General features: G+C 59.7%; 2 protein-coding genes across 2 annotated transcripts; one reads left to right on the plus strand and one right to left on the minus strand.

Moving 5' to 3' along the window:
- Positions 1-21,594: 21,594 nt before the first annotated feature.
- On the minus strand, positions 21,595-46,610 carry Ighmbp2 (immunoglobulin mu DNA binding protein 2). The gene is made up of 15 exons (XM_027944156.2): positions 46,484-46,610; positions 43,416-43,585; positions 42,329-42,521; positions 42,117-42,214; positions 40,457-40,620; positions 38,241-38,441; positions 37,025-37,172; positions 30,193-30,367; positions 28,187-28,369; positions 27,829-27,947; positions 27,334-27,428; positions 26,610-26,733; positions 25,209-26,039; positions 23,069-23,241; positions 21,595-22,316 (listed from the first exon to the last, which is right to left on the minus strand). The coding sequence occupies exons 1-15, from the start codon at positions 46,567-46,569 to the stop codon at positions 22,119-22,121; spliced, it is 2,958 nt and encodes a 985-aa protein (XP_027799957.2). The 5' UTR covers positions 46,570-46,610; the 3' UTR covers positions 21,595-22,118.
- A 59-nt stretch (positions 46,611-46,669) lies between these two features.
- Positions 46,670-55,233, plus strand: Mrpl21 (mitochondrial ribosomal protein L21). Its single transcript, XM_027944601.3, has 7 exons — positions 46,670-46,776; positions 47,032-47,089; positions 48,131-48,216; positions 50,286-50,449; positions 52,083-52,135; positions 52,950-53,053; positions 54,925-55,233. The coding sequence occupies exons 1-7, from the start codon at positions 46,686-46,688 to the stop codon at positions 54,987-54,989; spliced, it is 621 nt and encodes a 206-aa protein (XP_027800402.2). The 5' UTR covers positions 46,670-46,685; the 3' UTR covers positions 54,990-55,233.
- Positions 55,234-69,327: the final 14,094 nt, after the last annotated feature.

Below are 69,327 nucleotides of genomic sequence, written 5' to 3' on the forward strand. Positions count from 1 at the left end.
TTCTCACCTTGGAGACCGGCTTGTTCCTAGGGACCTTAACTGAGGTGCCCCAGACGCTCTGACATCCTGATCTTTCCCCTATTGCTCCGAGGCTCTGCAGGTGAGCCGTGTCCCTGTGATGGAAGTCACTTGATGGACTGAGAGGCCCGGGCCCCTGCCCTCTTCCAGCGTGGACTCTCGTGGCGGCTCCGCGGGCTCCTCCAGGTCTTCAGTCTTGGACAGGCTGCAGTGTTGGTCCAGCTCGTTCTGAGCCTCCAGCTTCTTGGACAGAGCGGCTACTAGTTCCTCCAGCTCAGCAGGCTGCAGAGGGCCATGGTGGACCGTCCAGCCTCTGACCCCGCAAGCCAGGCTAATGCTTCCCCTTTTGAATCATACCTGCACGTATGCTGTGGATTCTGTTCCTCTAGAGAACCCCGATCCCCCCACACTCCTGTTAAAAAAGTCCTGACCCCCAGAACCTCAAAGTTAGCATGTGGAGTTAGGATAAAGAGGGGATCCCAATAAAGGGTTCCTAGGGTGGGCCCTAATCCAGTCTGACCAGGGTCCCATCGGAAGAAGAGATCAGGACACAAATGCACACAAGATGACCCTGTGAGGACATAGGGAGAAGAAAGAGACGCCGTCTCGGCTGCTATGTATGGCACCGTGGCCTGTCTTTGAGGACACAGCCAACTTCTATTTGTTCAAAGAAAAGAAAGCTAAATTGAAAGAGCAGAATATTTTTTTTCATCTGCTTTAATGGAACAGAGATGGAAAACATTGATTAATGGAAAATGGCCCCAAAAAGCTGATTCTGGGTGATTTCTGTTCCCTTCCTAGTGTTGCTCTTCATCAGCACAAGAGTGGACAGCGCCGTCCCCCACCCGCGGGGTCCCCTGGGAGATGGTGTATCTTGGAAGCCAACAGAGGGCATGAGGCCTGGCTCCGGGCGGGGGGCCGAGAACATTCCCTGGGAGCTGGGCCTTGGGCAGGGGCCCTCCTGCAGGTGCCCACTGCTCCCCTTACTGAATAAACCACCCCGTGAAGCTGCACATGGGGCTGTGCTCCTGCAGGGTCCTCGGGGTGGGGGGAGGGTGTCACAGAGACTGTCCACTTACACAGGAAATTCCTCACCGTCAGGCCCTGGGGTGGCTCCCTGGGTGGGGCAGGGGTAAGTGCCCACCACAGGTGGACGAGACGCTCCTTCCCCGCCGGCGTCGCACTGGCCGCTCACACGTTTCCTACTTCTTGGGGGCAACACTGCCCTGGACTGGACCATCGTCCCCAAAACCTTCATCCACGTCCCAATCCCCAGGACCTGCGAATGTGGCCAAGTAGCTGGTACCACGTGATTAGTGGGTGTGTCTGGGAGGGTGTTTCTGGAAGAGCACTGGAGTTGGTGGAGGAGGAAAGAAGACCTGACCTGTCCTAGTTGAGGTGGGTGGGCCTCGTCTAACCACTGAGGGCTAGGACACAGTGATTGGGCGGAGAAACGGTGGACTCTCTTCTTGAGCCGTGACATCGCCCTGGGACATTGCGGCTCCTGGATCTCAGGCCTCTGGACTCAGATTGTCTTGCAGCCCCCCTGTGCCCCTGCCCCGCCCCCTCTGCCCCGCCACCCTTCTGCCCCACCCTCTCTGCCCCGCCACCCTCTGCCCTGCCACCCTCTGCCCCGCCCCCTCTGCCCTGCCACCCTCTGCCCCGCCCCCTCTGCCCTGCCACCCTCTGCCCCGCCCCCTCTGCCCTGCCACCCTCTGCCCCGCCCCCTCTGCCCCGCCCCCTCTGCCCTGCCCCGTCCCCACCCCTTCACCCCGCCCCCTGTCCTGCCGCCTCTGTTCCACCCTCTGCTCCACCCCCACTGCCCTGCCCCACCCCTTGTCCCACCCCCCTGCCCCGCCCCACCCCCTGCTCTGTCCCCACCCCTTCACCCCGCCCCCTCTGTCCTGACCTCCTCCAACCCGACCCCTCCGCCCCTCCGCTTTCCTGTTCTCCAGCCTGAAGCCGGTGGGTAACAGGCTGCCGCCGTCACCGCAGGGGCCAGTTCCCACGATGGGCAGATGCAGAGACGCACTCGACAGCCGGAGGGCAAGCCCTGTCCCTCGCTGTCTGGAGCACCCCGACTCACACCCAGATGTTGTTGAGTGAAGGGTCTCGAGATGCGATTCTCATCGTGGATCACCCTGGATTATCCCATCCGCTCATCCCTGTTGTCCCCGTGTCCCTTCCTGCCTTCGGCCTGGTCTCCTCCCCACCCGAGCCCAGCTCCTGGGGATGGCCACCCCTTTCCAGGTGAACATCCTAGGGCTGACCTGCCCAGCACTCCGACAGGGCACCCCCTTAGGGGGACCTCTTTGCCTCCCGTGACCATCGGCCTGCTCTCCTGCCACCTCCTGGTGCCCCACCCACTGCGTTCACCTGGCTCCTGTCCCTCTGGGTCTGGGCGGCTGGCAGGGAAGCACGGGTTCTAACATCCCATCTTGCTTTTGTTCATGGTCAAGATGGTAACTCCGGGACCCTGCACAGGGAAACGGCAGGGCGCTTGTTCAGTGGCCAGGAACCCCCAGGTGGGACAGCAGGGCACCCACCCAGCGGCTCTGTGTGGTGCCAGCTGCCCGGCAGCCCTGCCCCCAGCCTGTCGGGCCCAGGGGCGCCTGCTTCACCCCCAGCTCCTCTGGCCACCCACAGGTCCCTCTGAGAATGGCCACTGGCACCCACTCGGTCCAGCTGGAATCTCTCCTGCCCACACCTGCAGCTGGGGGGCTGCCCTCCACCATCTCCTCCCTGGTCACCCCACTCTCTGCCTCCATCCCCATCCTGGTGGCCTCCTTTCCCTGCCCCCGCCCCGGGCCTCAGGACTGCCACGTGGAGCAAAGCTGGAGACTCTGGCCTTGGGACGCGGAGACTTCCCCACACGCTCGCCATCAGCTCCGTCACTGCCTCCTGGCAGCAGCCCGCCCCGTCACTTGGGTCCTGAGTCCTCTCTGCTCCTGCATGTCCTGGGTGGGCAGCGGGCCCTGAGCGAATATGGGACAGAGAGCGCTGTCCCCACCCTGCAAGGCTGGCCTGGGGCTCCCTTGAGGACTCTCACACCCAGCGCGGCTCCTGAAAACTCCCATGGAGGCTGGGGTGTGGGCACGTGCCAGCTAAGCCCTGGCAGGGACACTGGGCAGGCCCAGGAAGCCCTTTCTGCCTCAGGGGCAGGGGTGGGACGAGCACCACATAGGAGGCCCACAGTCCCCTGTGCGTGGACACCGGCAGGCTCCCCAGCTTCCCAAGCACCAGCTCCTCGTCTATGAGGTGGACACAACTCCACCCTGTCCCCCACTCAACTGCAGTGATGCCATCAGATCCCCAAGCAAGCAGTCGCTACCTGCTACAAGTTGGCCCTGGGGACAGGGCTCACAGTGGCAGCCACACTGACCTGGGAGAGACAAGGGGAGCAGGGACAAATGCAAACTCAGCCTGCCTCGGGGACGAGGCCGGAGTGGACAGGATTCGAGCAGAAGGGGAAGGTCCTGCTCCCGTGAACGTGACCTGGTGGTCAAGGTTGCAGCACAGCCTTGACTCCAAAACTGATGTGCAGCCTCGGGTGGCAGTCAACATGGCAAACTGTGACCTCCTGGCACAGTCCTGCGGGGGGGTCAGGGAGGTGGGGCCCGGGGACCCAAGCTTGGGTGGCGGGTGCTTCATCTCCCCGGGCGTTGGAGAGGCAGGCGGCCACACTTGGGTGGGCTTGGGTCCACCTGCTAGGAGCTGGTCTCTGGTGCAGCCTCAGGGGGGCCTCATAGGGGGTCTTGAGGTCACGGTGCTGTCTCAGGAAGGGGTTAGGGTGGGCATGAAGGGAGTTTCTTGGGGCCCTGGTTAGCTCTGGAGAGAGGGCTGTTTTAAAAGAGCAAGCCCACCCCTTCCCACTCGCTGGCTTCCCTCTCACAGGCTCCCACTGTGATGCCATCCACCAGGTGACACAGCCATGCGACCCTCAACATGGCTGGCACCAAGCTGTGTGGACTTTCAGCTTCAGAACCATGAACTATATAAACCTCTTTTGGGTATAAAGCACCCAGCCTCAGGTACTTTCTTACAAGAAACAGAAGATTGACAAGTATAGCGGCCATGCATGGATGGCAGGCCCAGGGCTGCCCTGCCCAGCCTGCAGACCCCAACGCAGCAGTCCCAGCCTGGCAGACAGTGAACACAGACTCTCCCTCCCAGAGCCCTTCCCAGTGATGCGTCTCCATCTGGGACTCCTTCCTCCCCTCCAGCCTCTCCTGCTGAAGTGGTCCTGTGGACAGATCCACTTGGCCACCTCCCTCCCACAGCCACATCTGGGCCCACACAGCAGCCTCCCTGGCCCCAGTGCCAAAGCCTGGCTCAGCGCCTCCTGCCCTCTGGGCTCCCCTGTGAGTGAGACCCGGCCCTCTGTGTGGATCCCATTCCAGAGCTCTCCCACAGCTCGCTGGCTCAGAACTGCAGCTGCCCCCAGATTGGTGGGGGGACCGTGGGTGGCAGCAGCTTCTCCAAGGAGATTCCTTCCCCAGGTTCCCCCCGATCCCCAGCTGCCTCCATCCTCCATCTCCGGGGGACCCAGGGGTGAAGCCTCGAGGAACTGTTTCCTCCGCCCAGCTGCACGCTGGACACTGGCCTTCTGCAGCCCGTCTCGTTGAGCCCAGAGCCAAGGAGGTCACCAGCAGCACTGCTGCCACCGAAGCTTGGCGGAGCTCCCGCGGGCTGTGCCACGCCCAGGGCTCCCTGGTGGCCGTCTTGCAGCTCTCCGTCCTCTGGGTTGGAGTCTGGACCAGTGAAGTCCAGCAGGCAGTGGGACAGGCCCTGCACTTGGGGCCCGGCTCCCCTGAGCCTCCTGAGGCCTCCATCTCTACTCGGGAGGCTCTGAAGAGCTCCCCTCAACTATTGGTCTCCCTGGGCTTCGCTCCGGCTATGGTCTGAACATCGACGGCAAAGCCCACGCTGACCGCTGACCCCCTTGAGAGGGGTTAGGGTGGAGGGAACGCAGCCCACCAGCGGGTGGAGGCAGGGCCTTGGGAGGTGGTGAGGTGCATGGGGCCATAAGAGCAGGTCCCTGATCCCATGGACCGTGGCTTTGGCAGAGGAGGAGAGAGCTGAGCTGGGACGTCCTGTGTGATGCCCTGCACCACCAGGGCCTCTGCAGAGTCCCCACCAGCAAGAAGGCTCTCAGCAGCTCTGGCTGCCTGATCTCGACCTTCCCAGTCTGCAGAACTGTGAGCTAAATAAACCTTCATTCCTTACAAATCACCCAGACTCTGGTATTCAGTTTTAGCAACGGAAAACAAAGAGTTGTTTACATTGCTAATCTTCTCTTTAGCTGTGTCTGATCTGCTCCTGAGCCACCTACTAAAGTTCTATTTTTAAATTTCAGTTAGAGTTCTAGTTTCTAGGTGTTCTATTTGGTCTTTTAATAAAACTCCTTGTTCTTTGCTTGTATTTTTTTTATTAACCCTCTATTTTATTTCTTTTTTAAAAACATTGTTATTGTTTTAGTCGTAATGGACACGATACCTCTATTTTACTTACTTAATGTGGTGTGGTGGTGAGAACGGAACCCAGAGCCTCACCCAGGCTGGGCAAGTGCTACACCACCAAGCCACAACGGCAGCCCTCTCTTTTATTGCTTGAAAAGTAGAAAACATTTCTCTTTGGTGGCCATTTCAGGAACTCTGTGAGCCACTGTGGGGGACTCTGTGAACTCTGTGGGGGACAGAGCGGAAGCCCGGGGACCCGGGGAGCGTGTTTCTGTGGGTCTGACCTCTGGCTCACCTCCCAGTTCTTTGGGTCCTGGGGGATTTCTTGTCACCAGCCATTTCTCTTGCCTGAACCTGTGTCTGTGGAGAATTCTTTGAGGACTGCGGTGTCAGGAGTGGGCTTCAGTCCAGACCCACTTCACGCTGACCTCACATTTAGAGGGGGACAGTGGGATTGGGCTGTGTCTGGGGACAGGTCCTAGGAGTAAATCCTGAGGGAGACATTGTCCCACCATTTCCCCAAAGTCAGAGGCGGACGGCCACTTGCCTGTGTGTCGAGACCCCCCCCACCCCCCCACCCCCCGCCAGCACCGCTGTCTGTTCTAGGGCTGGGCAGTGCTTGGCCTCCAGTTAGCCTGGTGACTCACCTGTAAGACCATCGAGAGGCCAGCAGCCTCCAGTCAGCGCTCCTGGAGCTGTCAGTGCCACCCCAGTGCACAGAGGGGAAACTGGGGGGACCAGAGGGGGCCCCTCTGCTCAACGGACTCTCATCTGTGACCACCGGCAACCAGGACCAGCATGCAGGGCCCTGCTCCAGGAGCGTCCCCTGCCGGGGCAGGTCCCCCAGGAGGCCACCTGTGCCCAGCACCCACGCCCACCCCAGGCTCCCACACACCACCTGTCAGCAGCCAGGAAGCCTCGTCCTCCCCCGCGCGAGCCTCTACAGAGGCCTCCTCCCTTTCCTCCTGCCCATCTCAGTGGACGCTCACCAGGAGGCCAGGGGGCAGGGGAGGCATCAGGCGGCTCATGGCACCAGGGCCAAAGCCCCCCAGTGGTGGAGTCTACAGCGTCACTGAGGGGCAGGGCTGGGACTTGCCATGTCCCCACCCCAGGCCAGAGCTTCCAGGTCAGCCCCAGGGGACGTTCCAACCCCAGCTGCCCCAATATTGCTCCGCCCTCCGTCCCCTCCACCAGGCCAGGGACTCAGCTTCAGGCCAAGCCAGGCAATGGCAGGTGCCCGCCCAGTCCTCTCTGGCCTCTGAGCCCCCGACCCGCCATGGCGCTGTAGCCGAGGCCCCCCTGGTGGCCTTCCTGGCGCTCCCTTGCTGGGGAGGCCCTGGCTGGCCACCCCCCCCCCCCCGATCAGGGAGGCCAGCAGGGCTCTCACGAGGTCCCAAGGGCGGGCACACAATCGGGAGGGAAGTCAGGAGGGGCTCCACCTTCTCCAGCCTAGCTCGGGGTCCACCTCCCACCCAGGAGGACGGAGGCCACCCAAGGCCTTGTGCACGGCGCTCACGGTGTGCTGCTTACAACAGCCGGGACAACCCGCACCACCGTCCAGGGAGGCACGGAAAACACGCGGTGGTCTATCAAGCCTTGGAATACCACGTGGCCATGAAAAGGGAAGAGGTTCTGAACTTGCGCCCAAGCACTGGTGGTCACAGATGAGGGTCCGTTGAGCAGAGGGGCTCCCTCTGGTCCCCCCAGTTTCCCCTCTGTGCACTGGGGTGGCACTGACAGCTCCCAGGGAAGGACGCTGCGGGGCAGGAAGCACAGGGTGAGGCCCACCCACGCCCACCAAGGAGCCTGGGGTTCTCTCCTCACCTCTGCCTGCCGCCGCGTCCCCCCCCTGAGCCCCAGGAGCTGGTGTGCCACAGCTGGTCTCCGGTCTCTGTAGATGCCTCAAGGTCACCCTCAGTCACACGACAGCGGCGGCCCACGTGGGCTTCGTCCAGTCGGGGGATTCCCAGGCTGGAGCCCCTCTCTTCTGACACCCCTCCCTTCCTGGAAGAAGCTTCAGGAAACCCAGCTCCTGCTGCCTGCTGCGGGGCGAGCCTCATGGCCCTTGCTAGTGGTCAGAGCTGGTGGCCAGGGACCCTGCCCATAGTGGGCAGTCCCTGTCCCCTGGGCAGCTTTCTTGGGGAGGTCAGGCCAGGTGAGGCATCAGCCTCCGGGGCATGTCGCCCCCACCCTGTGGGGCCAGGAGTGAGAGCACGGGCCTCCTCTGAGGTCCAACGGTGCGAAGGACAGCAGAGCAGGCCAGGCCTGGCCAGGGGCAGCCCTCCAACACGGATCCTCCAAGAGAGGACCAGGCCTGCAGGCCAGGCCACAGGACCTCCGAGTCCCGGAGCAGAGGGCCGAGGCCCATGGCCACCCCCCTCCTGCTCTGGCCTGTTTTGCATCTGTGAGACGGGAACAGAGACCCCGGGCGGAGGGCTGTTGGGGGGGCCTCAAGCTGTGAGTGTGGCCCCTCCTCCCTGGACCCCTCCTCCCCGGGACAGAGGCAGCCCAGACCCCAGGCCCAGGCTGTGGGAAGGAGGCCGAGAGGCCAGCCTGCAGGCCCAGCCGCGTTTTCCCTCTGGTGGGTCCGGGCCGGAGGGACCTGCGGCTGTTCTTGAGGGGTAGGAGCAGCTGGGGCAGAGTGGGGTCCCCCAGTCAGGAGGGAGCCAGGGCCACTCTCTCAGTGCCTGGTCCCTAAAGCTGCCTTAGAGAGTGGGCAGGACACGAGGGACCCAACGGAGCTGCGACCCCAGCTCCCTCCCCCGGGGCTGTCACAGGAAACCTCCTGCCACACGCATTGCCATCCCGGGACATCCAGGCCGAGAAGCCCTCCTGGGGTGCTGGGGCTGACGGGCCTCCGGTGTCCCATGTCCCCACCCTGATGACCACGTGCAGCTCCAAACGCGGAGGGGCCTGGAGGATTCCAGGGCAGGGCCAGAGGCAGTCAGGACTCGGCCCCCTCCTCCCAGGAAGCGGGCACTGGGACGGGAGGTGCTGGCATCCAGTGAGAGAGGCCCCTGGGGTGGCCGGGGGCAGGAGGAGCTGGGTGGCACCAGCCGGAAGGGCGCCCTGCACGGGGCTCTGCAGGCCAGCCCGGGCCTTTGCTGTTGGCCAAGCTGTCCTGACGCCGCCACGTCCCTCCCCAGGCTGAGAGGTCAGATTCCCCGAGGGTCCTGGCTGCACCCTTGAAGGCAGCCAGGTGGGCGGGCGGCAGCGGCCTCCTCCTGCAGGGGGCCAAGGCTGTCTGGCTTCTGGTTTCCGTCTGCACCCTCTCTCAGGAAGGGCTCCGCGTCCCACGCCCCCTGGGAGTCCCCAGGCCGAGAGGTGACTGGGTCAGGCTGCATCCCCACCCCACGCAGGCCTGTGCAGAGGGGCCGGGGACCAGCCAGCTCAGTGGAACCGACTCATCGGTGACACACAGCAGGTGGGGGCCTGCAGCAAGTGACCCAGTGGGTTCCATCGCTGGTACAGAGAAGCAGCCTTGGCCTGGGCTCGGCCATCCTCGCGGCCAGGAAGGGAAAGGCCGGGCCCCCCTGGGGTCCCGGCTCACAACCTGAATTAGGGGTGCAGAGGGACCTGGGGTGCACTGACAGCTCCCGGGAGAGGAGAGGGGTCTGACCAAGGAGAGGCCAGAGGGCCTGGGCCAGGCCAAGGAGGGGCTGTGCAGAGGCTCCTCGGGGAGGGGCCCGTTGAGCAGGAGGAGGAAGGAGCGGCTCAGAACAGGGCAGTGGCCCAGGCCAGAGGCCTTGACCCTCATGCCCAGAGAGGGCCGCTGGGTCGGGGCAGATGAGAAACTGCACCCTCGGTCACTAGAGACGTCAGCCTCTGAGGGGGGCAGTTGTGCCCGAAGCCCCCATCCCGACCTTCACCAAGGGACGCGGCAGTGTGCAGGGCTGGGGACGCCGGCAGAGCAGGCACCCTGCACTGCCCGCCCGGCCAGGACCTCACTTCTCTCTCCTTCCCCGGGATGGCGGACGTCCTGCTCCCACCTGGCCCAGGGGCGGCCCCGCCCTGGCCATTTTTACCTGTGTGGGGCGTAGTGGGCAGTGGTCAGCTGGTGTGGCTGCTGGGCTTCTGCATGCAGAGGAGCACTGAGCATCCAGGTCCTCAACCTGGCGGTGGCCGACCCCCTCCTCCTCTGCAGTCACCCTGATAACGCCAGACGCCAGCCCGGTGGGGGCCTGCCCCCCACCCCCGGGGCAGTGAGAAGCACTTTGCCCACACGGAGAGTCCGCTGGTGGCCCTCGGGGCCCGGCGCTGTCTCTGCATCCTCTTCCCTGCCCACCTGGTACCACCAGCTGACATGGGCCCTGGTGTGCACCAGACCCTGGCCGCTGTCCCTCCTGCTGACCACGCTGGCCTTGTACTTCCACAAGGAGCCCTGGAATCTCCCTGCAGCAGGGCTCTACCATGGACACCACCTTCCGGACCTCATGCTGGTGGCCTTCACACCCACCAGGACCCTGTCTAGCGTGGTCCTCTAGGTCCAGTGGCCCACGCGACTGTCCACAGTCATCCCGCCATCCCCCGTGTTCCTGTCTGTCCCTCCCCCTGGGCATCTCCAGGCTTGTCCTCCACAGGGTGGACCCACCCCAGTGGACACAGCCTCTACTCAGCACCTCCAGACACCCGGCCTGGGCCCTGGACAGCAGCAGGCCCGCGTCCACTTCCTCAGGGCACTCGGGGCAGGCAGAGGCTGGGGGAGCCCTGATGCTGAGCTTGGCCGAGCCCTTCAGGAGGTGCCTGCACTGGAGGAAGGGAGTCAGCCTCCTTGGGCCTCAACGAGGGGGGTGGTGAGCAGCACCCGACACCCTGGCCCTGAGACGCCGCCCTCTCCTGCTCTGGGGCCTGAGCCCGCGGCTCCCTGCCTTTCCTCTCGGAGCATCCAGTGGTCACTTCACTGGCCAATAGTGTGGCTGGGCGTGGGGGTGAAGGAGGGCGAGACCTGGTGAGGGTGCACGAGGTACTGGGGTGGTTTCAAGTCTTAGCAGCCAGGTGGGCATGGGGACGCACACCTGTCATCCCAGCACCTCAGAGGCTGAGGCAGGAGGACTGCAAGGTCAAGGGCAGCCTCGGCCACTTAGAGAGACCCTGACTCCAACTAAAGTAAGAAGGGCCGGGGCTGAAGCCCAGAGTGGGCTCCTGGGATCAGTCTCAACGGCCAGGAGGTGGGTGCCAAGCACCGGAGGCAGCTGTCCGAGCCCGGCGCTGGCCCCGTACCAGGCACCACCCTGAGCCTGCTGGAGCACGAGAGGGGTCCTGGGCTCTGGGGGAGGGGGCCCCTGGGGAAAGGGCTGGTCACGACCAGTGCAGGGACAGTTCCATATGCTGGGTATGTCACACTGAGTCCAGCACAGTGACCAGCTGAGAGCTGGCAATGTGGCTCCACCATCTGGGCCACACAGATGACCTGCACAGGGCACAGCGGGGCCGGGAGGGGCGGGGGCCAGGCAGTGAGCAGGCCGCACTGCGAGGTCTGGTGGCCTGGAGGGGAGGGCACCAGGCCACGGGGTCCGTCAGGACCAGGCAGGGCTGCACTGGCCCTCTCCACCCAGATGCAGGCCAGGAATGTGTGGCTGGGTGTGCCCTCAGTGACCACCGCCACACTGGGTCAGTGTCCCCAGGAAACACTCCCTAACCTTAGGGGGTAGCCAGCTCCCGGCACAGACCACGCATACAGCAGGCATTTAATATGTGCTTGATGATGTAAGAGCAGCACTCCCTGGTGCGGGGCCCGATGGCTCACCGTGCCCTGTGCATGCAGGGTGACTTTGTTCCTCCTGCTGTGGGGACCCCTTTCTGCGTGGACTCCTGTGCATCTCTGAGCCTGGTCTCCTCACCCTCCTCCCGCCACTCCCTCCCTCCACCACACCTCGGGGCCTTTGCACTTGCTGTTCCGCCCAGAATGCTCCTTCCCCAGCATGCACAGCCCTGCCCTCACCCCCTCAGGTCACGGCTCAGATGCTACCTCCTCAGAGGCCTTTCCTGCCCATTCCAAGAGACAGGTGGTGTGCGCACACACACGCACGCGCGTGCACACACACACACACACGCACAGATGTGCCCTCCTGGGCCCTCCCACTTGCTTCAATCCCAGGGTATCACTGAGAGGTACATGCTCCTGTGTTCACCACCGGGGCAGGGACCACACCTGTACTGGTCACTGCGGGGCCTGGTCTGGGCAAATGACCAGCAAAGAGGGCTCAGGACAGTTTGCAGAACACGCACGCGGCAGGCAGTCCCTGAGGCCAAGGTCTGGGAGGGCGGAGCAGCCCTGCAGGGACTCGGTGGAGCTGCGTGTGCACACGCGCGTGAAGACGAAGGACGGTCTGCCTGTGTGCGTGCTGCCCACCGCCCTCCTCGGCCAGCACTGGCCTTCGGTCTCCAGCTGTTGAGGGATTCTGAGGCCCCCCCCCCCGACTCCCTGGCGCTATTCAACCTGGCCTAAGACTGACGACAAAGAACACGATCCATTAGAAACAACCCGGCTTCTGGCATGAGAAAGAAGGTCCCCTCACGCTGCCACTCTGCTTTACTCGTCTGGAGACGATGTCATTAGGCAGCTGTGTCTTCTGGAGGAGCGGGAGCTTTGGCGGCAGGTCCAGGACCTCCCCTCATTAGCCCTGTGTCCACCTCGCCCGACTGGCTCCACCTGCCCGCTCCCTCGGTTGGCGCTTGCCGGTGCCTCTTCTGGCCGCCTTGACTCCCGGCTGTTCCGCACCCTCGCCTGGGAGTGGGTCCCTGGTAAACGTTCCACCTCGGGCTGAGCTGTGACCTGCAGTAAGCAGGTGCCCACTGCCCGGGCCACCCAGAGTCAGCCATGGGTTGCACAGGCGCAGTGGGAGGGGCCACGGCCCCTGGGGGAAGGTCTGACGCGGGATTGTGCCCCCTACGCCATCCAGTCCCCCTTGCCATGTGGGTAACGTATCCACAGGTCTCAGGGATGGACGTGGACGTCGCTGGGGGACACTGTCCTGTCTATCACATGGGAAATGGCCTGCCCAGGAGATGAGACCTACAGACAGCGGTGCGCAGGGCTTTCCCAAGGAGACTCCTGTCCCTGGCGGTAAGGGGACAGGGAAGCCCCTGGCGACTCACCCACCCACACCAGGGCTTCGCCAGCTCTCAGGGCCGCGCCCGTGAGAGTAGGAAGCCAAGCATTTCCAGATATGCAGAGGGAAGGGAGTGCAGAGGAGCCGGCTGCAGTTCCGGGCAGAGACTGGTCCCAACCAGAGCCACTCCGCCAGTCCCAGCACCACCCACGGGGTGGGTAAAGAGAAGGTCACCCTTCGCCTTCCACTTGCTCCTGAGTGTGGGGGCCGCCCGCCCAGGAGCTGAGCACCCTCCCAGCTGTGAGCAAGGGGTGCTGGTCGGGCAGCGCAGGCCACACGCTGTGTAAAGCAGGGGGCCTCCAACTTCACTCAGCAAGGAAGCTTGCTCTGGCCCTGGACTTGGGCGTCCCCCAGTGGGGTTGGACGACCCTCTTGAGCCCTATCCCCTGCCTACTTGGTGAAGAACATTCCATCGAGACTCCTTCGCGTGTCTCCGTATAAAAATAAAGAGATTCCGGGGGCTTCTGCCCCAGCACATGGAGGCTGGCCTTAAGGCCTCGGAGCGTCCACCCTCGACACGAAGACTACTTCTGCGTCTTCGCCTCTTCCCTGTTTTTCGTGGCTTAACGCTGCAGCCGGCTCTTCTGAACCCAGTTCATCTCGCCAGCGTGGTCGACAGCGAGACTGATGGCAAAAAGGCAGAGAGGTTTTTCAGTTTAGGAGATTGTCTGGGTGGGAAATCAGGACAGGACAAAGAAAACCCAGCAAATAAGAAAGATCAAGGCACTTGTCCACTCTAGGAAAAACAAAGAGCTGTCCTCCATCCCAACTTGTCCACCCATGGGCTCACGGGGTAGGGTCACCTCAGAGAGTGGCTGGGAAAAGGTCGCAACAACAAAACACGTCTGAAGGCGCTGGCCTGAGGCAGGTCCATCAACAGCCCTGTGCTCTGGCCCCTTCCGTGCTCTGTTCTGTCCTCTGGGCACTGGCTTTGGTCCACTGGCACGTTTACAGTCACAAAAGGGCTGCAGGTTTCTAGACATCACGTGTCCCAATTGCATTCGACGTCAGGAAGCGTTAGAGAGGCCAGGGCCCCTAGCGCACCCCAAGTAACTCTCCCGTCAGAAAGAAGGAAGGACTTGGCCAGCTGGCCTCCTCTTATCTGTTCGTTGGACAGAACCAGGTTCCCAGCTCCCCCAGAACCAGCAGGGCTCCAGGGGACTGCACTCGCCAAGACCGGCTCAGACCCCAGACCCTGTGCTGGAGACACTTCTGAGCCGGGCCGGGTCTCTGACCTGGTGGTGTCAGAAGCACAGACGGCACCACATGTTAGGGCCAATGCAGCCAGAAAAACACACCCATCAGACAAACACGGGCACTGCCCGAGACGGCTGGCCAGCAGGAGGCTGCAGTGAGGACAAGGGGCTCCCACAGGTGGGACAGGCGTCCTGGCTTCTGCCCAGGCTCGGGGCCACGGCAGGTCCCCGGGGAGTCGGGCAGACGGCCAGCCTGACATCACGGGAAAACCCAGAGCTCTCCGTCCGCCTGCACTCTGGGGCCGCAGGCCTCCCGGGCAGCTTGTGCAGAGCGCGGTGACAGAACAGTCGTCATAAAGGACGCCCTAGGCCGCCCGTCCCTGAGCCAAGAGCCAGGAACATGCAGATCTTCCAGGTCCTCGATCCCCACAGTGGGGCAGGGGGAGATTCTGACTCGTGAACACGCCGTAGAGGACCCCTGCCCCTTGTCCGCCCTGACTCTTCCTGGTGACAACTGTCCCCTCAGAGGCCTCCTTCACCTATCTTCCCCTCCTCTCTACCCACCCCCTCTCCTCCCACCATGAGCCCCAGGCCCGCCCCAGCCCATGGTCCCAGGACCCAGACCAGGCCCGCTGGCGTGGGGCCCTCGGGGACCGGGTGATGGGGCCGCAATTAGGAGGATGCGTGAAAGAAGCCAAGAGTCGGGGACAGCAGAAGGGAGGTCGCCAGGCTGGGGAGGGGTCCTTGTGGTCCAGGGGGACTGTGTCCTCCGGGAAGACGAGAAAGTGCCACCCGTGGATGGCGGTGACGGCTGCACAGCAGTGGGGACACGCACAGGCCCCGGAACTGTGCACTGAGAAGGGCGATTTACGTCACGTGCATTTTACTGCAATTTAAAAAAGTGATCTGAGGATGAAACCCCCGTGCTACCCGGGAAGCTCCAGGACGGTGGGTTAAGCCCAGGCCGGGGCTCACGAGGAGGGGAGGGGAGGGGCAGGGACAGCTGCAGGGTCCCCACCCAGCGCCACGCCCTCCTGGGACATCGGGAGCCTGACGTCCCCGAGGACAGACGGAAGACAGACTTGGCAACTGCCCAGCTCCGGGAGGGGGCTCCCTCCACAGAGAAGCCCGTGGACCCCGAGCCCCGGCACGTGCTCCTGCTGCCTCGGTGGGAGCGCGCCCAAGGCCAGCCCGGGGTTGGGGACGGAGGGACACGGGATGAAGAAGGTGGCAGCTGGTGACACACCAAGGACTCCCAAGAGGGGCGCGGAGGGCGCCTAGACTGGAGCTCAACAGAAGTTTCTCCAACCACAGGCAGAGGTCATGGATTTTAACCCAAAGAGAAGCCAGGTGTGGTGGCCGACGCCAAAATAGGGCTGGGGAGCCCCTAGGAAGGAAGCAGAAGGCCCAGAGGCGGAGAGAGGAGGAAACGTGGGAAAAGTCAGCGTCTCCATCCAGAGGGGGACCGCGCCAGGGGACAGAGGTCGCCAGGAAGGCGGCCCAGGCTTCCCACGGGAGGAGGAGACCTGCGACAGGGGACACCTCCGCGCTGCCGCTGCCCATCAGCAGGAGCCGCACTGCGCGGGGCTCCTCTGGCCCCTGTGGGGGCGACTCTCATCCTAAAGACAGAAGTGACACTGCTGGCCAGGATGCGGGAGGGTAGCCTGCGCGTCCAGGACCTCAACAGTCCAAGCACAGCGGCCACCGCCCGGCCCCCACTCCTGGTGCCGATGCCACCAGGAGGACATGGGGCTGTGGGAGAGGCCCGGCCACAGGCACCTTCACAACAGCCCAGAAACGGAAAGAAACCGGTCCTTGGAGGGACAGATCAAAAAACGAGGTCACACACACGAGGAAGATGGGTCAGCAGGAGGAACCCGGCGGCGGCAGAGAAAGGGACACTGCGTGCCCCCCGCAGCTCTCACCGGAGGCGGAGGCAGGAGCAGAGGCTGGGTGAGGACCTCACGAGTGGGAGGACAAGGCTCCGGGCTCTGTGCCCTGGGAGAGCGACAGCTGGCGAATGTCTACTGTGCCTTTCAAGACAGCTCCAAGGGAGGGCTGTGGCCATTCTCATTTCAAAGAAATAAGCCTTGAGGACTCGGGAATGTTCACCGCCCGGCTTCACCGGCGCGCATCGGACTCGAGCAGCATCGTGAACACTGCCCCCAGCTCCCATCTTGCCCCCAGTGGATGTGGCCCCAGTGAAGAGGAAAACAGGCTGGGGTCACAGCTCAGGGGACAGCACATGCCCAGCCCTAGGCCCCGAGTTCTGTCCCCAGCACTGGAAGCCAGGCGTGGTGACCCACGCCTGCTATACCAGCCCCTCGGGAGGCTGAGGCAGGAGGATCACAGGTCTGAGACCACCTCAGCAACTCAGAGAGACCCTTCTCAAAATAAATCAGAAAGGGCTGGGGATGTGCTCGGTGGTAAAGGGCCCCTGGGTTCAACCAAGGCACCGGGGGAAAACAGAAAAACCCTGGGTGCCACAAACCGGGGACCAAGCCCTGAGCCGAGGGCCAGAGCTGTAAGAGGGCCACTTGCAAACCTCGCCCTGGCTCCACGGTCCTCCCTTTTCCAGTCAGTGCAGGCGGGTGGCAGTGCCCGGAGCTTGGCAGCATTTCCAAGGAGCCCTCTGACGGGGTCTCTGTGAATGGCGGGAGGCTGGCACCGGGCCTGCCCTGGGGGTAGGTCAGGACAAAGGGCAAGCTCAGGGGGAGCCTGGGGTGGGGGTCCTACAGGGAGGTCACATGGGGCACTGCATGGGAGCCCCGGGAGGAAGGAGGGGACCCGGTTCAGGATGCAGAGCCCGAAGCACAGGCCTCAGATGAGGGCGCTGTGGAGGCCCCAAGGCCTGGCAGCACAGAAGAAGCCTTTGAGAGGGGCCAACCCCACTGTGGAAGTGACAGGGGACAGGAAAACACAGGCCCAAGTCCCCTCTGCCACCCCGGGCGCCCTCTGGAGGCACAGGAGTCCAAGGACATGGCGGCAGGGTCTTGGAACAACTTCAGAGCGGGGCAGGGAACGCTGGGTCTGCGGCAGCCGGGCAGAGGCTTCGGGCAGGTGAGGGGTGGGGGCGTGAGGAGCCGAGCAAGGCCAGGGCTGAGGGGCTGAGGGGCAGCAGAGCCCGGCACAGGTGGAAGGCACAGCAACGGGACCTGCAGACGGGAGGGGCTGACAGAAAGCCAGGCGCACGGGACACTCAGGACGGGGCCAGGCAGCGGAGATGGCTGCAGACTTGGAAGGTGTGGTCCTGCGGCTGCCGTGACACAGGGGGCCCTGGAGGTGGAGGGCCACGGAGGACCCTTCCCGCCACCCCCAGCTCCGAGTGGTTCTGCGCTCCTGGCTGTGGCCACGTCATCCTGATCTCTGCCTGCGACTTCCTCTCTGTGCCTCTGGTAAGGACACCTGTCACGGGCGCAGGGCCCACCCAGGCAGTGATCTCAAGATCCATAAGTGCATCTGCCCAGGCGCTTTCCAAATAAGGTGGCCTCCACGGCATCAGAACACGGGCGGGTCTTTGGGGCACCATTCAGTCCACTCCCCAGGGCGCTCAGGCCCTCGGTTTGGACGTGGCGAGTGTGACAAATTAAGTATCTCCGTGGGAACAGGTGCACGAAGTCACAGCTGACCACCGTCACCTTCACATCATCAGCAAGGAGCTGGCACCTGGCTAGGCCCAGAGCCGGGAGGGAGGAGAGGCGCAGTCCAGAGCAGAGCCCCAGCAGGACGCACTGGACTCACTGGGGACCCCTCACTGGGCCGCGGGCAGCTCCGAGCAGCCATGGTCTCCGCAGGAGGCTGGGCCACTCTGGCCCCTCGGGCAGCTCTGGGCCCAAGGTGCCCTCTGTGTTGGTGCCCCCTGGAAGCAGGCCGCCAGCCTTTGAGTCCTGTGGGCCCCTGAGCTCTGTCCAACTCCCGAGCACTGGCCGCTTTGTGCCTGGAGTTGGGGAGGGTCATGCAGCCATGGCAGGGGCACAGCCTCCTCCCTGGGTGAGTCAGAGCCCCGCCCGTCCACCCGGTGCCCACCTCCAGACGGTTCCTGCCGCCTCTGCGGCTGACCAGGCCAGGACCCAGCAGCCTCCTCGTCCCAGCTGCCCTGCCTCGTCTGGGTCTGGCACGGGGGTCCCTTTGGAGTGTGGCTACCGGCTCTGTACGGCTCCCAACGGCTCCCTCTGTGTCCCCGCAGGGGCCACCTCCACTGGGGGACCAGGGCCCATGGTGGAGCCCGTGGCATCAGGGGGACACACGGGCAGTGGGGCAATGCTGAGGATCTGGACAGGGTGCTCGAATGCGACCCAATGGGGAAAGGACAGGTTGTTCAGCCAATGGTGCTGGACCCCCAACACTCGCATGCAAAGGAAAAGCAGCCACACACGGATGTGAGCTGGGATGGATGGCAGGCCCGGACGGCCGCGCTGACCCCACGCAAGTCCACCAGAATGCGCGACGAGCTCCAGAGCTCAGGCCCGGCCCAGAGGCACATTCCCGAGAACAGGGCTGGGAGGTGGGACAAATTGGACCCCACAGGATTAAAACCCTTTATGCTTCTAAAGATGGCGTCAAAGTACCAACACCCGCGAGGCAGAGGACAATGCCTGTGCCCGGGCACCAGATGGAGACTGTCACCCAGAATACAGGGGCGCCCCTCAGTGACGAGGCCGACTGCCCACCCGGAACAGGCACGGCGTGGAGCGGGCTCCAGGTGACGCGGGGTCCTGGTTCGGACCTCTTCCGTGAAGTATCCACTCACGTGGCTGCCAAAGGGGGGGGATGAAAGACGGAATGGACGCTCCGTGACAAGTGTCCTTACCAGAGGCACAGAGAGGAAGTCACCTGAGGAGATGCAGGATGTGGGGGCGCTTGGGAGACGCGCGACACCGTCCGTCTTTAAGGAAAGGCAAGTTCAAACTCCGGCTCCCCCGTCCGCCCAGCGGCCTCCCTGCTTGGCCGGCAGGAGAGGAAGATGGCCCTGCCACTCCAGAGAGCCCCACAGCTTCCTGGACAGAGTCATCCTGGACATGGAGACACCCCATCTAGGGCCCAGCCAAGAAAAACAGAAAGGGACCCGTTCACACCAGCACGGGGAGGCGGATGCTCACGGTGGCCTGGGTCCCCCACGGGCAGCAGACCGCGGCCTGCCCACGCGGCAGAACGCCCCTGACCATGACACAAGCACCATGCGCCAGCCACGGCCGAACTGCAGGCACAGCCCCGAGTAGAGCACCAGGCCGAGGACGAAGGCCAGCGAGGCCCCAGGAGCCCCCAGGGGACGGGCTGATGGGCGCAGGTGACAGACTCCGCCTCACTGTCCTCAGGAGGGTGGGGACTGGGCTCAAAGAGCTGCGTGACCAGGGACTCCCAGGAGCCCCGAGAGCCGGGCTGCGGTTCCGCCGAGAGGCCCGCACTGCTGGACGAGGCAGGCGGCCGAGGCAGGGAAGCAGGCCTGGACAGCGCGTCCACGCTGGGAGCCGGCCACACGGCTGCCCGCCAGGAGAGGGCCGCTGCCCTGCTGCCCCTTTCCTCCACTCTCAGAAGTTTCCAGACCAAATAAGGCCGCAGCTCCTGCCGCGCTCCTGGCTGCCAACGAAGGTCCCCCTCGGTGCCAAGGCTGTGACGGAAACTCCCAGCAGCCCAGCAGCCCTCGGGCCGGGCCTCCGGGCAGCGCCCCGAACAACCAGGGTAAACACAGCGGGGCCGCTGCCAGCCCGGGCGCCCTCAACCCCGCCACAGCAGGGCGCCAGGCTCCTCGCCACAGCCCCGCATGTCACCGCAGCCTTGCAGGGTGACGCAGGCGACGGCCCTGGGCACGGTGGCCAGGGCTCTGCACAAAACCCGATCTTCAGAACCACCGTGGGACGGTCCCACTGCTGCCCGGTTTTAAGACAAGGGACCTGGGAAGGACCCGGTTCTGAAGCCGGATCTGCGACTGTGCTCACGACCCCTCACCACCAGGGGACACGGGCAGGTGCCTCACAGACAGGAGTCTTCAAGGGACTCCTCACCTCCATGGAGCCCAAGCAGCCCACCCCTCACAAGGGGCTGATCTTGGTCCCCAAGATCTGGGAGGCGCTCCTTCTTCTGGGGCTTACCTCCCTGCCACCAGGGCACTGTCTGAGCCACCCACACGAACGCCTTCCTACCTAGCGAGGTCCCAGGAGAATGCTCCTGGTCACGGCACCTCCAGCTCGGACACCAGAACTGGCATCAGCCACAGCTGGGCAGAGGTCAGCGGCGAGGGACGAGTGGGGGCAGGTGGGCGTGACAGATGCGGGCACCACCGTGACCAGGGCCCCACCCAGGCTGGGACAGGACGCACGCCCACCTGCTTCCTCGTGGTCATCTCCTTGCTCCTGGCACGGCCAAGGAGGCGGCGCTGTGCCCCCCCTGGCTCACAGACGAGCAAACGGCTCAGGGAGCACCAGCCTTGCGGAAATCCCACTTGGGCACTCAGACTCGGGTCCTGCCATCCTGGAGGCTCTGCACCACCCAGCCCCGTCCCCTCTGGAACTCTTCCTGGTGGAATGGCCCCCGGAGGAGCCCCCGGACAAAGGTACGGGCTTGGAATCCAATCCTGCACTTTCTCTAGTGCCCGGGGGAAAGATTCCACACTGCCTTCATACCAGGAATGCATACACCCCCAAAATACACAGATGTGGGCAGGACTGGACCAGCAAAGACCCTAGCCAGAAAATGGCAGAAACCCAGGGCTAAAAGGGGATTCACTAGTTCAGGACACTGGGAAGGATGGATGGGAGATCAGGCGTGGCTGCATCCAGGTGCTCAAATGCTGTCACCAGGTTATTCTCTCACCCTCACTTTTGGATGTTTCTCTCTGGATTCCTTCCCTCCTGCACACAGGCTTCCACAGGGAGGGTGGCTGGCTGCCAGCCATCTCCACAGAAGAAGAGCCGTGTTCAGCATCCGCGCGTTGACCCAGTGTATAAGTCCTCATTGACTCTCTTTGGATTTGGGCCCATCTTGCTGTGGCCAGAAGGGTGAGGCGAAGATCAAGCTGAGGATGCACAGTCTCCCGGGTTCAGTCAGAAGAGCGGAAGTCTGCACCCCAGCAAGCAGGGAGGGCACCTCCTACCCCTGTGCCCAACAGCCCTGCACTGAGCCTCACCCTGGACACCTCCGGCCTCCGAAGGACCCTTTGCAAACACTTTTCCTTGTTTCAGGGACACGAGCAGCACCGTGAGCCATGGGTGTGTGACGCTCAGCACCACCTGCCCGTCCCAGCCCTGGGTCTTTGCTCACTGAGGCTCTTACAAAGCACAAGGAGGTGCCGCACACAGGGGTGCACCCTTGTGGCCCCGGGAGGCCACCCTGTCCCAGAGCAGAGTCTGAAGAGGGCCGCAGCGTGACGAGTGGCAGAGCACCGGGCTCACTCCCCAGTGGGGCAACTCCATGCCCAGGCCACTCAGTCCCAGGGCTACTCTGGGAGCAAGCCAGGACAGCGTCCGGCCCGGGGGGAGGCCAGGCTGGGACACTGGGAGGGGCAGGATGGAGAGGGCGGCCTGCACTGGCAGAAGCAGAGTGGCTGCAGCCAGGGGCCTGGCGGGAGGGCCCTGGGGACAGCACAGCAGCCCCCTGCAGGCCCTCGGAGGCCTCCTGAGGTCCTGAGGAAGGGTGGGCCCGAGGCAGAGGGGGGAGGCAGCAGCTTGACAAAGCTCAACTCTCCAGTCAAGCAGGGGCGCCCTGACCTGCGGGCTGCACACCCCGCCCCGCTGCAGCCCCCCGCCTGAGGTGCGGCTGGCTCCTCCCACCCCAGGACAGGGACATGGGAGCCAGAAAGAGAAGAGGCTCCTCTCCGACAGAGCGGGCATGCCGGGCCGGTGCACACGGTTTTATTTCATCTTTAAATAACTTAACGCCTCAGAAACAAACCCCGGGGTCTTAATGACATCAGTGAGATCTGGCAGACAGAGGACGACGTGGCAGAGAACAGCCGAGTGTGCTCAGAGCGGGTCTGGAGCGGGCGTCGGCCACGCAGGTGGTCTGGGACGCTCCTCCGGGACGGTCACCCGGGAGCAGCCATCTCACCCAGTCCCCAAGCCCAGCGAGAGGAAGGGCAGGAGCAGGCCAGGAGCCTTCCTGACAGACGGGGGCCCGAGGGACGGGGGTCGCTGCAGGCCCAAGGGAACAGAGCCAGGAGGAGGGCCCGGGCCAGCGGCTGACAGGACCCTCCTCAGCAGCTCCCCAGCTCTGCAGCTGGCAGCTCGAGGTCCAAGCCTCTCATCAGGGACACGCTGCTGTCCCAGCCCTGCCCCAGGTCACAGCCCGCCTGGGGACGCCGCGTGGCCCGCGCAGGCTCTCCCCGGGGCAGGCGGCGGTCACGTGCCCCTCTCCTTCCTCCGGCTCGTCCTCTGGCGGCTGAGCTCGCCCAGCCTCCTGTCCAGCTTGCTCTGCAGCTGGGCCCTCTTGGCTGGATCCAGGGACCTGTCCTTGGTCCCGCTGCCTGCATAGAGGACGCCTTCGCGGCTGATTCTCTGCCGCGCGTGGGCACGAGCCTTCTCGCCACAGCCGTGAACCTGAGAGGGACACGAAAGTCAGGGTGGGACAGGAGCCTGCAGCCTGCTGCCCAAGGGCTCAGGGACCCTGGGAGCCCCATGTGAGGCCCTGGACAGGTTCCCTCCTCCCGGCAGGTCCGGCCTTCACCCTGGAGGCTACAAGCCACCTGGGGCTGGCAGCAGGCCCGTCAAAGTGTGTGGACAGCAAATGGCACCGCTGCTTGACCACAGGGTCCCCACGGCCACTTCCAGGCCGCAGTCTTGCTGCCCAACTTCTCCAGGCCGGCCTGGCCTCTACCTCCCACCTCCACCCAGCCTCAGCCCACCCCGGCACCCCGACTGGTGGGGGCCGCCCACTGCCTCCATGGCTCCTAGAGTGCTGGGCACTGGCACCGACCCCTGTGCTGTTCTCGTTCCCAAGCCAGCACCAGGCCCAGCACCTGGCCTGCTGCCCTCGGCCCCCACACCCGGCGGGGCTTCCTCACCCAGTCGTGCTCAAGGAACAAATGCAAGTCACCAGGGCCACCGCGGGCCCCACCACACATCCCATGTCCCCCTCCTCTGAAGCAGACTGTCCCATGGAGGAACCAAGTCCCCACCAGCATGGCCATGACTCAGCAGGACGGCCTCTGACCTGGCCCAGGTGTCCACATGAGTCTGAGTCCAGGTCTGACTGTTTTAAAGAATGCACCCCCAGGACAGCGGGGGCTGGGGGAGCAGGCGTTTCCACTGGGTGGGTCCCCAGAGCTGCCCCCCACAAGAGGGCCACAGACCTCGGGCAGGTGGTGGCTGAGGCAGTAGCGGTGGCCACAAAGCTGGCAGAGCTGGCCGAGGGTCACGACGCTGGCCGAGCACTTGGCGAAGGCACAGGTGCTATCGGCCTTCATGGCAGCCGACAGCAGGGTGTCAAAGTCCTCCTCGGCAGGAGCCGCTGGGGCCGCACGTCCTGGGGACAGAGGGGTCACTGAGGCAAGTGGGAAAGACAGGCAGAACAGCCTGCTGGGCACCCCGGCAGAGTGGCCGCGCCCATCCCATCCTGAGCACGGGCTCCTGCCTCCAGGTTTGGCACGGCGCCGACTGTGCTCAGCAGAACCCGCTGGGTCCAGGCCACGGGCCCCGCGACTCCACTGGCCCTCGCTCCTCGCTGACCAGTGGCCTGAGCCCTCCTCCTGCTGAACACCCACAGCAGGGCTGGGAGTGGCGGCCAGCGCAGATGGAGTCCTCAAAGGGCCTCACCAGAAGACCCTGCCCCAGGTAGTGCAGCCCGGGCCAGCATGCAGGCCAACTCCAGGGGCAGCGGGGTGACCACACAGGGGCACAGGGGGCAAGACCACGAGACCCTCGACGCTCTAACAGGAAGAAACACTCTGAGGTTAAGGAAGATGTTCACGAGTAGAAAGAGACGCCAAGTTACACGTGGGCACAGCCCCGAAAAACACGCGTGTGCCTGACACACCTCCACCCTCGGGGACACTGAGTGCTGGCCCCGCAGGCTCTGGGCAACCAGGCGGGCCTGGCCTCCCTGCCCTGTGCCCCACATCGTTCCCTACTGGCAGGTGGGTGCCCTGCGGTGACCAGGCTCCCAGGGTCAGGATGGTCAGCTTCAGAGGTGGGCAGCACAGGAGACCGTGACCTCAGCTAGAGCCTCACTCGCCAGTGGCTGGTCCCTGGCAGCTGTCCACACCCCCAGGTGCTGCCTGTGCATGGCCCCCTCCTTGCCCACCTCCCCGAGAAAGCGCTGCATCAAGGTTCGCCCTGCTGTGCTCCCACATGGACCAGTGGCCACCCAATCAGGGGAGGGACAGCGCTGACCTTAGCCAGTCCCAAGGAGCAGAAGCGACTTGGCCTGGAGAGGCCTGGGGAGCCCCGCTGACCTCAGGCTCCCCCTCCCTGCAACGTCCCGCGGCACAGGTGTCCTTGGGAGACCAGGACGGGCAGGGTTGGGGGAGCCCATTCAGGCCCCAGTGGGGGTGACATGGCAGGGAACAGTGGGTCACAGAGGACAGCCTGAGGGACCACGGAGCCACCCAAAGCCAAGGGCACAGCCTGTGCAGATGGCCAGTGCCACCTCTGTCACGGGGGTGGCCCCGGCCTGGCTCCGGCCGCCTCTGCGTCTGGCAAAGCGGGGGCTGAAGACACGCTGCCGAGGGAGAGCGGCCAGTGTCCTGGAAAGCGGGCCGTTGAAGTGTGGGTGGGCACAGGGGCTCCCCCAGCAGGCAGCTGCCCATGCTGCCCCAGGGCCTAGTGCCTGCCCTTGCGGGAAGGTCGCGCCTGTGGGGCAGGAGCACAAAGCCAGGTCCAGACGAGCTGGACATGCCACGGTCTCTGGCTCCGGCCCCAGGAGGCCGCTCCACACCCATACGCTGAGCACGTGCGGCCTTGCTCCTGGGAACAGAAGGACCGCCAGCGAGAAGACCTGTCACCACCCTGCTGACAGGGATGTGGCTGTAACACGCGGCCCGAGGTGCCCACAAAACCCAGGCTGAGCCAGGCACGCCTGACCACCTCAGGGCCGGTCACCCAGTGGAAGCGGGGGCAGTGCAGGACGGACAGAGCGCCATCCTGGGGCTTCAGCGGGCCGCGCACTGTCCACCAGGTGTGTGCTGTGGGTGGGCCTGGCCCCCCCGCCCCCCCGCCCCTCCCCCCCCCCGCCCCTCCCCCCCCCCGCCCCCGCAGCGTGGCAGCCCCTGCTGGGGTACACAGTGAACCCAGGGGCGCCCTCTACTGGGCACTGCCGAGGCTGGGGACAAGAAGGTGCCTGTGACAGTCACTGCCCCAGGGGAGCCAGACCCGGCTGGAGACGCATCACCTGGAGACGCATCACGCAGGTGCAGAACTGCCCAGAGCCCTAACTCCCCCAGGGGGTTGGGGTGAGTGGGGACGTGGCTGCTGCACCCCACAGACACCACTCACCCTTCTTCTTCCTCTTGTCTGGAGCCTTCGGCAGCCCCACGCCCACAGCTGGCGGCCCCCTCCCGGCTGGCGGCCCCTTCATGGCTGGCGGCCCCTTCATGGCTGGCTGCTCGTGGCCACTCTTCTCCCGGGGGGGACTCTCCAGGGACAGCGCCTTCAGATCCGGCTGAACCTGGCTGTGCGGCTGCCCGGGGGGCGGCTCTGGCTGGGAGGCGGGCTGGGGGGCTCTGCGGCCAGCCCCCGCCTTGCGCAGGGTGACTCGCCGCGCCCTGCCCTCCCCGGAGCTCTCGTGCCGCAGCCCAAGCTCCTCGGCTATCTGGTGGACGCGCAGCCGGTCGTGAGAACTCAGGGAGGTGGGAAACTCCAGCTGCGTCTCCTCGCTGCCCAGGAACTCCATGATCGTGGCCCGGAAGCGCTCCGTGCCCCCTGCGCCTCCTGCTGCCCCCAGGCCCTCACCGTTGAGGTGGGGCTGGGGACAGGCTTCAGGGCCCCCAGGCTTCGGGCCCCGCCTCCGGCGGCTGGCAGCTTGTGGGCCTCCCTCCTGCTGCCCACCCGGTGGGCGTCCAGGTGGCCTGGCTGAGGCGGGGCCCCGGGGCTTCGCAGCCTGGCTGTGGCTCTGGGAAGCCTCGTGGGAATAGTTTTCGGGGACGATGTCGTCGAGGTACTCGAAGGCCGTGCGCACCTCCCCGTGCTCTGTGAAATAGTCCACCAAGGTCTTCAGAAAGGCGTGGTTGTGGACGGTCCGGGAATCGCAGACCACAGCCACGTGGCGCCGAGCGCGGGTGACGGCCACGTTGATCCGCCGGTCCTCGGCCAGGAAGCCCACTTCACCTGCAAAGGGCCAGCTCTGAGGGAGGAGGGAAGGCCGCTCCCGCGGTCCAGTGGCAGTGCCACGGGCACCCCGCCCTTCGCCTGCCCTCAGCTGGGCTGGGGACGGCCACACTGCTCACTGGCCACGCTCCCCCACAGGCACCCCTCCTCCAGGCCTAGCCAGCCACCGCGTCCCCAGGCCACCTCCATATCTGCTCCCACCCCTCTGGTGAGGACGCTTCACCCAGCCACTGGCCAACACTGCGCCGCCACCAACAAACCCAGCCACAGAAACCTGCCTTGAGGCGGTGACTAGCAGGCCACTGTGACCGCCAGCCCAGCCACCTACCCTCTACCGGCTCCCTGACCCCACGCTGGGCTCCCTCTGCCTGTGACACATGCCCCATTCTCCAGACTGACAGGGCTCTTTGTGGAGAGGTCCGCTCAGAAGTCCCCTGCCCAGGCCTCCGGCCCCTTCCTCGCTGGTGGTTTGGTCCTCCTGAGCTTCCTGAAGGCAGGGGCTGCCGGCCACACCCTGGGACCTGACTCACTTCTGCACTGTCCCCACAGGACTCTGGCGAGGCCTCGCACCTTTCCTATTGGACCTGACGAGGGACAGGACCACCGCCTCCTTCTCGCGGCCCTGGAAGCCATCCACAGACCTGATCTCCAGCTCCGGGTGCCTTTGCGCCAGGCTCTGCCTGAGCAGGTCCACCTGCAACCAAGCAGGCCGCGGCCTCAGCACCCCAAGCCCCCGCTCAGCCAGGGCTCCTGCTGCAGAACTGCCCCCCCAGGGAGCCCCGCAGAAGCCCAGGAGGAGGTGCCCGCCTCCCCTGCCCGGGCATGGCGTGAATAGACGGGAGCCATCTGCCCACTGGATGCTGTCATTTTTCCTGGCTCATAACAGCCACCAGCCTCAGCGGTGTGGACACTGTGAGGGGGAAGGTGGCACTGCCCCACATGGCCGGCAGCTTCTACAGGGCGGGCACAACCTGGCCAGAGACTCGGCTGCGGCTGGAGAAGTGGCAGAGGGACAGCTGTCCAGCCAGGGCCACTGTGGAAGGCAGCATCCGCGGAGGCTGCTGGCCACCTGGAGGCCACCTGAGAGCCAGACCCACTCTGGGGACTCAGGAGGAGTGACACGCGGGGAGGGCAGAGTGAGGTGACACAGGTAGCTCTTGCTGAAGTCCTCTGCCTGGCCTCTAGTCATGTGAGGCCAGGACTAGCCAACTCACAGGCCACTACGTCACCCTTCCCTTTGGGCCTGTGAGTTGGCTGAGTCCCTAGGGACAGAGGAAGAGCAGGGCCCTCACACCTGGAGGTTGTAAGGCGTGATGACAGCAATGTCCCCTGCCTGGACGCCAGCATCCACCAGAGCCTGCACGTGGAGGGTGACGAGGCGGACTTCACCTGGAGGGAGGAGAGCGGCTCACAGAGGGGGGACGAGCCTGGGCACCGGGCCTGCGTGACGCACTCCCCTGCCAGCTGTCCACCGGGCACATCCTGGGGGCCCTCCAGGCCTGGCAACTGGAGTGCAGGACTCCGGCTAACCCGCCCTTCACGCCACGGTGACGGCAGCCCATCAGCACCTCGAGGAGCAAGGGCTGCCTGAGACTCACCTTCAGGGCGAGACGGGAAGACGAGCCGCCCATGGACGAGGAGCCATCCGCCTGCCCTTGGGAAGAGCAACCACGCTGCCCCCCGGATGACCACTCCAAACCCCTGCAGCCCACGGGAGCCTGCTGTCGCCCATCAGCACCTCCAGGCATAGGCCATCTGAGTGACCAGCTGGCCCAGCCAGCACGCTCACCTGGGTTCCCCCTCGACTGCTCGTCATGGTCCTCTAGCTCCAGCAGCCCACAGCCGGCAGTGTCCACAAGCAACAGCGGGATGCCCGTCTCCTCCGTGGCCGCCACGCCTGGGAGGTCCCTGGCACGCGGGGGACGAGAGCTGTGCTGGACTCCCACACCACAGCACTGGCCCTTCCCACCGGGAAACACAGGGGCTGACCCCTGGAGCCTGTGCTGGGCGCCAAGAGCATGAGGCTGGGCAGACGCGGTCCAGCTCCTGGGCAGGGCACAGTCCCTCCTAGGAAATCAGCCCCCGGCTGACCTGAGCTGCAATCCCCAGGACACGTTCCAGTGGGGGTGCTTGAGGGGGACACTCACCTCAGGAGGTGGCCGGCCACGGAGGGGTGGGCGTCGAGCTGCCCGCCATACATGACCTCGGAGGCCCAGCGCATGATGGCCTGGTGCATGCGGTACTGCACGGTCAGCATCCGCACCGCGCTCACCCCCTGCTCCTCGGCCAGGCGCTCCATCAGGCTGCGGGACAGCCCAGCCTGTGCGGCCCTGCAGGAGGGGAGGAGGGAAGCAGGGCCCAAGCCACCGGGAAGCCACGTGAGCCACCCATCAGCCTGTGGCTCCCACCCAGGGGGACCTGGGGGTAGGCAGTCAGACCCCAGGATGTCCCAGAACACGCCCCTCACAGGACCCGAGGAGCTCTGTGGACACGGAAGGGCCCTGGGTCACCGGGCAAGAACCACAGGGCCAGGCTGCAGAGAGCAGGAGGGCCAGAGACACAGGTGCCATGTGACAGGGGCCAGAAGATGCCACACTGAAGACCGGGGGCCACACTGCGGCCCTCAGAGGAGACAGCCCTGCCACACCTCCACTGTGAGCCAGGGAGGCTACCTGGGGACACTGGACCTCCAGAATGGGAGACCACAAACCCAGGCCAGCAGTCACCACCAAGGTGTGCCCAGCTGTCACAGCAACAACAGGAAACCAGTGCAGACGCGCCCCAACGTCTAGGTGCGCCAGCAGCCGACCCCACAGGGCACCGCCTGTGAGCCAACCCCTCAACCTCCCTGGACCTTCCGATCCCCACATCACACAAAGGAGAGGGCGACCGGAGAAGCCAAGCCCGAGCTGCCCAGCCAGCTGGCCGAGAGCCAGAACCCACCTGGCCACCCGGCTCCGAGCCTATCCTCTGGCCCCCTGGCACAGAATCTGTCCCCACGTCGACTGGCAGAACCACTGGGCAAGTGCCCAGTCCCTGGGGGTGACTTGAGAGCCGCCCTTTGGGAATGCAGAGGGCCTCTCGTCCTTAACCACTGCTCCCCAAGGGACTGTCACCAGAAAGTGAGCCTAGGTGAACTCTGGCCCTGCAAACGCCACAGGGCCCCACCAGAGCCCCCCAGGTCTCCTTTTCTCTCTGTGGACACACAGGGACCCACTCCCACGGAGGCAGTTCCAGCCTGTCCATCTGAAGGCTCCCTGGAGGACAGAGCCCCTCTCAGGACACCTGGAGACCCCTGCAGAACACTGAGCCTCCCCGCCCAGCTTCACCGACTCCCACTTCCGCATTCCCCTGCGCCCCCATCCCACCGTGACGCGCCTGGAGGGGACGACATCAGTCCCCGTTTCTCTGAGGCTCCTGGCCGGAGGTCCAGCCCGTCAGCAGGCCCCAGAGGTGCGACCCCTCCTTGCACAGCGTCTGGCCTCCAGCTCCAGGCTGGTCGTGACTGCACCAGAGAAGCACCAGGTCCAGACAGCAGCCCACAGCAGCTGCAGATGGGGGACCTGGACCCTCTGGAGGACTCGCTCCTGGGCAGCCTCGCTGGACGTGGCCTGCCTCCTGGAGCCGGCCACTGAGGGCCGCCTGCACGGCCGACTCTAGGGAGACCCAGCGAGCCGCGGAGGCCCCGTGCAGCATTCTGATGGGCAGCTGCGGTTGGGGCTGCCCAACACCCTGGGGACCGTAGTCTAGGAGGTGTGGGCAGGGAGGCCCACGGAGGCCAGGGTGAGGAGGGGACGAGGAGGGTGGACAGACGGCACCTCCTCCACCAGCAGGGCCTGTGTGGGGTCCCGGCACCTGCACCCCTCCACAGGGAGAGGCAGGGTCCCCAGGGCCTCTGCGTTCTCTGTCCAGGGCACCTACCAAGTGGCCTGCTACCCCACCAGGCCACACTCGGTGAGCACCAGGGACATACAGGCCCTGAGCACCATGCTGAGGCCATCAGGCTGGGGCACCCTGTCCCTGCCAAGGAGCACAGTCCAGCGGGTCAGCTGTAGAAGCCAGCGAAGGCATAGCACGGGACGCGGGGAGAGGAGGTGTGACCCTGCAGAGATGTCCTACTGGACCTGGAAGGGGCCCCGGGGAGCGGCCTTACTTGTGAGAGACTATAGTGGGCGGCAGCTGCTTGTGATCTCCGGCCAGGATGCACTTTCTAGCCTTCAGCAGGGGGATCCAGCAGCTGGCCTCGAGGGCCTGGGCACACTCGTCAATGACCACCACGTCAAAGTGGCTCTCGGGCAGCAGCTTCAGGGGGCCGTCGGCAGAAGCTCCTGGTTGGGACAGAGACCTCTGGTCTACAGGGTGTGGTGGCGGCTGATCTGATCCAGCCACAGCCGCAACAGATGCCCAGCAGCACCTCACCGGCCAGCCTTGCACAGCACTGTGTGCAGCAGGCTGGCCCCGGGAACACCAGCGGGGGGACTCGGGATCCCGGTCCCAGCCACCTGGTACTGATACAGCACCAAGTGTGAGCTCTGAGCACAGCCATTCCAGCCTCCAGTCGCTGACACTACCCGCCCTGGACCGTCTCAAGCCACAGAATGCCCCCGTCTCCGCAGGCCCTGGCTGCAGTGTCTACAGGAGGCCTTTTTCTTTGGCCACACAGAGGACTCGTGACGGCGACTCCTCCAGGAAGAAACCTCCCCGGCGCCTCAACACGAGGCCACTGCACAGCTGCTCCTTCCAGGGACCAGGAGCAGCACGATGTGAAGGGTCCAGGGGCAGGAGGCCCCACGGCAGCCCCTCGGCAGCAGGCCCCTCCCCCGAGCCACACCCAGGCCTCATCCAACTGTTACCAGAACAGGGTGACAAGTGTGGAAAGTCCCGGCAGGAGGTGGTGGTCCATGCTGGCCCTGCTCCTCCCAGCCTGAGTGCGCCACGCTAAAGACACATGGGTGAGCTTAACACCAAGAGACTTCCTGGACAGACCTTCCAGAGATGGGCGGGGCACCCGACCGCACAGGACAGAGCTCCGCTGGCCATTGGACCACTAAGGATGTGTGCAAATCACGGCTGTGAGTTCACAGTGCCAAGAGGAACCAGAACTCGTTCATTCTTTCTTTCTTTTTCCCTCCCTCCCTCCTTCCTTTCTCTCTCTCCCTTTCTCTCTCCCTCTCTCTCTCTCTCTCTCTCTGGTGCTGGGGATGGGAACCCAGGGCCTCAAACATGCTAGGCAAGTGCTGACCACTGGGCCTAATGCCCACCTAAAACCAGACACCTTGATGGACACAGCTCCAGGACCCCATCCCAGTCCCCCACCCAGCCAGGAGAGGCCTGAAAGGGCCTGTCTGACCTCTAGCAAGCGTAAAGCCAGAGGTGTCTGTGGAAACGGCAGAGCCACGGCCTCTGTAAACTCTACTCCACTCTGCAGAAAGAGTGCTGGAGAATGGTCAGGACCGGCTCTGCCAGACCCCTGGAGATCCACCCATCCTCTTGCAATCCAAGGAGCAAACGTTCATTCAAGGAAAATGGCCACGTCTCAGCAAGGTGGCCCTGTGCAGTTAACCACCCTCTCCACGCCCTGACCCTTGAAAGCAGCAGCCTGGCAGCCACTCCTGCAAATCCCCTTCCCAGAGGCTGGCCATCCAGCCTGCCCAGCAGACCCCACTCCAAGAACACCCTGATCCGACCCAGCCCCCCAGACCAACGGCTTCTCCCGCTGTGTCATCCCACGAGCAGACAGTGGGTGAATGTCCTGAGGCAGGGGACCCCAGCAGGAGAAAACAATGGCCTGCAATGGCCAAAGTGCTGTGCCCATGCCCAGCCATGACCTGGAGACCCAGGCTCTGCCCCTGGGTTCCCCTTGAGGTTCAGCACAGCAGGAAGGAAGACTAGGAGCCGCACCCAGCCTGGTTCAGTCAGAGACGAGCCCTCGGCACAGACGGGGAGGCTGTTCCAGGAGGCCAGAGGAATCTCTGATCACTAGCTGGCCACCAAGCTGAGAAGAGACTTTAGTGGCCACAAAGGACCACAAACGCGGGCTGTAGGTAGTTCAGAAGTGACTCACCCGACTCCAACGTCAGAGCTGCCTCACTCCTGTGCCTCCAACACTGTTTCCAACAAGAACGCGCCGGACAGAGGGTCAAGAAGAGGGCCAGACGTGGGGAAAGGCAGCCAGAGGCCACGCCGGGGGGCGGGGCGGGGGTCTTACTAGACGAGAACTCTGAACACCAGCTCTTTTAAATACGTTCAAGGAAAAAAGGAACCAAATACAAAGAAGTATGAGACTCTATTTTACTAAACAGAGTAAAAGCGAAGAGACAAAAATGATTAAAAAAGAGAAGAACCAAGTAGACCGCGCCGGCTGAAACGCGCACGCACGCCGCAGTTCACCGAGGCCTCAGCAGCGACCGCGCAGGACAGGAGGCGAGGCCACTCAGCCTGAGGAGCAGAAAGGGGCTCAGGCAAGTGACAGAGCCTGGAGATCTGTGGGGACACCGGGCACAGCCACAAACGCGTAGCACCGGAGAAAGGTGCCGAAAAAATATTTGAAAAAAATAATGGCTGAAAATTCTCCAAAATTTGATAAAAACATGAATCCACACGTCCAAGGGGCTCCACAAATTCCATACAGTTCTCTCAAAGACATCCACACCTCGACCAAACTGTCCACGTCATAACCAAACCGTCAGAAAAACAAAGACCAAGACTCTCGAAAGAAGAAAGAGGCACCCGTCCCTCACAGGTGTCCTCAGTAATGTCAGCAGTCGGGGTCTCGGAGGCAGCAGGACGAGCGACGTGACCAAGTGGGGAAAGGAGCCTGTCCACCAGCCATGCCACCTCCAGACACAGATGGAGAAAATAAGACATGGCCAAACAAAGAAGAGCTGAAATGACCCGTGACTAGCGGGCCCACCCTGCTAGGAACACTAGAGTCCGTCAAGTTGAAATGAAGAACGCTGGACAGCAGTGCAAACACACGTAAAGAAGAGCACCAACGGGGCGACCACGGAGACAGTGTAAGAGTGAGTGTGAGTCAGCGTGAACTTACCTTCATAAGTCAAAGTGGTAACTTACTTTCCTGCAACCTGATCTGAAAAGACCTCTGGGGTCAAGCAATGATCACGACGCCTGCGAGAGCCTGGCCTCTGCTCCTCAGAGCGCCCATCACCTGACAGACGTGACCAAGAGACTCCCAGGCAGCCCAGGACCCTGGTTCCCACCGTCACACCTTGCACGACCCTTCCCCTTGGGTGCAGTGGCCCTGGCACTTGCTGATAGCCAACAGAACACGGCAACAGTGATGAGCTACCCCGTCCTCAACGCCAGACAAGATTCGAGCCTTCCTGCTGGGAGACTGTGTCCTTACATTCTTCTGAAGGAGCGCCATGTAGTGAAGTCTACTAGTCAGGTTTTCGTCACTGTAACCAAAATGCCCAACAAAAACAACGCAGAGGAGGAAAAGTTCATTTTGGCTCACAGATTCAGGGGGTTAGTCCAATGGCCACCTCAAATGCTCTGGGCCCACGGAGAGCAGACATCATGGGGGAAGAGCAAGGTGGTGGAGTGCTGCCCCATCGTGGTGGCCAGGAAGCAGAGGGCGAGCGAGGGAAGGGGCCACAGGAAAGAGGAAACTCCTGGGCACACCTCCAGTGACCACCTCCTCTGGCCCACCTGCCTATGGTCGCCGGTCAGTCCATTCAAACTAGGATGGGGTGATTAAGTCACGGCTCTCATGAGCTGATCATTTCATCCCCAAATATTCTTGCAATAACACAGAAGACCTGGGGGTCACCTCATATCTAAACCCTAACAGGAGGCCTATGCGACAAGTAGCTAAGAGCGGTGTCCAGCCAACAATCAGCAAGAAACTCAGTTCCACAGCCCACAAGGAACTGAATGCCGCCAACAAGCACCTGAGCTCAGAAGCAGACCTTCCCAGGCAAGCCTCAGACGGCGTGCAGCCTGCAGACCCTGAGTGGGGCTGACCAAGCTGTGCCTGGACACGGGGCCCACTGGGGGCTGCTCTAAGTTGCTACATTTGTGGTGATGTTTTCAGCAACAATAAATTTCAGACACACAGCCGTGCCTGAACCCCCAAATGGCAGGCTGACGGCATCCTCCACACCACCATGAGGTGCCAGGCACTGTCCCACAACTACTCCAGGGAGCAACAGAGGACCAAGGCTCGTACATATGACCCAGGTGGAGTAACAGGAAGGGCGCGCGCGCTCTCTCCCTCTCTCCCTCTCTCTCTCTCCCTCTCTCTCTCTCCCTCTCTCCCTCTCACACACACACACACACACACACACACACACAGTCACACACAAAAAAAGAAAACCCGAAATAACACTTCAAGACCCTGGACAAAGGAGGTGGGTGACCCAAGACTGTCTCCCTCAGCCATCCTCAACACCAGAACAAGTGAGCCCTAGAAACTTCCTGCAGAACACTGTGCTGACAGCTACGCATGCCGTATTATGCACTATGAAGACAGAGCTCATGACAGGAGTTCTCACCACAACTTTAAAACAGCATCAAAAACACCTATAGCAAAAGAAGCTACCCAAAATGAGAACCTGGCACCCACCCATAATCCCAGGAGGCCAAGAAAGGAGGATCACAGATTCAAGGCTGTTCTCAGCAGCTTAGTGAGACCTTATCTCAAAAAGTTGAAAGGGCTGAGATGTGGCTCCGTGGTAGAGCAGCCCTGGGTTCAATCCCCAGTAGCAAAAAATAAATGAATGAATAATAAAACACAAAAGAAAGAACACAAAAATACAAAAAAAAAAAGAATCAGCTTCAGAGAAGTCTCAAGCAAGGAAACCAGAATCTCCCAAACACACGGGAGACAGGGCCAGAATAAGGGGACTGACGACAGATGGCCAGGTACACGAAGAAGATGCACTGAAGCACATCAAAATCACCTCAATTGAATCCAGGGACAAGGACAAAAATCTTTAAAGTAGACAAAAAAAGACATTATGTACAAAGGAGCAAAGAAGAGGAGGAAGCAGGATTTGTCTTCAGAATCCCTCATGCGGATGACGGTGCACAGCTTTAGAACACCGGGAGAAAATGTGTCAAGCTAGAATTCACACCTAGCAAAGGATCTCACTCAAAAAGCAGGCCAGATCAAGGTACTGCCAGACACAGCGAAGTCCAAAGAGTAGCAGGCGCGGTGGCCCACACCTGTCACCGCAGCACAGTGGGAGGCTGAGGCAGGCTGAGGCAGGAGGATGGCAAGCGCAAAGCCAGCCTCAGCAATGGCAAGGCGCTAAGCAACTCAGTGAGCCCCTGTCTCTAAATAAATATAAAATAGGGCTGGGGATGTGGCTCAGTGGTCGAGTGCCCCAAGTTCAATCCCCAGTACCCCCCCCAAAAAAACCTCAGAGTCCATTGAATGCAGACACACACTACTAAGAAACAAAAGGGAAGGAGAGCACAAGAAATCTGGGTCTAAACCAGAGGAATGCAGAGCCCCAGGCGGTAACCGTGTGGAGAAATGTAGAAGATACGGTTCTTATTGTCTGAATCTCTTTTAAGGAAACACCCCTGGAGCAGTACCCAGTATCACAGGTTTGTGACACGCATGTAACAGGACAGGAAGAGCACTCGCACCAGGAGGAGCGCTGTCAGTCCCCACCACAAAGGTCTCAAGCTCCGCGGCAACAGGGGGAAGCCCCGGGGTTGGAGCAGCACTGCGCCCGCAGCCCCGGCAACACGGAGCCCCAGCTCGCACGCCCTCCAGACAGGAGCAGAGACTGGGAACCGCCCCTCGACTCAAAAGCAACCAGAGAGGAGGGAAAGGACTAAGGGCCAAATGGGACAAATAGAAAAGAGACAGCAGAACAAGAGGCTTCAGGTCCTGTACCAGACGCAAGTGCCCTGAACACCGCGGGGGCAGAAAGGAGCGGACAGGACAGAAAAGAAAACCCAACGCGTGCCAGCCAGGAACACAGCGGCCCCCACGCGCTAAGAGACTGCAAAGACACCTGAGAACCTCCACTGTTTAAAAACCACGTGGCAAAAAAGAAACCAAGATTTCAGGAGGGAAAAAATAGAAATCAAAAACCAAATCAGCATTTTGAAAGGAATGGAAATGAAAACACAGAATCTCAGAACTTGTGGGAAGCCACGAAGACGGTAGCTAAGCACTTACATCAGGAAAGAAGAAAGGCCTCAGACCAACGAGCCACTCCCACCCTAAGACGCTCGAGGAGAAGAGCAAACTGAGCCCAAGTCACCAGAAAGGAACAAACAGGGAAGGTCGGGGCGCAACCCACAGAACAGAAAGGGAAATGGGGAACCGGAGCTGGCTAGCGGGCGGGGGCGAGGGCACGAAAAACACGGCCTGCAGGTCACCGTCACCACGTCCTGCAGAGGGTCTTCAAGGAACAGAGAAGTCGCACCCTCCAAAGAGCCCCAGGGCCAGAGGCCACCAGCCCTCAGGCACGGGGCGCTGCAATGCCACATGGGCACACTCAGCACACACAGCGCCACACACTCAGCCACACGGACACACTCAGCACACGCAGTGCCACACACTCAGCCACATGGGCACACTCAGCACACGCAGTGCCACACACTCAGTGCCACGCGGGCACATCAGCATACTCAGCGCCACACACCTAGTGCCACGCAGGCACACTCAGCACACACACTCAGCCACGCGGGCACATCAGCATACTCAGCGCCACACACCTAGTGCCACGCGGGCACACTCAGCACACGCAGCGCCACACAGGCACACTCAGCATACTCAGTGCCACACACTCAGTGCCACGCGGGCACATCAGCACACTCAGCACCACACACCTAGTGCCATGCAGGCACACTCAGCACACACACTCAGCCACACGGGCACACTCAGCACACACACCCAGCGCCACGTGGGCACATCAGCACACTCAGCACCACACACCCAGCGCCACGTGGGCACATTTAGCCCCGCCCGCCAGCCCGCCCGGTTTCCGGCTGGGCCGCACCTGTGTTGGTGGCCAGGACCACGCTGGCCTGCGTGAGGCTCTCCACCATGGCGGCCTCTTCCCGCTGCTTCAGCTCCTTCCTCAGCAGCTTGATTTCACTCCAAAAACCACCCCTCTCTCTCTTGTCCTGGGTCTTTCTGTTTTTTACCTGCAAATGGAAGCAAAGAGCGCCATGACCTTGCCTGCTTCGCACTCTCTGCGCTCAGAGAGCCGTCACCACCGGCTCCAGCACAGCGAGCTCCTCAACAGGCAGGGAAGGGCGAGGCCCTCTCTGAGGGGCCACGACACTTGGCCTCACACTCCACTGCACAGGGAGGAGAGGGTCACCCATGTCCTGGGGAGACATGGTGGGGACAGGACGGCCGCCTGCAGGGGCCAGGGCTTCAAGCATCACCCACGTTTTTCAAGAGATTAAGATCAACGTGTTTCAGCCCATAATCACCCAACCACACCCACGTTCGGCCGCTCTGCTTATCTGGAATCCACAGCGGGAGGAGGTGCTCCACCGCCTGATTCACTAAGCAGCAAGGCCCGAAGCGCTGGCTTCAGCAGGTACAAGGACACGACATCGTCCACACCAGACAGAGCGAGAACCATCAAGCACGTCCCACACCACCTTATCTAGCCTCCGTCCACCAGCAGCCAGAGCTGTCCATCTGCACCAGGGCCGCCTCGCCTGGGCTGTGGGGCAGGACGGACAGCCTCCCAGCCCCTCCCTGTGGCCATCACTGCTGGGCACAGAGGGTGCTGAGGAGACGGCTGCTGGGGGCAGCAAACGCGGCCAGGGCGGAAACTAGACCAGAAGGCAGAGGCCTGGGAAGCCGGCCTGCAGGGACCCTGCCACCCCAAGGGGACCTGCACCCCTGGTGCCCCCTGCTCCTGGCACCGGCCACCAGAGAAGGTGGCGTGGACGAGGACTCAGGAGGCTCACTGCTTTCCTCTTTCTCCTCGGCTGCTTCCCGCCGGTGCCAACACTCGCTGCCAGGCAACAGGAGGGGGGGGGCACCTAGGAAACGCTGCTTCCTGATGGGTTCCTTGCCCCCGGCAAAGCCTGGAACAGGGCACCCCGTAAATGCCAAGTGCAGCTCGCTGTCAAAGACGAGCAGGAGGGCGGGAGAGGGCAGCCCACTTTTTAATGATTCAACGGCGGATGGAGGCGAGAGACCAGGAGGAACACAGACTGCAGGCTGAGCCACACGGGGACGCCAGGACGCACCAGGATCTGGTCGATGTCCTTCCTGATGTCTGCGACGATCTGGGTGCTGTCGCTCCGCGCCAACACCGCGTCCAGAGAGTGCTGCTGAATGGACTCCAGCAGGCGGGCAGGGTGCCCCAGGCGCAGGATCCGCTGCTTCCAGTGGGCCAGACGCTCCACCAGATTGTCCACCGCGACGTTCGAGGGGGCACAGCACAGAACCTGGGCGACGCAGTGGAATCAGGGCTGGGCGACCTTTTCTGAGTCTGGGCTACAAGACAGGAAGGCTTCGGCCACAGAGGAAGGAGCAGAGCGTGCGACAGCCAACCTGCAGCCCCTGGGCCACGGAGGACGGAGCCCTCTGCACCGCACCCAGCACGTCTGCCGCCCGGACCCAGGCCCCCAAAACCTGTCAGTCTTCAAAGCACCAAAACGTCACGTGACTTGCAACTGCAGAAGAAGGCCCAAAGATTCAAGTGTGCACTGGAAGACCAGCCACCAAATCCCACCAAGTCATTTTTACATCCGACCAACACAGGGTGCTCTTGCTTCTGGAATTTCCACTCCACTGCAGGAACACAAGGCGGCCAGCAGAGGGAGACCCACAGCCCCCACCCGTCCCCCAATGCCCACGGATGTGCAGGGCACACCCAGCCTCGCTGCTCGATGAGCACAAGGAGCCTGCCAGGCGCGGTGGTGCACACTTACGACCCCAGCTACACCGAAGGCTGAGGCAGCAGGATCATGTCTGAGGACGGCCTCAGCAATTCAGTGAGACCCTATCTCAATATAAAGAATTAATTAAAAGGGCTGCCGATGTGGCTCAGTGGCAGAATGACCCTGGATTCAATCCTCAGAGTCGCACGCACAAAAAAAGACACTCAATTATAAGCCACCAAAGCCGCTACTTGTTAAGTACCTTTTCTTGCCAGTTTTTAAACAGCTACGTAGACACCCATCCACAGGTAGGAAACCTTGGACACTGATTTAACTAAGTGGCAACAACCCTTGCAGCTCTGAAAAGCAGCAGCTCAGGTAGGCACGGTGGTGCACACCTGTGATCCCAGCTACTCAGGAGGCAGAGGCAAGAGGATTGCAACTTTGAGGCCAGCCTCAGCAATTGAGCAAGACTGTGTCAAAATTTAAAAAGGGCTGGGGATGTGGCTGGTTGAGTCACTTGCCCTGTATGTGCAAGGCCCTAGGTTCTGTCCCCGGCACGGCAAACAGCATAAGGTAGCAGCTCTGCCAGTCAGTGCTGGCTTTGCTTCTCACTGGAGTGACGGCAGGTGACCCTGTCTGGGTTTCCTTGCCTACAACCTGGGCTGCTAACAGTCCCCAGCAAGCAGGGTAGAAGACACCTAGAAGGCCATGGGTTGGAAGCGGCACCAGCCCAGGCCGACCTACCAATGCCGACCACTGCCACGCCAGCTCTTGCCTGGACCATGCCGCCACGTGCCAGGAGGGGCTGTCTAACACACCTCCTGTGTCCTCGGGTCAGGATGACTCAGTGGATGTGAAGACGAAAGACCCTTTCTGGACCACAGCAAAGGCAAGGGAGCGAGGACGCACACCCTGGACAGCCCGCCATCCATGCACGGCGCATGCATCCTGTCCACTAACCAGGCACAGGGTCAAGGGCCTGGTCAGCCACACACCCCAGTATGGGCCTGAACACAGCTGGAGCCAAGGAGCTCGGGCAGGGACACCCACGGTGGCTTCTGCAGTGGGAAGGGCTCCGGGAGCCTGAGCCACACTGTCCACACAGGGGCTCCTGGGCACTCCCCTGACCCGAGGGGCTGTCAGACATCAGAAAGGCCCTGCCAGCCCGCTGTGTGTGTGTGGTCTTGGGGATTGAACCCAGGGTCACGCTACCTGAGCTACACTGGACCTCAGCCTTTTTAAAAAATCTTTGTTTTGTTTATTTATTTATTTTACGTGGTGCTGACGATCAAACCCAGTGCCTCACGCATGCCAGGCCAGTGCTCTACCGCTGAGCCCCAGCCCCAGCCCCTTTACTTTGAGACGGGGTCTCACTAAGTTGCCCACGGTGGCCTTGGACTTGCCATCCTCCTGCCTCAGCCTCCTGTCTCTGGGATTACAGGTGAGGGCCAGGACACCAGCTCCAACCCTCGCTCCTAAAGGTCCAGTGAGGTTCCTGACCAACCCTACCAGAACTGTGGCTGGGACCCCGCCAAGCGCCCACTGAGCACGGCGGGGACCCGCAGACAGTGCCCCACCTTCAGGCCCTGCTTCACAGCCTGCAGGATGATCTCAACCAAGGTCGTGGTTTTCCCAGTGCCCGGTGGTCCGTGGATGATGGCGAGCTCTTTCTGGGACAGCGCAAACAAGACGGCTTCCTTCTGGGAGGGGTCCAGGGCGGCATTGAAGAGCTCCAGGGGGCCTGCAGGGACAGCAGCTGTCAGGCCCGGCCCTGCCGCCCGCCTGCCAACCTCCTCACAGGGCGCACACCGGTAGCACGCTGGACTTGGCTGTCTACGGAGGACTTCCAGAACAGGCCACGGCTATTCAGTTACATGCTGCTGGTGGCTGCCACAGCAGAGGCAAGGCATGGCCCCCATGGAAAAGGTCCCCAACCCACCGTCTGGGATAACAGGCAAGAAAGAAAGGTTTTTGGAGACACGCTGATTTCCATCATCTCACCCCTTTTAGTTAAATGACAAAAAAAAGAAAGAAAGAAATGCTAACGAATTCCAGAGTGGTGTCTCTACTCTAGATTGGAAAACTAACAAGCTTCTTATGCTCTGTGCCCGGTACTGCCCCGTGCCTGTGGCAAAGCCCCTGACTGACACACAAGCACATTGAGCCTGCTGGCAGGGGCACTGATGCACTCATGAGAACAAAATGATTTGTGAAATGGTCTAGGGGGGTCATGGGCAATGAACCCACCACCAAATCTGAAGTCTCCTGCACAGTCCACTACCCCACACCAAATCCCCTTTCCCTGGACAACAGGACATGCCACAATCCTCACACAAAGTAAATAAGCCATGAGGGTGGCCATGCCTGCAATCCCAGAGGCTAAGGCAGGAGAATCACAGATTCAAGGCTAGCTTGGGCAACTTAGCAAGGCCCTAGGCTACTCAGCGAGACCCTGTCTCAAAAACTCCAAAGGGCAGGGGATGTGGCTCAGTGGTTAAGTGCCTCTGGGTTCAATCCACAGTACTGCAAAAAAACAAAAACAAAACCTATAGTAAACAAATTTCTGGTTCAGTTTCCAGCCCACAGTGCCCTGCACAAAATATCTGACAGAAATAAAGTATTATTAAAATACGAGCGCTTTTAGAATTTAAAAAACAAAAAAGGTGGAGAGAAAAGGAACATCCATAAAGCCGTGCCATGAGGAGTGCGGACTGAGGCAGCCCGGGTCCGGGCTCTCAGTCTGCTCTGCTGTGGTGCTGGGTGAGACATCAGGGCTGCACCACCCACCCACGTTGGTTTTCATTTCGAGATGCTCTTGCTAAGTTGCCCAGGCTGGCCTAGAACTAGGGACCCTCCTGCCCGAGCCTCCGGAGCCCCTGGAGTCACAGCATGCGCCACCGCACCCGGCAGCCCTGTTTCCAAGCTACTCAACGATGGAGCTGATAGCGGGTACAATGACAGACGGGGCTGGCGCGTGGCTCAGCGGAGGAGCACGTGCCAAGCAGGCGGAGGGCCCTGGGCTGCTGGTGACCCGGCATTGGACCTGACCAAAGCCACCGCTTCACAATCGACAGAAGCCCCCGTCTTCAGCAGTGCTGACGCACGAGCAGCCGTGCTGAGTGAAGTCCTGTGACCGTGGGCTTCCGGGACGTGCGCCTAACTGCACCCTCACACTCAGGCCCACGGTCAGACCCTGCTCGACAGCTTCAGCAACAATTAAAGAAAAAAAGTCCTCACCTATGTCACCGGCAGGGCTGGGGGCGGATCCGTGGAAGATCAGCTCTATGAGCGGGGACGCCGGCCCCGAGTGGAACTTCTTCAGAGCCACTAGAGCCCTGTGGGGGAGAGAGCACCAGAGCTCGAGGGAAGCCAGCAGCTCAGGCCAGCGTCTCACACGGGGCCCGGGCCAGGGCCGCAGCCCGGGAGCCCACCTGCCCCCACACACTCACGCCTTCAGCCGCTTGTACGTGACGTCATTGGCGAGCTTCAGCAGCCTGTAGGAACTCTCTCGATCCAAGTCCAGCTGGAGGTCCTGGGACTCGTCAAAGGCCACCGTGACAGACTTCTGGGTGATACGGGTCAGGATCCCAGAGGCCAGCTGACCACCTTCGTGGGCAGCACCATACAGACCCACAATGTCACCTGTGAAACCCAAGCCACATCGCATCAGAACTGGAAAAAGCGAGGTACTGTTTTGTGTGATAAATTCCAGGACATTTCAAATATGACGCCGTTGTGACTTTCTCCTCCTGCCTTTGTTCCCTGTGCTCGAGTCTCTGCCTCCCCTGTCACATCCCTGGCCACAGATGGGTCCACAGATCCACCGGGGCCCCGGCTGGGCACCTGGACGGAGACCCACAGCTGCCAGCTGGGCCAGGCACTGAGGGCGCAGGGGGAAAGCCGCGTCTGCAGGCACTGAGGGCGCCAGACCTCAGCCTGCCGGGGCTGCCCCCAGCTGTGCCCGCATCGCCTCCTCTCTCCAAATCCAGCCAGGACTCCAACAACCACTGGGGCAAGAGTCAATCAAAGCACTGTCCCCACAGAACAAGGCAGAGACTGACGGTGCAAAGGACGTCGTGACAGCCCCTCTCCGGGTTCCCTGGGTGGCGTCAGGCAGCAACTACTGACTGTCCCTCCTGACAGGCTGTGAGCTCCGCAGAGCCTGCCTGGCAGGGGAAGGTCTGGGAGTCCACAGCTGCCCACCCTGCCCACCCGGCCATGGGGACCAAGGCCAAAGCCACCCCCTATGTGACAAGAGTCACGGGTGACTCCAGGACACCCCTGTGATAATGGTCACGGGTGACTCCTGGGCCGCCCCTGTGTGACAACGGTCACGGTGACTCCTGGGCCGCCCCTGTGTGACAACAGTCACAACGTGAAGGGAGCTGAGCATGGTGGGCACGCTGCAATCCAGCTGCTCAGGAGCGGGGCAGGGGACCAAAGCTCAAGGCCAGCCTCAGCCACCGAGCGGGACCCCGAGTCCAGGTAAAATAAGAAGGGCTGGGGGCGGCGTCTGGTCGGCATCAAGGTACACACCGGGAGTGAAGCTGTTGCTGGGAAGCACCCCGGCAGAGCCACCCCGCCTGGGCTCCAGGGTGACCAGCAGCCGTCCGTACAGCCCCGTGCGCTGGCTGGACACCTGCAGCTTCCGCAGACACACGCCGCGGCTCTGGAGCTCCTTCAGAGAGATGCTCTCCTGCCAGGACCTGCAAGACACCAGGTCAGGGCTTCCGGCTGTCCCTCACCAGCTTCTGCTTCCCCGCCCACGGGAGAGAGGGGACAGAGACAGGAAGACAAGCGTCTGCCCAGGCACGTCCTCTCAGAGAGCTGAGCCTGCCCTGCCCCAACTGGCCCTCCCCATCCTCCAGGGCAGCTGATGCCAGGACCTCTGGGCTTTGGCTCCCACCACGCCCTGGTCCCCATCAACACTAGGTCCCACTGCTGCCCTGATGCCCTCACCGCCTCTCATCCTCCACCCCTGGCACCACCTAGGGCCACTACTGCTAACCTGGACTAAACTGGGCTCCTAACTGCTTATCTCTGGGCTCTGCCTGCCCAGCTGCCCCAGGGCAGCGCAGTGCCCACCGACCCATCCCCTCAGCTGCCCTCCCTCACCAAGAGCCATCCTCGGTGCACAGTGGCAGGATGAGCCCCTCAGCAGGCCCCCCTGAGCCTGGCCCTTCCCTACTTTCCCTGATGGTCGGGAATAGCCGGGGCCATGTGCAGCCTCTGTGCCTGATGCTGAGCACCTGACGCAAAAGGATGGGTTTGTTCTCAGACAAGGTGTGGGGTGGAATTGTGGAATTGTTTCGCAATGAGGTAAAGCAGGCTCAGAGACCACCTGCGAAGCCTACCCACCATAGTGCAGGAGCTGGGATCCCACTGAGCTCCCAGCCAGCAGGGTCAGAGGCCTCTCAAGCAGATCCTGCCAAGGGGCGGGTCTGACGGGTGGGTCCCTGGGCAAGCTCCATGGCCCCTCTGTCCCTCCTTGGACAGGACAAGAGTCACAGCTCTGTAGGGCTGGCAGGAGGTCTTAAGGAGACTGACACCAGGTGCTGCTCGTCTTGCTTCAGGCAAAGGGATCCCCAAGCAAGGCCACCCTCAGGTTGTCCACACCTCCTTCGCCACCTCCCTGGGCACCACCCAACGCTCACTCCTCCTGTGCTCAGCACCGTCCTCCAGGAAGCCCCCCTGATGTCCTCCTAGGGCTCTCCAGCCAGCAGTGGCCATGCTGCTTGGGCACAGGGCTGTTTCTGGTCATGCTTTCTGTGCAGACACTCTAACCTCCTCATCTTCTCCTTTGCTTGGTGGGGAGCAGGAAGGGGACAGGGGTTCCTGGGGTTGGCCAGGGACGGACACACATGTGCCTGCCCTGAGTGACTCCATGGTGTGTAGAACAGCAGTCCTCAGGCTGTGCCTGCCCTGAGTGACTCCATGGTGTGCAGGACAGCAGTCCTCAGGCTGCGCCTGCCCTGGTGACTCCATGGTGTGTAGGACAGCAGTCCTCAGGCTGCGCCTGCCCTGGTGACTCCATGGTGTGTAGGACAGCAGTCCTCAGGCTGCGCCTGCCCTAGTGACTCCATGGTGTGCAGAACAGCAGTCCTCAGGCTGTGCCTGCCCTGGTGACTCCATGGTGTGTAGGACAGCAGTCCTCAGGCTGTGCCTGCCCTAGTGACTCCATGGTGTGTAGAACAGCAGTCCTCAGGCTGTGCCTGCCCTAAGTGACTCCATGGTGTACAGAACAGCAGCTCTCAGGCTGTGCCTACATCTGCTACTCCATTTTGTAAAGCAGTAGTTTGCCATGAGCTGCTCTGTTTTGAATTTAAGTGCACACCTTGTTTGTACAACTAAACACCCACCATCTGCCTGGCACGAAGTAATCATGCTAATAAGAATGACTGCCCATAAAATCGTCAAATTAATCGGAAGCACTTGGATACACGGGTATATCAAACTCAAACGGGAAAAACCTGACCCACGAGCTTATGGAGCACACTAGACCACCAAGTGACACAAAACCCCTCCCTTGAGACCCTTTAAAAAAGGAGTGTCCCAAGACTGGACACAGTGGCACCCTGACCCCATCACCTGGTCACTTGTGAAGGGCCTTATGCAGGAAATTCTCCACAGGAAGGAGCTTGGGAATCTCTGCCCTCTGCCTTTAGCAGAGCCCGGTGCCTCCTGCCCGTGATGACCACTCAGGCCCACTCACGCTGCCATTGCACGTGCACTGTGAGACTGCGTCCTAGAACAAACTCCTGTGCTCCTGAAGCCGGAATTAGGCAGGCAGGCAGTATAGACAGGTAAACTGAGTCTGGTCAGATCAAGGAGGCTAATTTGAGTGAGTGGGGGAATGTTAATTCCTGGGAGCCCTTCCTCCACCCTGATCCAGACCCTGCCCCTGCCTGTTGCTGAGGTCACCTGTCCCAAGAGGGCCCCTCCCTACAGGGAGTCCTGAAGCTGTGGGTTACTGTGTCCAGGGCTGTCCACCCTGCCCTTCCCCCTACCTTTAGGCCACCCCACCAGCACTTCCTAGGCCTCGTCACACCCGCAGGAAGGAGGAGAGAAGAGGAGGAGAGCAGGAGGACAAAGGACCCTGGGACAGATAAAGAGGGCAGCCTCCCTTCTTGGCACACCAGGGTACAGCTATGGCCCCTTCTCCCTCCAGGCAGGAGTCTGTGTTAGGAATCCAGTGCTTTTTAAATAAACCCTGCTTTATGTCCTTGCCTCGGCCTGCTGCTCTAAGATTCAGACTTCAACACGGGGGAAGCAGGGCTCGAACCGGTAACCGGCGGTATCACTCTGCGCCTGGGCGAGTTCTGGGGCCGGTCCCCTCTCTTACCTGACCACCTGCCTTCTGAGCCCTGCGTCGCCCTGACCCCGTCCTACAGCTCCGTAGCCTGCACCTGCCCCCCTGGGGTGTGCCGCGTGAATGGGGTTTGGAGACCACAAACTGAGGCTGGAAGAAGACAGCTGCGCGCCGCCGCCAGAGCCCGCGGCCGGGACTCTGCGGCCACCGGCAGGTGCCCACGCTGAGGAGACGCGCACCTGCGGACCGGGTGACATGGCGGGCTCCCCACAGCGGCCTCGCGCCCGCCGCCTACCTGCGCTCCTCCACCTCCGCGTCCCTCTCCAGTTCCAGCAGGTCCAGCTGCTTGGTCACGAACCTCTCCACAGTGGCCGAAGCCATGGCCGCACCGCCACGGACCCGCTGCCGCGCAGCAGCCGCGTTCCCCGCCGGGCTGGTGCGTCGACGCACAGGGTCCGCGCCGCTTCCACTTCCGCTTCCGGCCGAACCACGCGAAGATGGCGGCGGCCGTGGCGCTCACGGGCCCCCTTGGGCGGCTGGCGTTGGCCTGCGGCCGCAGCATTCTAACACCCTGGCGGCCCGGAGCGGGTGAGGCCCGGACGGCCGGGTGCAAGGAGGGGGCGGCCTGGGCAGGCGACGTCCCCTTGGCTTCCGAGTAGGCCCGGGAGCTGGTGGCTGGCCCCGGCGGCGGCGGGGAGGGACAGGCGCTGCCGCCGGAGCCAGAGCGGGGTCGCCGGGGGCCGGTCCTGGTCGCCGGGTTCCGAGGCCCTGCTGCGGCCGCTGGGCGCGGCAGACGCCCCTGCGTTCCCTCGCCCTGGTGACCGCGCTCTCTTCTTCCCGCAGCCGCGCTCGGGCCCGCCGCGCGGAGACTCGGTTCGCAGAGCCCGTCGCCTCGAGCAGGGTAATAGCCAGATGGGGTCTGCGCCTCGCCTCCCTTCGAGCCAGGACTCCCCTCGAGCCAGGACTCCCCTCGCCCGAGTGTTGGAGAGCGCTTTAGCTCTGACCTTTTGACAGTTTTTCTCAGGCCTTAGATTAGTTCTCAGCTCCGCAGAACACCTGGTATGGAGAATACCAGACCCGGCCACTGAAGGAGACCCCGTCCCAAAGTAAAAAGAGAAGGGGCTGGGGATGGAGTTCAGTGGGCGAGCCCCCAGCTCCCCTCCCCAGGCTGCGGGTGTGGGGAGGAGGGAGAAATACACACACATGTGCCTACCTCCCGCCAGAATGCTCAGCAGCAGCAGGAGCAGAAGTTGAAAAACTCAATCTGAACCTAGGGAGAAATCCAATGTGGCGTTTTACTAGAAGTGTCCTGTTATTCCCATATCGCACATGAAAGGTTCTGGCTGTCTTTGCCAGGCCCCATTTATCTGTGTTGTTTTTTTTTATGAATATCACACAGGACAGAGACTTAAGAGACTGCTCCTCAAAGTCACTGCCCACCCGCAGATCATGGTGTGTTGTTCCTAGGGCCTCTGAAACCAAGCATGGTGGGAAAATGCCCATTAATTTCAGATTTGTGTCAAGTTCCCCTGTGCCCCATCCTGGGCCTAGACATTGGCATGTTTTCCCGCGGAACAGAATGCTTAGGACTCCCGTGTTACTAATGATAGATCAGCCACTGCGCATTGAAATACATCATAGCTCTCGGGGTATGTAGGAGACGCTTCTCAGTATTTGACCAGAGAGGTGGGAGTGGTCCTAAAGGGGCGGTGTTACTGTTGCTCAAGCCCCTCTCCCTCTCCATAGCAGGTTTGCACACACACGCCCACAGCCCTGTGACTCCCACTGGCCAGTACGGCCATCTCTTTGCTGTGGTGCACATCAATACAGATGTCCAGTGCCTGTGAGAGGATAGCTCATCTTGACCACAAGCGCAGCATCTCGGGGATTTTGAGCTGCCTTTCATGTGCATATGGTACACATTTATGAAATGTTTTCACAGGTATGTTCCTAAAACGTCTCTGAGTTCACCACCGTGGCCAGAAGTTGTTCTGCCAGACCCAGTTGAGGAGACCAGACACCACATAGGTAAAGACTTGCAGGGAGGGGGCTGGGGTTGCGGCTCAGCGGTAGAGCACTTGCCTAGCACACACAAAGTGCTTCAATCGATTCTCAGCACCACATAAAAATACATAAAATAAAGGTATTGTGTCCAACTACAGCTAAGAAAAAATAATATATTAAAAAAAAATCCTTGCAGGGAGTCAAAACAAGGGGAGGCACCCAACACTGCTCTGGCCAGCAATCAAGGTGGCCACTGCCTCAAAGCAGGGTTTCACATCCCAGGTTCTCGAGGGCATAGCATGGTGTGAATCCTCATGTCCATTTTTGCCAGTAAACACCAAAATTCTAAATGCTCGTTCATAACCACACACAGTGGTGCACGCCTGTAATCCCATGACTCAGGAGGCTAAGGTAGGAAGGTTGGCAATTCAAGGCCAGCCTTGGCAACTTAGCCAGACCCTGTCTCGAAACAAAAAGGCTTGGGATGTGGCTCAGTGGTAGAGCACCCCTGGGTTCAATCCCTGGTACAAAACAACAACATCAAAACCACCAAATGTTCAAAATGTTAATTCATTCAGCAAATAGCTCTGGAGCAGCTTGTCATGAGGCAGGTCCCAGTACCTGCCCTGGGTCCCACCCTGTCTCCGTGGTGGGTGGAGCACCTTCTCCCTTGTCTGAAGAGCAATGTTGATGAGCAGAAGTGCTGCCCTGGGTGCTGGAGAAACGTTCAGGGTGTGGGGAATTGCAGCGGCCCAGAGCCCACGTCAGGAGGAGGAGCACCATGGCTGCCACTGTGGCCAGGAAGGAGCCAGATCCTCAGTTTTCCAGAAAGCTGGAAACTTATGTTGTTGAATAGACTCTTCTGGTATTTTAAAGTATGTTTAAGGTATTATACAAGATAGCCACGCATGGTGGTGCATGCCTGTAATCCCAGCAACTTGGGAGGCTGAGGCAGGAGGATGGCCATTTGGAGGCCAGACTCAGCAGCTTAGCATGACCAGATCTCAAAGATGGGCTGGGGGTGTAGCTCAGTGGTAGCATGGGCAAGGCCCTGGGTTCCATTACCAGGTCCACAAAGGAAAAAAGACGGTGTACGAGGTGAAAGTAGTCATTCCCCAGTGTCTGTGGGGGATGGGCCCCAGGCTGCCTGCGGGTTCAGAATCCTCAGATGCCCAAGCCCTGAAGTCTGAAATGGCTAAGGGTTCACACGTCACCTACACATGTCCTTCCAAATATGTAAGTCATCTCTAGGCAACTTATAATATCCGGTGTAACATAAATGCCATGTTAATTCTTCTGTTGCTTAGGGAATAACGGCAAGAGAAAAGGTCCATTATCTGTTCAATACAGATGCAGCTTTTTTCCCTGAATTTTTTCAATCTGAGGTTGATTGAAACAGGGATGCGAAGGGCTGACTGCACACCAAGACTTCTGTCCTCGCTGCCAGGTGCAGCTTCTGGGTTTGACCCTGTGTCCAGGGCAGGAACTGCCTTGTCCATCCTGTGTGTCCAGCTGCAGGCCAAGCTGGGTGTCTGCTCAGTGAGCCCTCATTCAGAGCAGACCTCAGGGTCTAGCTCACTGTGGCCTGAGTTCGAGTCAGGGCTGTGAAGATGGCAGAGGAGCCAAGTCTGGGAGGCGTGGCTGGAGTCTGCCTGCCCCCAGAATGTGATTTTGGGTGCTCCTTGTTGGGAAAGGCTGTCCTTCCCCTCTTGGTTTGGCCGCCCCCTGCCACTGCTCCTTAATGAACAACAGTGGAAAGATGAGGGTTCCTCCCACCCAGAGCCGTGGACAGGCAGGGGTGCTCATGCTCAGGCCAGAGAACCGCAAGAGGCAGTTTGGCTGCTGTGGAGCCTGAGGGCACCACCATCTGTCGACCCCACACCCAAGTGGCCGGTGCCTCTGGGAGCAGCAGCTGGGCCTCCTCCTTGGCACCTGTGCTTACAGGGTGGACAAGACAGGGTTAGGCCGCCTGCGGTGAGCTGCCCTCACCAGGTGCCAGTGGGCAGCAGGTGCTCCGCATCACCCTGCGGTGGGCGGTGAGGGTGGGCCACCTGTGCCTTTCCAGTTGAGGTGACTGCCGTGCTCTTCCCCAGACGTCGTGAGGAAGGTGAACGAGCTGATCGCCACCGGCCAGTACGGCCGTCTCTTTGCTGTGGTGCACTTTGCCAGCCACCAGTGGAAGGTGACCTCTGAAGACCTGATTTTAATCCATAATGAACTAGATGTCAAGTGTGGGGAGAGGATTCGATTGGAGAAGGTGAGGCTCTCGATTTCTCTGTCTATTCAGGGACTTGCCACCAAACATGCAGTCCCACCCGCTGGGCCAGTCTGAGCAGGAGGCCAGCTAGACCCTGGCACAGGGTGCCCAGGCGGGGCTCAGGGAGGGAGGGCAGCCCCTGGCGGTCTCACTCACAATCTCACAGATGCTCGCTGTCTGGGGTTGAGCAGCCCGTGCCGGGGCATGAGCTCGCCAGGCTCTGGTCGTGGGCAGGAGTGGCAGCTCCAGGTAGAGTGCTGCCCTGGCGTCAGCTCTGGCTGCCAGGGTGGTCCCCAGCCTTTGCCTGGCTGTGGTGCACCTTGCACTCAGACGACTGGTCCACCCAGGTGGCTGAGCACATCTCGCCTTTGGTTCTAATTCTGCCTGCTGTGTTTGGGGGGCATTTGTTTGATTTTTGCCTTCTCCGTTTATAAAACTATAAAGGCTGCAATAGACATTTTTCTAGGATTTCGTCTGGGTTTTCTGCGCTATGGGGATTAAACTCAGGGCCTCACATGCTAGGCAAGTGCTCCACCACTGAGCTGCATCTCCAGCCCTTTGTATTTTTAATTTTGAGACAGGTTCTCACCAAGTTGCCATGGCTGCCCTTGAGTGTGGGATTTTCCTGCCTCAGCCTCCCAAGCGGCCGAGATCTCAGGCGTGCGCCACTGCATTCACCTCTAGGTGACTTACAGTACCTAATACGATATAAATGTGTGCAAGTAGCCATTCTACTGTGTTGATTAAAGAATAATGACAAGGAAAAACTCAAGAGCTCAATGTAGACAAGGTCATCTTTCCAAGTTTTTCAGTCCACAGTGACCGACCTGCCTCTGCTGAGGTAGCACCCAGTTCCTTTACCTTGAAATGTTTCCTATAACCAAAAAACAGTGGAAACCCCACCTAGTGGAGGCTGTTTGTGTGACTTAGGAAGTCCAGTAGCAAAGAGCACTTCATGCTGAAATTAGTTCAAAGGCTACTTTTGTGATTTGTCATTGTCTGACCTGCGTCATTCGTTGTGCTCTCGTGGAACTTTGTCTTCATGCGTTTGCCCCGGCACGCCTGGACCTCTTTCTGATCAGCGAGGTCTTCCAGCATCTAATGCAGACTCCGCTGCTCCTGGAATGCAGAGCACTCTCCCCACAGCCACACCTTGGCTTGGCTGTCCCCACGTGGAACGGGGCCTGTGTGCAGCTCTGCAGTGGTTGAAAGAGCACCGCTGGCCTGAGTCTTGGCGATGTTGGCAGCACTGAGAACCACCTCCACAGACCCGTGGCACGATGGGGTGCAGCTCAGTGGTGGGCCCTGGACTAGAACACGTGAGACCAGCGTCAGTGTAGGTGAAGTTTAGACAAGAGCTTAGCAGTTGTCTGCGGCGTAACTGTTGCATCAGATGACCAGACTCTCTGCATGCGGCTTCCAAGGGCCCAGGCATTTCACTGGACAGCCCCACCTGGCCGGCCAGCCCCCACTGTTTACGTTAAGGCGATATTAGCAGGCAGATCCAACCTGGGACTACTCCCTCAGTTCCAGGTAACTAGTGCTCCGTGTTCTGCGGGCCCTGGTGCCCACTCCTGTTTTGGGTGACTGTGTGCCACTTGGTATGATGACTGTTCCTCCTTAACTTTTTCAGGTCCTGCTGGTTGGGGCGGACAACTTCACCCTTGTTGGCAAGCCTCTCCTTGGGTAATGCAACACTGAGCGCTGGGCGGGGGGGCTGGGGTGCAGGCAGGACAGGTGGGCTGGGCCAGGTGGGGGGTGTGCACGCTCACCGTCACAGCTGAACACAGCAAGTTTCTGTCACAATCTGGCTGTCCCGTGACTCATGAGGAGTTGTCCAGCCCAGACTGCTAGCCCATTACCAGTTTGTCATAGCACAAAGGCGTGCAGATTTATTTGAAGCCAGGTGTGGTGGCACACGCCTGTCACACTAGCTACTCAGGAGGCAGAGGGAGGAGGAGCAGGAGTTCAGGGCCAGCCTCGCAAGTCACCGAGACCCTGTCACAGAAGACAAAATAGAGGACTGCAGACGTGGCTCAGTGGTAGAGCACTTGCCCAGCACACACGAGGTCCTAGGTTTGATCCCAGCACCACAAAATATAGTAATAATAATAAAAGTAAAAGTAAAATTTAAAAAATCAAACCAACACACTCCACAGAAAGTTCTTTTTGTGCTTTTTTATGGTTTTCTGAATGTTTACAGTGAGGGCATATTGCCTTTATAATCAGGAAGGAAGGTAAGTCTTTAGGAACTTTGTTAAAGTGTTAATAAAATTTTAGGAATTCTCATTTTAGGAATTTTACTAAAGTGTTAGTAAAATATCAAAAATAATCAAGAAGGCACACGAGGGCTGATAGGGCACTTGCTTGGCACGTGGGAGGCACTGGGTTCCATCCTCAGTACCACACAATGATAATGTTTTGTGTCCCTCTATACCTAAAACAATAAACATGAAAAATGATTTTTAAAAAGGCACCTGGTTGTTTACTTACCTTCTAGAAAAGACCTCGTTCGAGTGGAAGCCACGGTCATTGAAAAGACAGAATCATGGCCTAAAGTCAACATGAAATTCAAGAAAAGGAAAAACTACAGGAGGAAGAGAAGTGAGTGGGGGGCGTGGCCTGCACTCCACTGCCGTGGCTGTCCCCGGGCGCCCCTGCTCCCTCCTGCAGCTGGGAGAGGCCCTGCCCGCCCGGGCCAGAGTGCTTGCTGGGCCTCAGCTTGGCCAGTCACAGCAGCAACTGACCTGAGGGACATCAGTGGCATCTGGGGTCACGTGGAACCCTGGAAACAGGTCACATCCACTGTGGAGAAAGCTGGAGCTGGTCCCTTGGTGGGGTGTCATCCCGCCTGCAGGGAGTGCGCGAGCAGGGTCTCGGGCTGTGGCAGGACAGAGCCACCCCAGGAGCCTCAGCGGGGGCAGACCTTGGCACCGTCTGCACATAGCACACACAGCACAAGACGGCCTGGGGGAGCTCAGTGAACCCAGCGTCCACGCTGTGGCCACCCCTGCAGGAGGCCAGGGGAACCGGCAGTAAAGGAGTGGGCAGGAGGGGCTGGTGCCAAAGGCCAGCTGTCGGGCTAGTTGTCAGCTTGTGTCTTACTGAGTGGGCGCTGCTGGGCCTGTCCCCAGCCTTGCCTATGGGCTGTGCTCTGCCCCAGCCTAGCTGTAGCCAAGCGCAGCGCCCTCTAGAGGCCATCAGAGAGGGGCTGAGAAGAGCCCGAGGTGGGCCGGGGTGGGTCAGGGGCTGGGTCACGGCTAAGTAGCATGGGGGCTCCCTTGGAGGAGGAAGCACTTCTGGGGCTGGAGGTGGGAGAGGCCCAGGCAGTGGCCACCAAAGGGCGCTTAGAGAAGGACGAGGCCAGGGACCTGGATGCCCACGGTGGGGAGCTATGGGGGTGGCCTTGGCACAGGTTGGGAGGGTTGGAGCAGAGCAGCTGGGGACATCAGCAGGTGTCCTGCAGGTGACCAGACAACAGCAGTAACAGGAGCATAGCTGCAGGGGAGGGGAGGCTGCTGGTGGCAAGACAAGGGCAGGTGGGGCCTGGGGGTGACTTCACAGGGTGCCAGCCTTGCCCAGGGCTGCCACATGTTTCCCCCTGAGCGTGCACAAGACAGGTCACTGAGCACAGAGATGACCAGGGCGTGGTTAGTAAGAAGTCCCCAGGACGATGGTCAGCCAGGCTGGAGGGGAAGGGCTGCTGTCGGGCGGCTTTCACAGGCTGCAGAGGGGGGTGTGGCCAGGGGACAGGACAGGCACCAGGCTCCTGCATGCGGGTGAGAATGGGCCCCTGGCAGCAGAGCTGGTGTCCCTGTCCGGCTCTGAGGGGCAGTGGGCCATGGAGCGGACAGGACGACCTCCCCTGCATCCCAGGGGGCACCTGACAGGCCTGGCCTTGCTGTCCCGCTGTCTGCCACCTGCCTTGTTCCGATTACAGGCGCCCGGCATTGCCCTGAGCAGCAGACAGGAGTGTCCACAGGACACCCCATCCTCACAAGATGGCCACCTGAAGGATGGCACCACAGGGCCTGGGACAGCCAGGGCTCTGACTCTAAATGGTGTCACTCACAGTTCTGTTGGGACAGCTGCTGGTGCTGCTCTATTACCAGTCGCAGGATGTGATCACATGTGCTTGTGGGACAGTCTCTCCTGTCCCTCTGACACTCCCAGGTGGCCACAGAATTAGTATTTCACTCCTCATGGTCCAGAGCCGCAGTGGACGTGGGGCAGAGGTGGCCACTCTGTCCTAAGGCCTCAGCCTTCCAGCTCTGCTCCTGCTGATGCAGCCACGGAGCAGTCAGCCATGATGGCCCAGATAACCTGACCAGGCGTGGCGGGGCAGCAGCCAAGACTGCCTAGGGAGTGCCAGCCAGGACAGGGCCTGTGCACAGGGCAGTAGCACCGGGCAGGCAAAGCTCATTCCTGGTGGCCAGCCTGGTTGGGCTTGTGACAGTGCCTTCTCTCTCTCCCAGTCATTGTGGCCCCACAGACCGTCCTCCGGATCAACACCATTGAGATCGCTCCGTGTTTGCTGTGATTGCCAAGCCAGCGTTGAGCCAAGTACCAAATAAGCTCCTGGTGACTGGGGTGCACGCCTGTCATCCCCGCCACTCAGGAGGCTGAGACAGGAGGATCCAAGTTCAAGGCCAGCCTGGGCAACTTATCAAGACTGTGTCTCAAAATAAAAAGGACTGGGAGTGCAGTTCAGTGGGAGAGCACTGTGGAACCCAGTACTGCAAAAAATAAAAATAAAAAACACACTTGTTTCCGAGGAGACCAAACTTCTGCTTTGATGTGCAGGGCTGTGCATGCCGGGAAGGTGAGGTCTTGGCCTTCTCCACTAGTGGCCACCTCCCTGAGCCAAGGAAGGCCCCTGGAGCTAGTGCCTGGGAAAATAGTAGTCTCTGCAGCCCTACCCCCACCACGGTGGGCCTGGGGAACACGCTGAGGTGAGCCGAGGGCAGGGGGGCACCTGGGTTCCCAGGGGTGGGGTGACAGGAGCAAGCCCTCCTCTGAGTCACCCGACACCTATCCTGGTGATTGGCTGCTGAACTCCTCCTTCCTCGGCTTTTTTTTCCTCCCGTGATCCAGCAGGAGGCGCCACCACACAGCGTGGGACACTGCAGTGCGTGTAGTGGCAGCCAGGAGGGCCAGGCAGGCCAAGGCCCCAGGATGGAGAGGGACAGCTCAGAGAAGGGCACAGCACCTTCTGGGGACTGGACACAACAGGAATGAGGACAGAGCAGTGGGCACAGGGGATCCTAGACTTGACCCTGACAGCTGCAAACTACCTGGAAAGTCTTCCAGGGCTGCCAGGTCCATTGCTGCAAGGGTCAGGCCACTGGGAGGACCTGTTGGGAAGCTAATCCAGGCAAGAAGGGATGAGGTGGTGACCCAGAGTGACCGAGGGAAACAGCAAGAGGGAGGGGTTCTGGGTGTGGGGAGGGCCACCCTCGAGGAGAGAAGCCTGGCCACTAGAAGTGGCACGGAAGAACCTGGGCTCGAGCTGGCAAGTACTTCCCTCCACGTTCCCCAAGCGCCCTTGAGGAGCCACCCTGAGCTCTGGACGTGAGCAAAGAGGGCAGCCTTCCCACCAGGGCCTCTCTGGTCAGGTGCCCGTGTGCCCTGCTGGTCACTGGCCCTGATCACCCTGAGACAGGAGGATCCAAGTTCAAGGCCAGCCTGGGCAACTTATCAGGACTGTGTCTCAAAAAGGACTGGGAGTGCAGTTCAGTGGGAGAGCACTGTGGAACCCAGTGCTGCAAAAAATAAAAATAAAAAATACACTTGTTTCCGAGGAGACCTGTGTGTGCAGCAGAGGGCAGTACCCCAGGGCATGGCTCGTCCCTGCAGCCTGAATGTGGATGCTGGGGAGCCAATGGGCTCCCCATTGACCATGGTGACTCTGGGGCAGCTGCAGGCAGCGCAGCCCGGTATAGAATGGACCCCTGTAACCCAGCCACCTCTAGAAGTCGTAAGTTTCCAAGGCTGTGGCACGTGCTGTCCTTGCTCCTCTAGACGGCCACCTTCCCTCGCTTGGCCACGCACCAGGCTACTGCCATCAAAACCCCCAGCAGTGGCAGAGGGGCCAAGGGGGAGCAGGGAAGGGAACTGTGGGGTGCAGAGCAGCCGGGCAGCCAAGCGCCAGAGGGCCACTCCCTCGGAACCAGCCATGGCCCCACCTGCCGATGGGGAGTGACCTAGAACCTTCCTCGGAGTGTGCTGTGTGGCTGGATGAGCTAACACGGCCCTGGGCTTGGCAATGCGGCCAGTATGGCACTACTGAATGGTGCTGAAGGCCGCCCGCCCTCCGCCCTGCGACTTCCCACCCCTCAGTTTTCCATCTCCCATCCTCGCCCCCCAGCCCTAGCACCCACCTGCCATTTTTGTTCAAATGAGCCACCACTGGCTGCAGGGGTCAGCTGTGGCCACCCTCCCATGATCCCCTTAGGCCTCGTGGGGCAGGAGTGTGGCTGCCTGCCCGTGTCACCTGTGCACGTTTATGGCCCTGGTACATTTGTTCCTGTGATCTTGGGCAGGCCACACAAAGACCCTAAGCTTCTGTTTTCTCCTTTGTGACAAAGAATCCCAGCATGACCCTAGTTGTCACTAATCAGTCTATGAATTACACGGTGGGCTTAATGCGACGAGAAAGGTGTCCAGCAGCCATTGGTCGGGTCTGTAACAAGGTGGCTGCCTGGACAGATGGGCAGACGCTTTGGCCAGTGACAGTCGGCAGAGCCACAGCCAGCTCCGGTGGCAGAGCTGAGGTAGGTCTGCTGTTCCAGCAAGGTGCCATCTGGTCCCCTTCTCTCTTTCCTCCTGCCGTCAGCTGCCAGACAGGGGCCCTCTGTCGGGGCGCTGGACAACTGGTCATAAAGTTCAAGACTAGCAGTGCCCTTATCAGATGTCTCTGGAAATGGCCTCGGAAGAGCAAAGGTCACTTCATCAAGGGATCATTTTAAAGTAAAGTCGGGTTGTTCAGGGGCTGCCACACGTCCCACAGGAGACAGTGGGAGAGAGAAGAGACGGTTCCAGAACACGGCAGGTGCTGCCCGGGGTCTGGGAGCCGAGCTGGGCTGGTCTCCTGGGGCTCCGGTACTGTTGACTGAGCATGTCCTTTGGGCTCTGGGCCAGGACAGCAAACACACACTGTTCCTCCAAACTCCCTGCCCAGAAGCCCCATGAGAGGGGCCTGGTGACCTGCCACGTGGAGAGAACCCAGGGGGCGGCTCGGCCAGCTCACCTCTGGCCGTACTTCAGAGCCCTCCACCTGTCCTGTGCAAACCCCACTCCGCTGCCACAGCAAATAAGCCCTGTTCCCAGGGGCCCAGGGAAACCTGGTGCAGGTTGGGCAACTGTGGCATGATGCGAAATGCGTTTGGTCTTCATCCAGGTTCCCTGGCACAGAGCTCCTACCCTTGGGAATTCCTGAGTGACTGGGGTGTCTTTGTTATTCATAACGAGCCCCTGATCATACCTGAGTTTGTGCTACTGAGGTGGCTTGGAGGGGGCAGCCAGCCTCAGGATGGGGCCCCTCAGCAGAAAATCAAGTGATTCGAGGGTGTTCGCAGCACCCCCTCAACCCCTGGGAAGGATGGGCTGGAGCTGAAGCTCTGTTAGATTCTATGAACTCTCCAACAGCAAGCTTGGAAGAGCTCCCAGGGGCAAGACCACGGAAGTCCTGGCCCCTTCACAACGACTGCTGTGTCCCTCTTCCTTGGATACTTGTGAACTGTGTGCCTTGTAACAAACCAGTTGACAGAAGTGAAGTCCTTCCCTGAGTTCTGTGAGCCGCTCCAGCAGATCACCTAACGTTAGGAGGGGTGGGGGGGCCCCCTATTTCCAGCCAGCCAGGGGGAAGCACTGAGGACAGGGCTGGGGGCTGGCATGTGCAGGGGACAGGCTTGTGGGATGGCGCCCTCCACCTGTGGGTCTGCTCTAAGACCAAGTCCCTCGGACGTGGATCTAGCTGTAGGACACCCAGTGGGTTCTCAGGGGTTGCTTAGTGTGGACAGGCACACATCCCGTGTCAGGAGCGTTGTGTGAAGGAGCAGAGAGTGGCTTCTCAGACTTACTAGAAGAGCCCTGGCTACCAGAAATGTGGCCGGGGGAAAACAGGGTAAAGAGAGCAGGCGGAGAGAGGGACCTTTGATTCCTGGGCAGCCACATGGTCACCCGGCTGTAGCAGCTATTGGAGAGGTCACTTCTGAAGGTGAAAGTTGCTGTGGAATCTAGAGGTGACCCAACTCCCAGGGAGGTGGCTCACTGGGTACATAAGGAAATGCAAACTGGGCAGAAAGCAGTGAAATATCCAGCCCCGCGGTCATTCTTCTAGGGAAAAAGTGAAGCAAAGGTAAAGAGCGCCCAGTCGGGGCGAGGCCGGACCACACCTGGAGACCAGGAGTCTGCGCACTCGGCGTTGGCCTGGGAGCACCGCCACCCCCAAGGCAGATATCAGACAGGACCACAGCAAGTGCATCCGGGACCTCTAGTCGCCAAGGTCCCCTGCAGGAGGGCCAGGAAGAAGGTGACACGAGAGGGCAGGGCGTGAGGAGCCTCGCGCTTGGTCGAGGTGTGCACGGCTCTGGAGAGCCTCTGTGGACACTGTGGCTGAGGTGGCTCTGGGTGGGGAGCCCAGCACCACCAACATAAGTAAATGAGTAAGATGGGTCCTGCAGGGAACTAACTGAGGGTCGCGTTGGGGGACACCGCTGTGAGCTGAAGAGCCTGTGTGGGTGGAGGCAGGGGCCACGCTCACCCTCGACCTTCACAGCAGCTGCACGGAATGCGGACTCGGAGGTGGCTCTAGGGCCCAGCCAGCCTGGGGCACTAGACAGACGCCACTGTGGGTCCATGGCCCCTGTCAGGCAGGACTGTCCCCTTCCTTGTCAATGCCAAGTGGCTTTCTATGCAGGCCACATGGGGCCTATGATGCCCCAGAGCCACGAGGAATAAGCTGTTCCCACTACGAAGGCCGCAGCTGGGGCCCTGGCACAGGCGCCCAGTGACTCCGCAGCTGCAAAATGGGGCTGTTTCAAATCCAGGAGCTGTGGAAAGTGCCTCTGCTTCCTCGAGGGCAAAAATCAAATGAGCAACAGGAATCACGTTAGCCAGAGAGTGGGGAAAGGGCAAAGGGCATTGGGGGTGAGAGAGAGGGAGGGCGCCGAGCCGGCGAGGCCACACGTCCCAGACTCAAGTTCCAGGCAGCCTCCGCCACACAGCAGACCCGGCTCACAACGAGGAATCGAGGAATCGCTCAAGGGGCCTGGGGTGACTCCCAGCACAGGGAGAAAAGAAAGATGTGGAGGAACACCGTGGACATTGATAAGATCAAGGCAGATCTGATTCGAGGGCACCTGGACAGTCGGATGGGATGGCACACGGGGTGGGGGAGGCGGAGCTACAGCTGCCGTCGCAGGATCCCCTGCGACAAAGTATCAAAGCAGCCCTCTTCTACCTCGGGGCTGCAAGTTGGGGAGAGCGCTGGAGACCCCAGGGGTGTTCCCCAGGGCTGGGCCCCGTGGCTTACCCCAGACCTGTGCCTCCCCCAGCTGCACGGGGGCTGGGAAGGGCCGTGAGGAGAGCCAGGGTGGAGGACGTGCCGCACACAGGCGCTCTTCACACCACTGCTGGGCCGGATCACAACCATTGCCCAGGCCCCAGATCTGATTCACTGGGCAGGTGGAAGCCCTCACGGGCCCTTCCCAGCACTGGACCCTTGAAAGCAGTCTACCCACCTGGCGAGGTTGTGTCCCCACTTCCGCTTCTCCCCGGAACCCTGAGCAGATTCACCTCACAGGCCTCCATTTCCTTATCTGCAAAGTGGGTATGCAAACGGAACCCGCCCTGCCTGGCACCGGTGGGTGTGCAAGTCCGACTGGCCACCATCGTCATTGTCCTCCTGGTGGTGTGTTCCCAGAGCACACAGTTCTGCAGAGCTGATGGCTTCTTGCCTTCCAGGAAATGCCCTTCACAGATGAGCAGCGCACACCAGGGGGAAGCAACAGAGACCTGACTTCCTGCTCTTTAACAGCAGACTCCTGGATCCTCAAACTGTCCTCTAGGTGAAAACTGGCATCTCACCAGTTTCGAGTTTCTGGTGGAACTAAAGAGAACATGTTCTCCCGGAGGCCAGCCCAAGGCGGGACCAGAAGCCCAGTGCACACATGCCGGACCCAGCTTGGCACTGCCTGAGGCCCTGGCCCGACTTCTGTAGTTTAGGATGCTGCGTCTCCAGGATTGTTCAAATCAGATTTAAAAAAAAAAATGCTTAATGCTCAAAGAGAAGCATCCAAAATGGAATTATTTCTGGACTCAGTAGCGCACACGTGCCACTCCAGCTGCTTGGGAGGCTGAGGCAGGAGGATTGCAAGTTCAAGGCCAACCTGGGCAAGTTAGTCCACTTAGTGAGACTCTGTCTCAAAACACAACCAAAAAGAGCAAAGTGGGATTATGCCAGGAGGTGGAACCCGAGGCTGAGGTGTGGAGCCATCCCCCGACCTCCTAAAATCACCCACCACACGTACAGTGGCCCACATGATCTTTCGCCCCCTCCCCAATTATTATTATTATTATTATTATTTTGGTCCCGGGGATTGAACCCTGGGTGCTTAACCACTGAGCCACATCCCCATCCCTTTTTTAATTTTGAGACAGGGTCTCACTAGTTGCTAGGATCTCGCTAAGTTGCTGAGGCTGACTTTGAACTTGTGATCCACCTGCCTCCGTGTCTGGAGTCACTGGGATCACATGCGTGTGCCGCAGTGCCCGGCTCAAATGACTACGTCTTTAATGTTACCATATTCCTTAGTCCATTTTGTGTTTCTCTAACTGAATAACATAGACCCGGTGATTTATAAGGAAAATAGCCTTCTGGAGGCAGGGGAGTCCCGGATCAAGGGCTGCACCTGCTGAGGGCCTTCAAGCCGGTTGACCCCGCGGAGCCTCAAGGTGATGCAGGCACCATGTGGCAAGACAGAGCAAGGTGGTGGCTCAGCTCTCTCTTCCTCCTCTCATAAAGCCACCCTCATGACCTCTTCTGCATCCAGTTACCTAAGGCCCAGCCTCCAAGTTCCATTACCATGTGACTTTGAGAATTAAGTTTCAATTTGAGTTTTGGGGGCAAACCCCTAGATGAGGCTCTGCATCGGGGCTGTACGAGGCTCCCCTAGACCCCTCCACCACAGCGAGGCAGCTGAGCAGGCTCAGAGCCCCTCAACGCGTGGCACTGAGCAAGTGGTCCCACCCTCCAAGCTTCAGCTTCCTCCAGCGGTGACACCAGCACAGCCCCCATCACGTGCCCTGTGGTGTCTGCCATTAGCTTCATCACCCAGGAAGGCCACAGTGACCTGTCCCTGGGCACCCTTGATGCTTCTCCAAACCCTGGCCACCTTGTCGGCTGGCCACCGTGGTACGTCCCCTCCTTGCCTGCAGGAACGCCACCGTTTTCCATGTGTGATGCGTCAGAGTTATTCAGGAAGAGCAAGGCCAGCAGCACCAGGTGCCGGGGGACAAATTAATAAAGAGAGCGCTGAGAACAGCGGCCCAGACACAAGTGGAGAGGGCCCAGAGCCGTCCCCTAGAAGGCCGGCCAGGCAGCGCCTTGCTGCCGACGGGATGTGGGTGGTGGCTCCTGTTATGGGACGAGCTGGGGGAGGAGTTCCCAGCAGAGGAAATCAAAGGCACAGCTTCTCAGTCTCTAGCTGCAGGAGGGAGCTCAGAGCATCCTAGGGACTGTGCTGGGAGAGGTGACTCAGGTGGCCAAAGAGATATCGGCCCCTCAGATTGCTCCAACCCAGTGAGCTGGATGGCATAGACTCCCTGTGGTCAGAGCGAACCTGGGCCACCTTGCAACTGTCCTTGACATGCTGGGCTGACTCCTCTCTCTTGGGTGGCATCTGAGTAACTCGGAGCCCATGTGACCCAAGGTGCAACCGGGAGCCAGGGACACCAGCAGAGCCAGCCAGGGCCTCGGGGAGCGTCCCGAGGCTCCGGCTCCCGCCGAGGTCCAGGCCTCGGGACTGAAGTCTAAGAATCTAGTGGACACGCAGGACCCCGGGGCATAACCAAGCTGAAGAGCATGTGGCTCCTGGTCTTATAACCCAGGGTGACAGGCAGGAGTCTCAGACTCTTGCTGAGCCTCTGGATGCTGCACGCAGCCACCCAGTGGAAAGCCACGGACGAGCCCCGACTGGGCCCTGGTGGGGACGCTCGCTTCTGCTCCTTCTGCCAGCCCAGCCCCGGCACCGCCCCACCCCAGGAGCTGCATCCAAGGCCTCTGGCTAGTCAAGTCTGGGGCTCAGGAGGGCACGGCACAGCCCCTCACCTGAGCACCCAGAGTGGACAGAACCCTGGTGCTCCAGGGCCACACAGTAAAGGAAGCCACCAACCAGACGTCTTGACAAAGGACAAGGGGCTCTGTGGCCCACACCTGCGATCCCAGAGCTGGGAGGCTGAGGCAGGAGGATCACAAGTTCAAGGCCAATCTGGGCAATTTAGTGAGATTCTGTCTCAAAATAAAAACAATAAAGACTGGGGATGTAACTCAGTGATAGGGTGTCCCTTGGCTCAATCCCAGCGCCCCACCCCAAGAAAAGGAGAGTGCGGGGTGTTGCAGCCGCTTGGCTCCCCCTTGACTCCTGAGTTGAGGTGCTAACCCCAGCGCTTCAGGTGCCACTCTGGTCATTGCAAACACAAGAAGTTCAAATGAGGTCGTGGTGGGGTGGGGTGGGGTGGCCAGCATGGCTGGAGGCCTTCTCAAAGCTGGGACCACAGCAGGGACAAGGCCATGCGAAGACAAGTTCTGTTCCACAAGCCCGGGATCTGCCGGAGGGGCCGGGACAGACCCTGCCACAGCCTCCAGAGGTGGCGGAGCCCTGGCCACGCCACTCTTGGGCTTCTGGCCTCCAGCGCTGCAGTGGGTATTTAAAGCAGCCAGGTTGTGGTCCTTGGGGACAGCAACCTTGGAAACCAAGAGGGAGGCGAGAGGAGTGGGGTGGCCCCAAGGCCCAGTCTCGAGTCTGCCTTGAACTTGAGCCCCATCCACAAGGTGTGCCCAGCCCCACACGTGGAGGCAAGCCGGGCTAGCTTGTGGGCTCCACCCGGGTGCAGTTTGTTTCCCTGGAGACCTGGTTCCCCTTTGTCCTGGTGGCCTGCCCTGACACAGGGCCGCCCGGGCAAGCCTGCACGTGAAGGGCAGGCCAAGGCAGGCCAAGGCAGCCCGAGGCTCTTCCGCCAAGTTACACGGCCCTGGCGCTTGGTCCTGACTTGGGCCCTGGTTCTCAGAAGAAACTTCCACCACAGGACGAACCTAAATCCTCTTGTCAGATGCCCTAAGGGCAGGTAAGAGCAACTGAACAAGGAATGACTGGCTGGGTGAGATGCACACGCCTGTGACCCCAGTCATTTGGGAGGCAGAGGGAAGGAGGATCACAATTCAAGGCCGGCCTCGGCAACTTAGTGAGCCCTGTCTCAAAATAAAATAAAGGTGCTGGGGATATAGCTCAATGTTCGAGTGCCCCTGGTTCAATCCCCAGTACCAAAAACACAACTTGAGAGTGTGTGTGTGTGTGTGTGTGTGTGTGTCTGGGGTGGAACCCAGGGCCTTGTGCATGTGAGGCAAGCACTCTACCAACTGAGCTATATCCCCAGCCCTATGTGTTTTTTTTAATAAATTACTGTAATTACTGTTACCACTTCCTGTCCCAATAGCTTTGGGGACTTCTGACCCCATCCCTGTGGAAACCATCCTCACTGGGTGGAGTTGGCAGGTGCCAGAGTCTCTGGTGCGTTTTGGCCTCATTCTAATCACACTTTTTGGCGAAGGGACGTCACTCTTCAGATTTCGGGAGGCCTTGGGTAGCTAGGGACCACAGGACCTTCGGGGGTTCTTCCTGAAGCCCTCCTCTCCCCCAAGCTGGCCACCGGCCATCACTGAGCCTCCCTCCCCCGTGGTCCCTGAACCTGTCAGTGGTGAGTTCAGCCCCTTGTTTCTCCCTCTGCATCAGTGTGTCCCTCTGCATCAGTGTGTCCCTCATGGCTGCATGATCATCCATCCAGTGGCCCTGTCCTGAGCCCGTCCTCCATGCCCAGCCCACAGGGGGCGCAGACACATCTGTTTAGTGACACATCCAGGATCCCTTGGTCTTTCTGTTTAGTGCTGCCTGGTGAGGCCAAGGATGAGCTCACAACCTGTAGGTCCTGCACAGAGCTTGGCCCAGGGCCCCACACAAGACATGAAAGGGACGCGGGGGCCAGTCTCTGACCAGGGCCAGGGAGCAGGGCGGAGGTGCTCACCCAGGCCCTGCCTCCAAGCCCTGTTGCGCCAGCCCCGTGGCCCAGGACAAAGCCAAGAGCTCCCCCCACCACAGTCTCCTCGTCCGCAGTCAGCATCCCAGAGGAGATGAGGCACCACACGGAGAACAGTAAGTTACACACACAGTGAGACGCACATGCAGATAAACGGGAGCATGCGCGAACAAGGAAGGTTGGCAAAGAGAATGGCACACGCTGGTGTTCCCAACAAATGACCTCTGGAATAACACGGAGACCAAGTTCCCCAACAGGGGTCCCAGCTCTGTCACTGTGTCCAAGCAGAGGCAGAGCCTGTGGCTGGGACAGGCTGCTCTGAAACCAGTGCCCGGCACAGACAGGTGACAGTGCTGCGTACTTTCATTGTCACCAACAGACACGGGATACCTGGGAACCGAGGCCGGCTGCGGAGAGGGTGGTGTGGACCTGTTACCTGGGCAGGTGTTACCTGTGCAAGCAAATAAACGAGACTCGCCAAAACTGCTCACCTTCAGATTATACTTGACACAGAGTCTCGGGTCACAACTCCCAGGATCTCTGCAGAGCTGCGTGAACCTCCCACGCAAAGGACATGCGGGGAAGAAGAGGGACAGAAACACAGCCCCCAGAGCTCAGTGGCTCTGGGCAGGGGGAGGGGAGTGTTCCCAGGGACCCCCGGCAGGATGGGTTCAGAGAGCAGAAGGAAGAGGCCAGGCAAATTTGCCCCAGGAAGTAACCATCCCAGGAACGAGCAGAGGTGTGCACCTGGTGCTCAGAATGACGCCCCCAGCAGGGGGCTCATCAAGTACATGACAGCACAGCTGTGACGCGGAGTATCATGCAACCAGTAAAAAGGCCCAGGAGAGGCCGGCGACACCACTGCCACCAATGCCACTGCGGTCTCCGACTACTGCCACTGCCCCAAGGCCACCACCACCCAGAGGTCCGCTGCCGGGGAGACCCCAGATGTGGTGGCACATGGCCACATCCACCTTGGGATGCCATCCAGGGCCTGGGGGCTGGGTTGCCCACAGGTTTGCCACCACCACCACCTCAGGGCACAGCCACCTCTGTCTGGGACAGATCTTCCAAACAAAAACTAAATAAAGAAACTATAGAAATAAATAATATGATCAATAATTTAGACTTAACAGACATATTTTAAATATTTCATCCATCAATGGGCAAATATACTTTCTTCTCAGCAGCACACGGATCATTCTCTAAAATAGACCATATCTTATGCCACAAGCAACTCTTAGTAAATACAAAAAGTAAATAAAAAAGGAGCTAAGGCCCTGCATTCTATCAGATCATGAGGAATGAAATTAGAAATCAACAACAAAATAAAAAATGGAAGCTACTGTAACAAATGGAGACTAAATAATACACTATTGCATGATGAATGGATAGTAGAAGAAATCAAAGGTGAAATAAAAAATACCTAGAGATAAATGAGAACACTGATGTGACATATCAAAATCTCTAGGACACTATGAAGACAGTGCTAAGAGGAAAGTTTATTGCATTGAGCTCATTTATTAAAAGAATAAAAAGTCAACAAAGAAATGACCTAACATTACATCTCAAAGCCCTAGAAAAATAACAAATTAACACCAAAAACAGTAGAATACAGGAAATAATTAAAATCAGAGCTGAAGTCGATGAAATTGAAACAAAAGAAACAATTGAAAAAATTGACAAAACAAAAAGTTGGTTCTTTGAAAAAAAAATAAAATAATAAACACCTATCTGTGCTAATGAAGAGAAAACTCAAATTACTAAAATATGTGATTAAAAAGGAAATATCATGACTGACAAGACTGAAATACAGAGGATAATTAGAAACTACTTTTGAAAGTTTATACTCCAATAAAATAGAAAATACCAAAAACAGGGGCTGGGGTTGTAGCTCAGTGGTTAGAGGGGTCACCTAGCATGCATGGAGCACTGGGTTCAATCCTCAGCACCACATAAAAATGAAATAAAGATATTGTGGGGGAAAAAAAGAAAAAAGAAAAAAAAATATCAAAGACACTGACAAATTTCTAGAGGATATGATCTACTCAAACGAAGTCAGGAGGACATATGAAATTTAAACAGATCAATTTCAAGTAATGAAATAGAAGATCCCATAAAAAGCCAACCAACCAGAACTGTGGCTATGGCTCAGTGGTAGAGCACTTGCCTAGCATGTGTGAGGCACTGAGTTTGATTTTCAGCACTGCGTACAAATAAACAAATAGCATAATAGTCTGGACTATACACATAAAAAAAATTAAGAAACAAAAAAAGCCTGCCATCAAGAAAAGCCCAGGGCCAGATGGATTCTCAGCTGAGTTCTACAAGACCTTCACAGGAGAATTAACACCAATATCCTCAAATTATTCCATGAAATAGAAAAGGAGGGAATCCTTCCAAACTCATTCTATGAGACTAAAATCATCCAGATACCAAAACCAGACAAAGACACATCAAGGAAAGAAAACTTCAAACCAGTACCCCTGATGGACATAGATGCAAGAATCCTCAAGAAAATTCTGGAAAATTGTATACAAAAACATATTAAAAAGATAGTGCACCACAATTGAGTGGGGTTCATCCCAGGGATGCAGGGTTGGTTCAATATTTAGAAATCAATACACATAATTCATCATATTGATAGACTTAAAAACAAGAGTCATTTGATTTTCTTAATAGATGCAGAAAAAGCATTTGACAAAATACAGCACTCTTCATGTTCAAAACACTAGAAAACCTAGGGATAGCAGGAACATACCTCAACATCGCAAAAGCTATATATGCTAAATCCAAGGCCAGCATAACTCTAAATGGAGAAAAATTGAAAGCATTCCCTCTAAAAACTGGATCAAGACAAGCATGCCTTTTATTCAACATCGGCCTTGAAACTCTAGCCAGAGCAATTAGAACTGAAAAAAGAAATTAGAGGGATACAAATAGGTAAAGAAGAACTATTTGCTGATGACATTATTCTATATTTAGAAGATCCAAAAAATTCCACTAGAAAACTTCTAGAACTAATAAATGAATTCAGAAAAGTAGCAGGTTATAAGATCAACAACCATAAATCAAACACATTCCTATACATCAGCAATGAATCCACTGAGAAAGAAATTAGGAAAACTACCCCATTCACAGTAGCTGCAAAAAAAAAAATAAAATAAAATACTTGGGAATCGATCTAACAATCCTCTACAGTGAAAACAAAAGAACACTAAAGAAAGAAATTGAAGAAGACCTTAGAAGACAGCAAGACCTCCCAAGCTCCTGGATAGGCAGAATTCATATTGTCAAAATGGCCAAGGTATGAAAAGCATTGTACAGATTTAGTGCAATTCCTATTAAAATCACAATGACATTCTTCAGAAAACTAGGAAAAGCAATCATGAAATTCACTTGGAAAAATAAAGACCCAGAATAGGCAAAGCAATCCTTAGTAAGAATAGTGAAGCAGGAGACATCACAATACCAGACCTTAAACTATACCACAGAGCCACAATAACAAAAACAGCCTGGTATTGGCACCAAAATAGACACAAAGACCCATGGTACAGAATAGAGGACACAGAGACAAACCCACACAATACAGTTTCTCATACTAGACAAATGTGCCAAAAGCATTCACTGGAGAAACCATAGCCCATTCAACAAATGGTGCTGGGAAACTGGAAAGCCACAAGTAACAAAATGAAAATAAACCTCTATCTCTCACCTGCATGAAACTCAACTCAAAGTGGATCAAAGACTTAGGCACTAGAACAGGAAGGAAAGTCTTCACCATGTCAGCCTAGGACCTGCCTTCCTTAACAAGACTCCTAAAGCATAAGAAATAAAATCAAGAATCAATAAATGGGATGGGTTGAAACTAAAAAGCTTCTTCTCAGCAAAAAAAAACAATCAGTAATGTGAAGAGAGAGCCTACAGATTGGAGAAAATCTTCACCACATGCACCTCAGATAAAGTACTAATCTCTAGGATTTATGAAGAACTCAAAAAACTTAACACAAAAAAAACAAGTAACCCAATCAATAAATGGGCAAAGGAACTGAACAGACACTTCAAGAAGAAATGCAATCAAACGAACAAATATATGAAAAAGTGTTCAACATCTCTAGCAATTAGAGAAATGCAAATCAAAACTACTCTAAGATTTCATCTCACTCCAGTCAGAATGAATTGAAAAAGAAGAAGAAGAGGAGGCCAGGGGAATTTACCCCAGGAAGTAGCCGTCACAGGAACGAGCGGAGCCGAGGTGCACGGGTCAAGGACACAGGCAACAATGACTGTTGGCGAGGATGTGGGGGAAGGGCACATTCAGACACTGCTGATGGGACTGCAAACTGGTGCAATCACTATGGAAAGGCGTCGGAGATTCCTCAGGAAACTTGGAATGGAGCCACCATCTGACCCAGCTGTCCCACTCCTCGGTTTACACCCAAAGGACTTAAAATCAGTATACTATAGTGATAATAGCCACATCAATGTTTAGAGCAGCTCAGTTCACAATAGCCAAGCTATGGAACCAACCTAGGTGCCCTTCAACAGATTAATGGATAAGGAAA

Source organism: Marmota flaviventris, chromosome 9, assembly GCF_047511675.1.
Source record: "Marmota flaviventris isolate mMarFla1 chromosome 9, mMarFla1.hap1, whole genome shotgun sequence".
In the NCBI taxonomy this organism is placed as follows: Eukaryota; Metazoa; Chordata; class Mammalia; order Rodentia; family Sciuridae; genus Marmota; species Marmota flaviventris.

Coding starts and splice junctions, on each gene's coding strand:
- Ighmbp2 (XM_027944156.2), bottom strand. CDS start 46,569: ATGGCTTCGGCCACTGTGGAGAGGTTCGTGACCAAGCAGCTGGACCTG. Junction 43,586..46,483: donor GCGGAGGTGGAGGAGCGCAG/GTAGGCGGCGGG, acceptor GGTGTCTTGCAG/GTCCTGGCAGGAGAGCATCT. Junction 42,522..43,415: donor CAGCAACAGCTTCACTCCCG/GTGTGTACCTTG, acceptor TGGGTTTCACAG/GTGACATTGTGGGTCTGTAT.
- Mrpl21 (XM_027944601.3), top strand. CDS start 46,686: ATGGCGGCGGCCGTGGCGCTCACGGGCCCCCTTGGGCGGCTGGCGTTG. Junction 46,777..47,031: donor ACCCTGGCGGCCCGGAGCGG/GTGAGGCCCGGA, acceptor TTCTTCCCGCAG/CCGCGCTCGGGCCCGCCGCG. Junction 50,450..52,082: donor AGAGGATTCGATTGGAGAAG/GTGAGGCTCTCG, acceptor TAACTTTTTCAG/GTCCTGCTGGTTGGGGCGGA.